This window comes from Pituophis catenifer, unplaced genomic scaffold, assembly GCF_029215685.1.
Source record: "Pituophis catenifer annectens isolate HBS135680 unplaced genomic scaffold, rPitCat1.0.hap2 SCAF_15, whole genome shotgun sequence".
Classification (NCBI taxonomy): domain Eukaryota; kingdom Metazoa; phylum Chordata; class Lepidosauria; order Squamata; family Colubridae; genus Pituophis; species Pituophis catenifer.
Genome location: NW_027256895.1, coordinates 6,370,399 through 6,431,551, shown reverse-complemented (window position 1 = coordinate 6,431,551; position 61,153 = coordinate 6,370,399). Strand labels below are relative to the sequence as shown.

At 39.8% G+C, this 61,153-nt stretch overlaps 3 protein-coding genes across 3 annotated transcripts; all 3 read left to right on the top strand.

Annotated features, from left to right (window-relative positions):
- Positions 1–722: 722 nt before the first annotated feature.
- Positions 723–8,595, top strand: LOC139324729 (vomeronasal type-2 receptor 26-like). Its single transcript, XM_070954472.1, has 5 exons — positions 723–1,001; positions 2,054–2,905; positions 5,136–5,363; positions 6,002–6,128; positions 7,697–8,595. Exons 1-5 carry the CDS (start codon positions 840–842, stop codon positions 8,593–8,595), a joined length of 2,268 nt encoding a protein of 755 aa, XP_070810573.1. The 5' UTR covers positions 723–839.
- Positions 8,596–9,082: 487 nt separating this feature from the next.
- On the top strand, positions 9,083–22,025 carry LOC139324808 (vomeronasal type-2 receptor 26-like). The gene is made up of 6 exons (XM_070954559.1): positions 9,083–9,216; positions 13,064–13,355; positions 13,474–14,316; positions 15,159–15,386; positions 16,623–16,749; positions 21,127–22,025. The coding sequence occupies exons 1-6, from the start codon at positions 9,083–9,085 to the stop codon at positions 22,023–22,025; spliced, it is 2,523 nt and encodes an 840-aa protein (XP_070810660.1).
- A 14,100-nt stretch (positions 22,026–36,125) lies between these two features.
- Positions 36,126–51,904, top strand: LOC139324807 (vomeronasal type-2 receptor 26-like). The gene is made up of 5 exons (XM_070954558.1): positions 36,126–36,416; positions 38,722–38,919; positions 41,259–41,333; positions 50,280–50,406; positions 51,003–51,904. The coding sequence occupies exons 1-5, from the start codon at positions 36,126–36,128 to the stop codon at positions 51,902–51,904; spliced, it is 1,593 nt and encodes a 530-aa protein (XP_070810659.1).
- Positions 51,905–61,153: the final 9,249 nt, after the last annotated feature.

Genomic DNA, 61,153 nt, shown 5'->3' with positions numbered 1-61,153 from the left:
TCAAATATTTTACAACTTTGATGAAATTGAATTTAAGGACCATCCTTCTCTTAAACCTTATCCCTTACCAGTGTAATATTTTTTTTCCTTCAGTGTTTCCCCAATTTTAGCCAGCTCTCCAAAAATTTCTTATATGATTAAAAGCTGTATGAGCATAATGCAGATGTTGTATCTATTTTAAAGTAATTTCTTTGTCTTTTGAGTGTATCTGGTTGTGGGAGAAGAAATATTATCTTTAAGTTAATGTCTTTCTTGTGTAAATACTTTAAAGTCTAACAGTCTTTTTCACTCATATATTAAATGTTTGCCAAAATAAGTTTTTTTTAAAGAATATTCAGTGAATGGAATGTAATTTTTTTAAAAAAGAAAAAAAAGATCTGCATTATGACTCCTCACAAAACATGCAAGCAGTAAATGAATGATATTTGTTAAATCTGTTCATATTCTGTTTTATGCGAAGCTGAAAGAAAATAAAAGTAGTCGCTTGGAAAATAGCTTATTATTTTCTTGGCTGTAATGCTTATTTATTGTAAGGCATGGAAATACATGGAAACACTCTATAGATTACTCCAGTATTTTATGATTTGCAATTCTCATTGTCCTACTTCCATCAAATACAAAAACGCATATTATTCATTTGGAAATGATGCCAAATTATAACAATGTTTAAATGTATTAATCAATAGGATTTTTTAAAACTTATCTGCAGTGTAGTCACCAAATTCTACCAGCATGCCCTCGCCTTGGCCTTTGCTGTGAAGGAGATCAATGAAGACTCCCAGATCTTATTTAATGTCACTCTTGGGTTCCACATCTATGACAGTTACTACAATCCAAGGATGACCTACCGCACCACTCTGGACCTGCTTTTCAAATCTAAGGGATTTTTTCCTAACTACAAATGTGATAACCAGAAGAATCTCATGGCTATTATTGGGGGATTAGATGCTTCTGCTTCTTCCTATATGGCAGAAAGTATAAATCTCTTCAAGATTCCGCAGGTAATTTGGGGAGAGCAGGAAGAGATAAATTGGTCTTCTTTTGTAATGAACATTAGAGATCATTCCGTTTCCGGATTTTCCCCTTCATTGTCAAGGGCCTTGGAGTACTCATCTCTAATGATCTAAGTGCCAGAGCTCACTGTAACAGCATTGCCAAAAAGGTATTAAGAGTAGTTAACCTAATCTTACGAAGCTTCTTCTCTGGTAACTAGGGCATACAAAAACTTTGCTAGACCAATTCTTGAATACAGCTCATCTGCCGGAACCCGCACTGCATATTAGACATTAATACAATCGAACGAGTCCAGAGATATTTCACGAGAAGAGTCCTCCACTCCTCTGCTCACAACAGAATACCTTATGCCACCAGGCTTGAAATTTTGGGCTTAGACAACTTAGAACTACGCCGCTTTCGGTCTGACCTAACGGTAGTACACAAAATTATCTGCTACAACATCTTACATGTCAATGATTACTTCAGCTTCAACCACAACAATACATGAGCACACAATAGATACAAACTTAAGGTAAAATGCTCCAAACTCTATTGCAGAAAATAGGACTTCAGCAACAGAGTAGTCAATGTCTGGAATGCACTACCTGACTCTATGGTTACATCCCAAAACCCCCAAAATTTTAACCTTAGACTGTCTACTGTTGACCTCACCCCATTCCTAAGAGGTCTGTAAAGGGTATGCATAAGCTCACCAACATACCTACTGTCCCTGTCCTAATGTCCCCTTGTATTTGTATCCATTTCATCTATTCATAATAATGTTTATACTTATATCTGTTATCTAATAAGTGCTTGACAAATAAAATATAATAATAATAATAATAATAATAATAATAATAATAATAATAATAATAATAATAATAATAATAATAATAATACTTGTCTTAACATTATACCTTAACAGTTCCTAGGTCCTTGGTTAGGACTCGAGCTGCTGAGCTATTAACCAGCCTCAAAGGCTGTGAATCTCACTAAAGATTAACCAATAATAATACTTGTCCTAAATAATGACTCTCTCTCTTTGTTTTTTGTTCAGCTGACCTATGGTTCCTTTGCCCAAGAAGAGTACCAGGCTACTAAGTTATCTTCACTTTATTGCATGGTCCCAAAAGAAGAACATCAATACAATGGAATTATACAGCTTCTCCACTATTTTGGATGGACGTGGATTGGAATCTTCACTTTTGATAAGAAGAAGGGAGAACATTTCTTGCAGAAACTGAATCCATTGCTTTCCCAAAATGGGATCTGTTTAGCCTTCACACAAAAGATTCCACAGCAAGCCCTATTTCAGAACCTATCAGAATATCTTGATCTAATCTCAACTATTTTTAATAGACTGATAGATCAGAAAGCCAATGTTTTCCTTGTCTATGGCGAACCATTCACGATTCTGTGGCTCAGAATTGTTGTGTTTTTACGTGATTATGAAAATAAAGAGAGTGCATCATTTAGGAGGGTTTGGATCCTGATGTTTCCAATTGATTTCACACTGACAGGACTTCAAAAGAGTTGGGATCTCCAGTTGTACCATGGGGCTCTTTCCTTTACTGTTCATTCAAGAGACATTCAAGGCTTCAAAGAATTTCTTCAAGTCATCAAACCTTCAACCCACAAAGATGGATTTCTTCAAGAAGTTTGGGAGCAAGTATTCGACTGTTCACTTTCAAATGAAAAATTACCCTCAATGATCAATGAAACTTGTAGTGGAGAAGAGAATTTGGAGAATGTGCCTGCGACTCTGTTTGAGTTGCAAATGACTGGCCAAAGCTACAGTATCTACAATGCTGTTTATGCAGTGGCACATTCTTTGCATGAGGCAGTGAGGTCAAGAGCCCCACACAGAAAAAAACAAAGGTTTGAATTTCAAGCTCTGAAGCCTTGGCAGGTGATGCTTACATGATATACTTACATTGAGTACATCTTACTCAAATTTAGTTTAACTCTTAATTTCAGTTATTGTTTAAACAAAAATCAATATTTTGAAAAACATTCTCCATAACAGTACTATTAATGTCTTATTTATGTATCGGAAAATATTAATCTAGATAAGCTTAGATCAGATCTGGATAAGCAACCTGGAATTAAGGAGAAACTTCATAACAGCAAGGATAATTAACCAGTGGAACAGCTTGCCACTAGAAATCGTGGGCGTTCCATCACTGGAGGTTTCTAAGAAGGGACTGGATGGTCACTGGTATAGGATCTCCTGCTTGAGCTGGTGGGCAGTTTGGCAGTTCGAATCCCAGAGGGTTGGACTAGAAAACCTCCAAGGACCCTTCCACCTCCATTCTGATGAAAGATTAGATTGAGATAGATAGAAGATAGATAGATAGATAGATAGATAGATAGATAGATAGATAGATACATAGATAGATAGATAGATACATAGATAGATAGATAGATAGATAGATAGATACATAGATAGATAGATAGATAGATAGATAGATAGATAGATAGATAGATAGATACATAGATACATAGATAGATACATAGTTAGATACATAGATAGATAGATAGATAGATAGATAGATAGATAGATAGATAGATAGATAGATAGATAGATAGATAGATACATAGATATATAGATACATAGATAGATACATAGATAGATAGATAGATAAGGATATCTGAAGAACAAGATTATGGACGGTGTAGGTTTGATTCATTGTTTAAATAGTGACTCTAAATCATATTCAAAATAGATTGTTTTCATTTTGCTGTCATCAAAGAAACACTTTGATTAATTTAAGAGGTCATTCTGTGTTACAGAATAAAAGGAGATAAAAATAAAACATCACCATCTTCATTTAATGACCCTATAATCCCTGGCGGGGTAGAGATGAAAATAAAACATGCCTTTTGCAAATTTCAGTTTAGCCAATGGTGGTTTTACATCATCCTTGATTCCATAAATAACCATTTTATTTGTATGTAGACTTTTCCTCTCTTTTAGATTTTTTTCAGCCTGGTTCCAAGAAGAATTAAATGGGGACATCTTTGAAAGCAATCTTTCTTTCTTTCTTTCTTTCTTTCTTTCTTTCTTTCTTTCTTTCTTTCTTTCTTTCTTTCTTTCTTTCTTTCTTTCTTTCTTTCTTTCTTTTTTATTGTTAATGTGAATATTTCACTCTTCTTAACTGTTTTTTGCAATTTAGTTAAGTCAGGGCTTTTAGGCTGAGGACTTAGAATTTATGAAGACTTCTGCTACTATACCTTTATTATTTCCATGAAGGGATGTTGGTTTTGAGACAGGATAAACTACCAAGAGAATTGTTGAGTTTGTGCTTTAAAGTACTCTTAATCATTAATTAATAAAACAAAACAGAGTCACATATCACAATTATGGATATTTCTTTGTGAGTCAACAGTTTTTCTTCCATATTTCAAGCCAGTAGCCAGTTTTGTTTTTTCGCCAAAGATATTTTTTTTTAATTGAAGCTTCCTTATGGGTAATTATGAGTAATTTGTTTTTCCTGGTTTTGGGGTTATTAGTTTTACGTATAGTTCAAGATTAGATCAGATCAGATCATATTAGATTGAGATAGGTAGATGGATGGATGGATAGATAGATAGATAGATAGATAGATAGATAGATAGATAGATAGATAGAAGATAGATGGATGGATGGATGGGGTGATGGATGGATGGTTGAACGGATGGATGGACAGGCACATAGACAAGTGAGGGGGGAGAATACTTTTGCTCCATATAAGTCTACCAAGAACCTCTTGAGTCTCAGATACTAAAAGCTGGTTAAAGGAAATTTATTATATCCTAGGATTTCAAATACCTTTGTACCAATGAAGAAGGATATGTAGAGTATACGATCATTGATTTGATTCATTGTTTAAATAGTCAATATAAATCTGAATCATATTAGAAATAGATTGTTTCCATTTTGTTTTTATTGATTGACAATTTTTCCTATCTTTCCTTAAAATCATTAATAGAGAAGATCTGTACAGTTACATGCAATATAGACTATTAATAATCTCAATGTAGTTATTTGAGCATTACGGTAGGAAAGGGAAGAATGAGTGAATGAAACTTGAATATGATGGTCTCTTCTCTATTATATTGTTCTATGCTCCCTCTCTCTTTCATTCTATTTCAAGTAGCTCCATTCATTTCTTCAAGGCATTTCTTTCAACAATTCAGCTGGGGACAGAGTGTTCCTAAATGAGAAAGGGGAAGCAACAGGTGGATTCGACATCACCAACATGATCACTTTTCCAAACAGGTCCTTTCAGAGAGTTAGAGTTGGAAAAGTAGATCCCAGTGCTCCAAAAGGGAAAGAATTATTCATTGATGAAGATATGATTGTGTGGCACCCAGCTTTTAATCAGGTATGGACACATTTAATGGATTGTATTATAGTCCATTATGATACCAGGAAAATGCCTTCATCTGTAAAGCCATATTGAATATCATCTCTATATAAATATATATAATTTATAAACCTATTTTTTGTTTTTGAAAGAAGAAAGGCATATTCTGAAAAAAAAAACTCTCCATTTACAAAACTGACATTACAATGAGAAAACATTTCAAATTTGGATTGTAATTATCATTTTTTTTTTAATTTGATTTATATGCCGCCCTTCTCCGGAGACTCAGGGCGGCTTACAATGCGTTAAGCAATAGCCTTCATACTTTTTTGTATATTTATACAAAGTCAGCTTATTGCCCCCACAAACTGGGTCCTCATTTAACCTACCTTAGAAAGGATGGAAGGCTGAGTCAACCTTGAGCCTGGTAAGGTTCGAACCTGCAGTAATTGCAGGCAGCTGTGTTAATGACAGGGTGCTCTAAACCACTGTACTACCAAGTAGTACAGATGTTGAATCTATTTAAATTGTATATCAAATTTGATAAAATTCACTAACATATTAAGAAGTCAAATGTTGCTTCCTGCCATATTGGAGAAGAATTAGAAACTCTTTTAAAAACCTCCCTTTGCAAAAGCTTTCATGTTTATGACCAGATACTTCCAATTTCTCTGTGTAATGACCATTGCTCCCCCGGATACTGGAAGAAAGGAATGGAAGGAAAGCAATTCTGTTGCTACGACTGTGTTCCATGTCCAGAAGGGAAGATTTCAAATCAAAAGGGTAAGTTAGACATTCCATCAAGTTTTATTAGATAGATTTAAGCAAATTGTAATGCACTACATTGGGATGCATATAAAGAATAGTTTTCACAAATTCTTCAGGCTGGAAATATATTTCTGCACTGTGGATTACAGTCCGTTGTTCAGGAGTCAAAGTTTGCCTATAAGATTCTAAGACGTAGTCTTTCCAAATGGAGGCCCAAAATAGTGTATATATCCATTCAGCCATAGACTGTCTATCATCACGTGATCTCTTATCTATTTATTTACTTTTCACATTTTCAACCTCATTTGCTGTTCTTTTCCCTAAGATTGTTAGCAAATTGATAGGAGAGACTGAGCTGTGGTAGTGGAGTGGTTAGAATTTAGCATGGCAGGCTAATTCTGCCGACCTGCCAGAGTTATGCGGCACAAGAGATTCGAACTGCTGAACTGCTGACATTTCTGATCAACAAGCTCATCTCTTAGCCACTGAGCCACCGCATCCCCTAAAAGTATGATTGAAGGACCACTAATGTCCACTCTTCAAAGACTCTACTTCAAATTTAAATAAACAATGACAGTTTTGTTTTGTTTTTTTACAAATGATAGTGTAAAACTGCAACTAAACCTTTTGATAGGCTGAGGTCCATTTTAACCATGAGAAAACTAAGACATTTTCTACATCTTATCATCCACAAAAACCTGAAAGTAAGAGAAAAGAGCTTCAGCAAACAAATGAAGATTTATGAATGGATTAGTTAATCCAACCTCAAAGGGATATAGTGTGGATGTTCTTAGAACCAATTAATACTTTCTATATAGAACACAGAAGCACACAAAAGGTTCAGGCTAATATCTTGTTTTAATGGTAAATGTAGGTGATTTATTTTGTTCGTTCGACCCAACCTTTTATTCTCAAATAAAAAGACTAATTTTTCATTAGCTTGCTCACATTTTAGAGTTTAAAATTTAGAAGAAGTTAAAAAGATTATATTGATTGTACTTCAGAGTTAAGGGACGGGGTGGCTTAGTGGCTAAGATGCTGAGCTTGTTGATTGAAATGTCAGCAGTTCAGCGGTTCAAATCCCTAGTGCCGTATCACAGGATGAGCTCCTGTTACTTCTGCCAACCTACCAGTTCGAAAGTATGTAAAAAATGCAAGTAGAAAAATAAGGACCACCTTTGGTGGGAAGGTAACGGTGTTCCGTGCGCCTTTTCCATTGAGTCATGCTGGCCACATGACTCAATGTGGAACGACTAGCACATATGTACAAGGGGAACCTACCCTTTACCTTTTTACTTCAGAGTTAGTATCTCTGCTCCTCTTACTATCATTACAGTTTTCTTATCTATGCTTTGGAAAAATTAATAAAGTAATAATGGTCCTTAATGATTTCAATGGATAATTGCCCTTCCCACTTTACTTGTGAATTCTAAAGCATAGAGCAGAGGAAGAACTGCCTTTTCATTGACAAATGATCCCACTGGTGCTTAATGGAGACAAGTCAAGATGAATCACAATGGCATCCACTATGATTTTCAAAAACATGGATGGCATAGATGACAAATTCTTCACTTTTCTTCCAGATATGGATGACTGTTTTGAATGTCCACAAGATCATTATCCAAATAAAGAAAAGAAAGGATGCATCCTGAAATTGCTGGTCTTTCTAACTTTTGAAGAAACCTTAGGAATTGGTTTGGCCTCAACTGCTCTTTGTTTCTTCTTCTTGACAGCTTGGGTATTTGGAACATTTATTAAGCACAGGGAGACTCCCATTGTCAAAGCCAACAATCGGTCCCTCACCTACACCCTCCTTGTCTCTCTTCTGCTCTGTTTTCTCTCCTCTTTGTTGTTCCTCAGTCAACCTGACAAGGTGACCTGCCTTCTCCGACAACCAACATTTGGCATCACCTTCTCAGTGGCCATTTCCAGTGTCCTGGCCAAAACCATCACTGTGGTTGTGGCTTTCATGGCCACTAAACCAGGATCTCAGATAAGGAAATGGGTGGGGAAAAGATTGGCCTTTTCTATTGTCCTTTCATGCTCTCTATTACAAGTATGTATTTGTATAATTTGGTTGTCAACATCTCCGCCATTCCCTGAGTTGAACATACACTCAGAGGTCCAAGAAATGATTTTACAGTGCAATGAGGGGTCAGCTTTCTTCTTCTACTGTGTTTTGGGCTACATGGGTATCTTGGCCATCGCCAGCTTTATTGTGGCTTTCCTTGCCCGTAAATTACCTGACAGCTTTAATGAAGCCAAGTTCATCACCTTCAGCATGTTGGCCTTTTGCAGTGTGTGGATCTCCTTCTTTCCAGCCTATCTGAGCACAAAAGGAAAAGCTATGGTAGCTGTGGAGGTCTTCTCCATCTTGGCCTCCAGCGCTGCATTACTAGGATGCATATTCTTACCAAAGTGCTACATCATTGTTTTGCGGCCTGAACTCAACCACAGGGAGCAACTCATAAAGAGAAATTAGTACCCAATGTTGTCTTTCTTCCTAGTAGAAAATGCTGACAATAAAGAATAAAAGGACCATTTGCTATTTACAAAAACCATGTAGTTTTGATTTTGGCCTAAGGGGATATATGGAGGTTTATTTTTATTACAGTTTATCATGCAAGTTAGGTGTTCAGAGTGGATTTGACAGGTTTTCTTCACACATCAAATCCTTTCCAAGGACCTGGGATTGGCAGATGTGGATTTTTTTTGGGGGGGGGGGGGTTGTTTTATTTTTTTGTACGGTGTGAGCTGTTCTGAATAAAGCATCTTGTGCAATCGACTCATGGTGAATTTGTCAATACTGATGTTGTTTAAGTGAATCTCCAGATGTTTTGGGATAACACCCAAAGTGCCTATTACTGTTGGTACTATCTTAGCTTTATTTTGCCCCAGTCATTTTTTTCCTTCTTTTTAACAATCCTGTAATCATTTGCATTGGATGGAGTTCAGACAACTTAATGGAGATGAGCATTTACTGGCCGGATGCCCTTCCTGACGTCTATATGGAGCTCACAGCAGATATTTTGTCTGTCCCCACCAGAGAGAGAACTATCTCCCGCTACCTAGGATTAAAATCACAGCCTCCTGATTGTGAAGAGTGAGGTCCACCTTTAGGCCACCATGCTATCTGTTAATGTTTGTTTGTTTGTTGGTTGGTTGGTTGGTTGGTTGGTTGGTTTTATTAGATTTATATACCACCCTACTCCCGAAGGACTCAGGGCGGTGAACAGGCACAAAATAAAATACATAAATACAAAATTTAAAAGCAGAAATAAAACCAGATTAAACAATTTAGCCCGAGACAAATTTAAAACATCCCAATAATTTAAAAACAGATTTAAAATTTTCAATTTAAAAGAAAAGGGGAAAAGGTTAGGCCAGGCCAACTTGCTGGAATAGGAAGGTCTTAAGAGCGCGGCGGAAAGTGCGCAGATCCGGAATCCTCCGTATCTCCAGGGGGAGCTCATTCCAGATGGTGGGTGCCCCCACAGAGAAGGCCCTCCCCCTGGGGGCCTCCAGTCGACACTGTTTGGCTGACGGCACCCAGAGGAGCCCCTCTCTATGAGAGTGTATACTGGCCGGTGGGAGGCTATTTTTGGTAGTAGGCGGTCCCGTAAGTAGCCAGGTCCTAAGCCATGGAGCGCTCTAAAGCGCTCGATTTCAGCTAACTGATGAGGCCTTATAAGGCCAAAATAGATCTATCTTAGTCTCCCTTAAGTCTTACAACAGACAGCAAAATGCTTGTGAATGTCTGATAAAGGGATTTCACTGAACTATGGCTATAGAAACAACTTGATTTATGTAGGAAAAACCCTGGCTGAAACAATAATGCACATATAGACCTACAAAAAAAAAAAAGAAGAAGAACAGAATATATATATATATATAAACCCGTGAAAACTTACATATATATATATATATATATATATATGTAGGTCTTTGGTTATTCGGGTCTTCTCCCACGTAAAATTGGAAGTGTCTTGGCGACGTTTCGACAAAGTCTCATTCGTCATCTTCAGGCTGGTGTTCTTGGCTTCGTGCTTCTAGGAGCAATGTGTGTGATCGCAGCTGTTTCTTCCTTTTAACTGCCAGTGGGGGTGTGAACTGATTGGGTGGGAGCTTGGCTGTGTTCTGATTGGGCGGAGGTGTGTTCTGATTGGTTGGGGGTTTGGCTGTGCTCTGATCGGATGAGGGGTTGGCTGTGCTCTGATTGGATGGGGGTGTGTTCTGTTTAGGTGGGGGCTTGGTTGTACTTGGGTTAGTCTGAGTAGCAGGGGGATTTGAGCTGGTAAGCTGGTAAGCTGGTAAGCTGTGTTGCTGTTGTTTGGCTTCGTGTTCGTGGCTGTGCCAACTCTTCATGGTGGGTGTCAGTCTGCTTCATGTATGGATTGGAGGGTTTTAAAGTGGCTAATGATGCAGCTGTGGTCTGGCTTCTGGTCCGGGGTCATGTCTCATCATTAGTGTGGGTTAGCCACACCCTCATCTCATGTATCCTCCCTGTAAAACAAATATTTAATACTTAACTGATCCGTTATGGGTGTACATTGTTATAATTTTAAATTGTTTTAATTGGGTTGTTGATTTTAATTTAATTGTGATTTGTATTGGATATTGTTTTTGTAAGCCGCCCTGAGTCCCTCGGGAGAATGGCGGCATATAAATCACAATAATAAAATAAAAATAAATAAATAAAACTTGCAGAGCACCACCTACTATTTGTCAATTTTCATTTCTGGGTGGAAAGTTTAACTGGGATGGAAACACAACTAGCTATTTTAAAAAAAAGAATTCAGAAGACAACAGGATGAGGATTTGGAAGGTGATTTAAAACAAGTGAAGTAATTATGTTGAAATGGATGACTATATTGTGCTAAAGAGGAAGCTGAAGATTAGGGAGGCCCTGCTGCCTTATTGGAGACAGGAAGTAAGAAGGCAGGGTGAATCTTGCCTGGTTTATTTTTGCCAGGTTATTCTCTAATATAGCATATCATGAGCAAAAGTGAATAAATATTAGTAAAAATTAAAGCCTCCAGAAGTAGGAATTAAAACATCCAAGAAAAGAATGTATAACTTTTTACTGAATATATCTGATGAACTATAGAAAAGTGAAAAAGAATATCTCCAAAATATCTTCCAAATTCTACTTCTTCAAGTATTTTCAAAGCAATCAGTCAATTATTAGGTGACCCAACAAAAGAGAGAAAGATGTTGGTCAGCTATGCAAAGAAAACAAGGCCAGCTTGCCAATGTTTCAAAGGTAAATTATATACCTTGCAAATAACTGAAATCAGTCTGTTATCGAAGTAGGCCAAAACTATCAAAGGTTCTCAGCAAAAGGGAATAGAAATGGAGAAACAACCCATATAATTACTTCTAGAGCCACGTGAGAGAACAAAGGGATTGCTTCGTAGGTTTATTTGCACAGATTCTCTGTCACTAGAGCCGCATGGAGGCAGAAAAGGATAATGCTGACTTTGTGAGATTCATTCCTCCTGTTTTATCTGCCAGAATTTCTCTTTGAATGACAGACCCAGACATTTTCTCCATCACAATAGAATGAAGATGTTGTTCCTTTTGATGTTCTCCACGCACAGAGTAGCTACTCTAAGATGCCCTGCAAGTGAAGCTTTCCTTGTTCCACATGAGTGGTTCCAGCCTGGTGACCTTGTCATTGGTGGGATGGTGTCTCACATTTTTTACCAGTTTTATGAAATTGAATTAAAGGACCGTCCTTCTCTAAAACATTATCCCTTGCCAATGTAATTTTTTTTCCTTCAGATGTGTTCCCCAATTTTCCTGAACTCCCCAAATATTTCTTATATGATTAAAAGTTTTTATGAGCATAATGCAGATTTTGTATCTTCTTTTGTCTTTTGAGTATATCTGGTTGTGGAAGAATAGAATAGAATAGAATAGAATAGAATAGAATAGAATAGAATAGAATAGAATAGAATAGAATAGAATAGAATAGAATAGAACAGAACAGAACAGAACAGAACAGAATAGAGTTGGAAGGGACCTTGAAGGTCTTCTAGTCCAACCCCCTGCCCAGGCAGGAAACCCTACACCACTTCAGACAAATAGTTATCCAACTTCTTCTTAAAAATTTCCAATGTTGGAGCATTCAGAACTTCTGCAGGCAAGTTGTTCCACTTATTAATTATTCCAACTGTCAGGAAATTTCTCCTTAGTTCTAAATTGCTTCTCTCCTTGATTAGTTTCCACTCATTGCTTCTTGTCCTACCCTCAGGTGCTTTGAAGAATAGTTTGACTCCCTCTTCTTTGTGGCAACCCCTGAGATATTGGAACACTGCTATCATGTCTCCCCTAAACTAGACATACCCAGTTCCTGCAATTGTTCTTCATTTGTTTTAGCCTCCGGTCCCCTAATAATCTTTGTTGCTCTTCTCTGCACTCTTTCTAGAGTCTCAACATCTTTTTTACATTGTGGCAACCAAAACTGAATGAAGAAGAAATGTTTTCTTTAAGTTAATATCTGTTTCGTGAAAATGCTTTAAAGTCTTAAAGTCTTTTTCATTCAAACATTAAATGTTTGCCAAAAGAAGTTTTTCTAAAAAAGAATATTTGGTGAGCTGAACTTTTTTTTTAAGATCTGCATTATGACTCCTCGCAAAATATGCAAGCAGTAAATGCCTGATATTTGTTTAATTTGTTCATATTCTGTTTGTGCTAAACTGAAAGAAAATAAAAGTAGTCGCTTGGAAAATAGCTTATTATTCTCTTGGCTGTAATGCTTATTTATTGTAAGGCATGGAAATACATGGAAACACTCTATAGATTACTCCAGTATTTTATGATTTGCAATTCTCATTGTCCTACTTCCATCAAATACAAAAACACATATTATTCATTTGGAAATGATGCAAAATTATAACAATTTTTAAATGTATTAATCAATAGGATTTTTTAAAACTTATCTGCAGTGTGGTCACCAAATTCTATCAACACGCCCTCGCCTTGGCCTTTGCTGTGAAGGAGATCAATGAGGACTCCCAGATCTTACCTAATGTCACTCTTGGGTTCCACATCTATGACAGTTACTACAACCCAAGGATGACCTACCGCACCACTCTGGACCTGCTTTTCAAATCTAAGGGATTTTTTCCTAACTACAAATGCGATAACCAGAAGAATCTCATGGCCATTATTGGGGGATTAGATGCTTCTACTTCTTCCTGTATGGCAGAAAGTATAAATCTCTTCAAGATTCCACAGGTAATTTGGGGAGAGCAGTAGGAGATAAATTGGTCTTCTTTTGTAATGAACATTAGAGATCATCCTCTAATATTTTTCCCTCCATCGTCATGAATAATGACTCTCTTTCTTTATTAAGATGACCTATGGCTCCTTTGCCCAAGAAGATCTCCAGGCTACTAAGTTCTCTTCACTTTATTACTTGGTCCCAAAAGAGGAGCATCAATACAGTGGAATTATACGTCTGCTTCTCCATTTTGGATGGATGTGGATTGGAGTCTTTACATTTGATAAGAATAAGGGAGAACATTTCTTGCTGAAACTGAATCCGTTGCTTTCCCAAAATGGGATCTGTTTAGCCTTTACACAAAAGATTCCACAGCAAGCCCCATTTGAAGACCTATCAGAATTTCTCGAACTAATCTCAACTATTTCTAATAAGCTGATAGATCAGAAAGCCAATGTTTTCCTTGTCTATGGCGAACCATTCACGATGCTGTGGCTTAGAACTATTGTCTTTTTACGTGATTGTGAAAATAAAGAGAGTGCATCATTTAGGAAGGTTTGGATCCTGATGTTCCCAATTGATTTCACACTGACAGGATTTCAAAGGAGTTGGGATCTCCAGTTGTTCCATGGCGCTCTTTCCTTTACGGTGCATTCACGAGAAGTTCGTGGGTTCAAAGAATTTCTTCAAGTCATCAAACCTTCAACCCACAAAGATGGATTTCTTCAAGAAGTTTGGGAGCAATTGTTTGACTGTTCACTTTCAAATGAAGAATCACCCTCAATGATCAATGAAACTTGTAGCAGAGAAGAGAATTTAGAGAATCTTCCTGGTGCTCTGTTTGAATTGCAGATGATTGGCCAAAGCTACAGTATCTACAATGCTGTTTATGCAGTGGCACATTCATTGCATGAGGCAGTGAGATCAAAAGCCACACACAGAGAAAGTCAAAGGTTTGAATTTCAAGCTTGGCAGGTGATGCCTACATGCTACATTTACATTGTACATCTTACTCAAATTTAATTTAACTCTTAATTTAAGTTATTGTTTAAACAAAAATCTATATTTTGAAAGACATTCTCCATAGCAGTACCATTTACGTCTTATTTATGTATCGGAAAATATTAATGTAAATTAGAGTAGATTAAATCAGATCTGGATAAGCAACCTGGAATTAAGGAGAAACTTCCTAAGAATGAGGACAATTAACCAGTGGAACAGCTTGCCACTAGAAATTGTGGGTGCTCCATCACTGGAGGTTTCTAAGAAGAGACTGGACAGTCACTTGTCTGCAATGGTATAGGACCTCCTGCTTGAGCAGAGGGCTGGTACTAGAAGACCTCCAAGGTCCCTTCCGGCTCTATTCTGATGAAAGATCAGACCAAACTAGATTGAGATAGATAGATAGATAGATAGATAGATAGATAGATAGATAGATAGATAGACGGACGAGGATGGATGGATGGATGGATGGATGGATAGATAGATAGATAGATAGATAGATAGATAGATAGATAGATAGATGATAGGTAAAATAAGTTTATGGATGGTGTAGGCTTGATTCATTGTTTAAATAATGATCTATATCATATTCAAAATAGATTGTTTTCATTTTGCTTTTATTGAATGATTTCCCCCCTATATTTCCTTAAAATCATTTATAGAGAAGATCTATACAGTTCCATGCAATATAGATTATCAATTTTCCCCATGTAGTTATTTGCGCATTATTGCAAGAATGGGAAGAATGAGTAAATAAAATTTGAATAGTATTATTAGCTCCTTCGAACTCCTCTCTTTCATTCTCTTTGAAGTAGCTCCATCCATTTCTTCAAGGCATTTCTTTCAACAATGCAGCCGGGGAAAGAGTGTTCCTGAATGAGAAAGGAGAAGCAACAGGTGGATTCGACATCACCAACTTGATCACTTTTCCAAACAGATCCTTTCAGAAAGTTACAGTTGGAGTCTTAGATCCCAGTGCTCCAAAAGGGAAAGAATTGTTTATTGATGAAGATGTGATTGTCTGGCACCCAGCTTTTAACCAGGTATGGACACATTTTTTTTTTATAAAAAGTTTTTTTTTTATTTTTTACACAAACACACACACACACACACACACACACACACAAACATACAATGAAATTTTGCTGAACAGAGTATTTGGCCGGTTAACAAATTTAAACAGTTTTTAGTCCTTTCAACTAAATTTACAATTTCTATAGCTCGTTTTTGCCATAGTATTTATTTTCATCTATTTTTTACCAATATTACCCTTCATTTTCATCTCTAATTTTAACCAAATTCCATTTTTCCCTTCTATTCTATATTAAACCCCTTCCCATTGTCATCTGTTTTTGTATCCATCCTCAAATTAATTAATTTTGTGGTATTACAGTTGTTCAATTCTTATAGGAATAGTAAACCCACTTATTTTATAGCATACATTTCCTTAAATAATACAGTCCAACATTTTAATATAAATCAATTAATTATGTAACTATATTTTTCATTTATATATTCAAACAGGAAATAAAAATAATATAAATGTAGATATTAATCATTTCTACTTTCACCGCAATATGCAATCAAGGTATTTCATTTATTACAATTTTCTTAATTAAATTTAAAATATTCTAGCTGTTATCCTCTAATCATATAGCTTTCCCTATGTATTATTCCAAATCATTACTTAATCATTTCTACAAACACCAACATAAACCATTAAAAGTATTTCAATTATTACAATTTAAACTTATTCATATTTCTAAAAAACCCCTCATCATTATCTAAATTTCAGAAATACAAATGATAATATTCCAATTATTATTCAATTCATTTTCACCATCATATGATTTACCATTATTTCTTACTACAATTCATATTTCAATTCTAGTTATATGCATCATATTCCTCTTTCATTTTTTTCTCCTTTTCTCTCTTTTCATTTTTATTTTTACCTTTTTCTTTCTCCTTTTTTCCTTTTGTGCTTTAAAATCCTGATCTCTCCTGTTTTGCCCTATATTTCCCATTGTTCCCCCTCTCTTTTCTCTTTTTTTAATTTCACCACTATTTATTCCACCGTTTATCCCAGTATTATCATTCTGTATTTCAAAGTCCTTGATTCTCCTATTTTGCCCTATATTTCCTGTTGTTTTCTACCTTTTTTCTCTCTTTTTTATCTTTTCACTGTAAATCCCAGTGTAATCATTCTCCATATTGGAGAAGAACTAGAAACTCTTTTAAAAACCTCCCTTTGCAAATGCTTTTGTGTTTATGACCAGGTACTTCCAATTTCTCTGTGTAATGACCGTTGCTCCCCCGGATACTGGAAGAAAGGAATGGAAGGAAAACAATTCTGTTGCTACGACTGTGTTCCATGTCCAGAAGGGAAGATTTCAAATCAAAAGGGTAAGTGAGACAATCCATCAACTTTTTAAAAGTTATATTTAAGCAAATTGTAATGCACGATGTGTGGATGTGTATAATTAATGGTTTCACAAGTTGTTCAGGCTGAATATACCGTACATTTCTTTACATATGGATTGCAGTCTGTTGTTCAGGAATCAAAGTTTGCCTGTAAGATTCTAAGAGGTAGTCTTCCTAAATACAGGCCCAAATTATATATCCATTAAGCTGTAGAATGCAGAAGCACACTAAAGATTGGTGTAGAGTTCAAGCTAATATCTTGTCTTGATGGTAAATGTAGGTAATTCATTTTGTTCGTTCGACCAAACTGCAACTCTGTGTTGCTTCCTGGGAGACCCAGATAGCTATTTCTACCTCTTAAGGCGTCATCAGTGGGCCACACCCACTTCCCAATTATCCTCCCTGTAAAAGGCATAATGTATCTTTTTTCTTTTTTCATAGGCTTTTATGTGCATATTCTTTCTAGCCAGGTTTTACCTATGTAAACTTAGTTGTTCTTCAGCCCTAGGTTCTGTGAAATCTCATTCACAAGTTCTTGGGCCCTTTTTCTGCTGCCAAACTGCAACTCTGTGTTGCTTCCTGGGAGACCCAGATAGCTATTTCTACCTCTTAAGGCGTCATCAGTGGGCCACACCCACTTCCCAATTATCCTCCCTGTAAAAGGCATAATGTATCTTTTTTCTTTTTTCATAGGCTTTTATGTGCATATTCTTTCTAGCCAGGTTTTACCTATGTAAACTTAGTTGTTCTTCAGCCCTAGGTTCTGTGAAATCTCATTCACAAGTTCTTGGGCCCTTTTTCTGCTGCCAAACTGCAACTCTGTGTTGCTTCCTGGGAGACCCAGATAGCTATTTCTACCTCTTAAGGCGTCATCAGTGGGCCACACCCACTTCCCAATTATCCTCCCTGTAAAAGGCATAATGTATCTTTTTTCTTTTTTCATAGGCTTTTATGTGCATATTCTTTCTAGCCAGGTTTTACCTATGTAAACTTAGTTGTTCTTCAGCCCTAGGTTCTGTGAAATCTCATTCACAAGTTCTTGGGCCCTTTTTCTGCTGCCAAACTGCAACTCTGTGTTGCTTCCTGGGAGACCCAGATAGCTATTTCTACCTCTTAAGGCGTCATCAGTGGGCCACACCCACTTCCCAATTATCCTCCCTGTAAAAGGCATAATGTATCTTTTTTCTTTTTTCATAGGCTTTTATGTGCATATTCTTTCTAGCCAGGTTTTACCTATGTAAACTTAGTTGTTCTTCAGCCCTAGGTTCTGTGAAATCTCATTCACAAGTTCTTGGGCCCTTTTTCTGCTGCCAAACTGCAACTCTGTGTTGCTTCCTGGGAGACCCAGATAGCTATTTCTACCTCTTAAGGCGTCATCAGTGGGCCACACCCACTTCCCAATTATCCTCCCTGTAAAAGGCATAATGTATCTTTTTTCTTTTTTCATAGGCTTTTATGTGCATATTCTTTCTAGCCAGGTTTTACCTATGTAAACTTAGTTGTTCTTCAGCCCTAGGTTCTGTGAAATCTCATTCACAAGTTCTTGGGCCCTTTTTCTGCTGCCAAACTGCAACTCTGTGTTGCTTCCTGGGAGACCCAGATAGAGTTGCAGTTTGGCAGCAGAAAAAGGGCCCAAGAACTTGTGAATGAGATTTCACAGAACCTAGGGCTGAAGAACAACTAAGTTTACATAGGTAAAACCTGGCTAGAAAGAATATGCACATAAAAGCCTATGAAAAAAGAAAAAAGATACATTATGCCTTTTACAGGGAGGATAATTGGGAAGTGGGTGTGGCCCACTGATGACGCCTTAAGAGGTAGAAATAGCTATCTGGGTCTCCCAGGAAGCAACACAGAGTTGCAGTTTGGCAGCAGAAAAAGGGCCCAAGAACTTGTGAATGAGATTTCACAGAACCTAGGGCTGAAGAACAACTAAGTTTACATAGGTAAAACCTGGCTAGAAAGAATATGCACATAAAAGCCTATGAAAAAAGAAAAAAGATACATTATGCCTTTTACAGGGAGGATAATTGGGAAGTGGGTGTGGCCCACTGATGACGCCTTAAGAGGTAGAAATAGCTATCTGGGTCTCCCAGGAAGCAACACAGAGTTGCAGTTTGGCAGCAGAAAAAGGGCCCAAGAACTTGTGAATGAGATTTCACAGAACCTAGGGCTGAAGAACAACTAAGTTTACATAGGTAAAACCTGGCTAGAAAGAATATGCACATAAAAGCCTATGAAAAAAGAAAAAAGATACATTATGCCTTTTACAGGGAGGATAATTGGGAAGTGGGTGTGGCCCACTGATGACGCCTTAAGAGGTAGAAATAGCTATCTGGGTCTCCCAGGAAGCAACACAGAGTTGCAGTTTGGCAGCAGAAAAAGGGCCCAAGAACTTGTGAATGAGATTTCACAGAACCTAGGGCTGAAGAACAACTAAGTTTACATAGGTAAAACCTGGCTAGAAAGAATATGCACATAAAAGCCTATGAAAAAAGAAAAAAGATACATTATGCCTTTTACAGGGAGGATAATTGGGAAGTGGGTGTGGCCCACTGATGACGCCTTAAGAGGTAGAAATAGCTATCTGGGTCTCCCAGGAAGCAACACAGAGTTGCAGTTTGGCAGCAGAAAAAGGGCCCAAGAACTTGTGAATGAGATTTCACAGAACCTAGGGCTGAAGAACAACTAAGTTTACATAGGTAAAACCTGGCTAGAAAGAATATGCACATAAAAGCCTATGAAAAAAGAAAAAAGATACATTATGCCTTTTACAGGGAGGATAATTGGGAAGTGGGTGTGGCCCACTGATGACGCCTTAAGAGGTAGAAATAGCTATCTGGGTCTCCCAGGAAGCAACACAGAGTTGCAGTTTGGCAGCAGAAAAAGGGCCCAAGAACTTGTGAATGAGATTTCACAGAACCTAGGGCTGAAGAACAACTAAGTTTACATAGGTAAAACCTGGCTAGAAAGAATATGCATATATATATATATATATATATATATATATATATATATATATATATATATATATATATATATATATATATATATATATATATATATAAATGTCTCTCTCTCTCTCTCTCTCTCTCTCTCTCTCTCTCTCTCTCTCTCTGTGTGTGTGTGTGTGTGTGTGTGTGTGTGTGTATGTGTGTATGTTCCAGCATAACTTTGGAACGCCACAACCAATTTCAACCAAACTTGGTACACAGATGACTTACTCTCTGGAAAAAAATAATGTCAAATCACAACATTTGTGACAGTGATAGCGTGAATTTTGGATTCAAGTTCTGTTAAGATACAGCCTGTTGTGCCTTAAAATGGTTTCTACTGTACAGCACAGTGGAGTTGCCATGGTAACGGCTTCACAGTACTCCATAAGGGGGCTCTCTCTGTTAAGGGGAATTGGTTCTTAAATACCCGTGCAATGCTGGGTTATCAGCTCGTTTTCAAATAAAAAGACTGATGTTTCTTTAAGTTGCTCACATTTTAGAGTTTAAAATCTAGAAGAGGTTAACGAGATTATATTGATTTGTACTTCAGAGTTAGTACTTCTACTTCTTTTACCATCATAACAGTTTTCTTCTCTGTGCTTTGGAAAAATTAATAAAGCAAAAATGGTCCTTAATGAGTTCAATGTATAATTGACCTTCCCACCTTACTTACAAATTCTAAATGATACAGCAGAGGAAAAACCTTCTGAATGCAGCCCCAAATTATGTATGCAGTGAGTGATAGATCTTCTATGATTGCATGATGTTCAACCTCATTTGCATTTGCTGTTCTTTTCCCTAAGATTGTTCACTCAGTTAAAAAATATTGTAAGGATATATTTCGCATTTTTAAAAGCATTCTTTCCTGGTATTCCCTATATTTTGATGCAGAGGTGATATTCAGCTGGTTTGAACTGGTTTGCCTGAACCGGTAGTGGAAATCGCAGGTGCCCCCCCCCCAGCTCTATGCCATCCTATTTAGGCACATTTTTGAGCCTGGGCGCATGAACGGAAGGCGCACATGTGAGCAAACGACATGGCGAAAGGCAGGCGCGCAGGGTGAACTGGTAGTACTATAATGTGAAACCCACCACTGTTATTATGATGTCATCTTGATAACTTGCGATCAGTGTCTAATCATTGTAAGCCCTGATAAATAATATCTGACCTAATAAATATTTGAGTGGGAGATCACCAGCTAATTTGTACAGTAGCTTGAGAATTAGGGGGGAAAAAACTGTGCTGGAAATAGAGAAGAGCAAAGAACATTAGTCTTACCAGAAAACCCCACATGTACTTATCGCTCGAATCCATGGGCAGTGATTCAATTCAAAAACTGACAAATTCTTATCTTTTCTTCCAGATATGGATGACTGTTTTGAATGTTCTCAAGATCATTATCCAAATAAAGAAAAGAATGGATGTATCCTGAAACTGCTGGTCTTTCTAACTTTTGAAGAAACCTTAGGAATTGGTTTAGCCTCAGCAGCTCTTTGTTTTTTCTTGTTAACATCTTGGGTACTTGGAATTTGTATTAAGCACAGAGATACTCCCATTGTGAAAGCCAACAACCGGTCCCTCACCTACACCCTCCTTGTTTCTCTTCAAATCTGTTTTCTCTCCTCTTTGCTCTTCCTCAGCCAACCTGGCGAAGCGACCTGCCTTCTCAGACAATCAACTTTTGGCATCACCTTCTCAGTGGCCATTTCTAGTGTACTGGCCAAAACCATCACTGTGGTTGTGGCTTTCATGGCCACTAAACCAGGATCTCAGATGAGGAGATGGGTGGGGAAAAAATTGGCCTTTTCTATTGTCTTTTTCTGCTCCCTCTTCCAAGTATGTATTTGTAGTATTTGGTTGTTCTCATTCCCTCCATTCCCTGAGTTGGACATGCATTCACAGTCCCAAGAAATGATTTTACAGTGTAATGAGGGGTCAGCTTTCTTCTTCTACTGTGTCTTGGGCTACATGGGTATCTTGGCCATCGCCAGCTTTATTGTGGCTTTTTTTGCTCGTAAATTACCAGACACCTTTAATGAAGCCAAGTTCATCACTTTCAGCATGTTGGCCTTTTGCAGTGTGTGGATCTCCTTCTTTCCAGCCTATCTGAGCACAAAAGGAAAAGCCATGGCAGCTGTGGAGGTCTTCTCCATCTTGTCCTCCAGTGCTGCATTACTGGGATGCATATTCCTCCCAAAATGCTACATTATTGTTTTGCGTCCTGACCTCAACCAAAGGGATCAACTCATAAAGACAAAATAGGACCTCATATGATATCTCTTGCTAAGAAAAAATGCTGACCAAAAAGATTAAAGGACCATTTGCTTTTTATAGGAACCATGTAGTTTAAATCCAAAGGATTTATGGGGGATTATTATTATTATTATGGTTTGTCACATGGTTAGATGTTCAAACTGACTTTGGCAATTTGTTCCCTATATCAAATCCTTCCCAAGGATCTGGGAATGGCGGATGTGGATGTTTGGTGGTGTTTAAATGTATCATTGCATGTTGTAAGCTTTTCTGAATAAAATTGTCTTTTGCAATTGACTGCTGGTGAATTTGTCAATGCCGATGGTGTTTAAGCGAATCTTCACGTGCTTTGGGATTGCACCCAAAGCACATATTATTATTACTACTATTCCCTTTGCTTTCTTTTGTCACAGACGTTCTATTTCTATTTTTAATGTCTTTGTATTTTGCTGTCTTCTCCAGTTCCTTTTCTTCTATTCTGGTATCTCCTTTTGTTCTTTTTCACAACCCTGTAATCCCTTGCATCGGGGTGGAGTCAAGGCCACTTAATGGAGCTGACCATTTACTGGCCAGATGCTATTCCTGATGCCTATGCAGAGCATACAGCAGATATTTTCTGTTTGTTCCCAGAGAGAGAAGTATCTGTATGTTCTGAACCAGTTCCCCAAAGACGACAGACGTTCTGTATTTAAATCAATGATTCCTTTATTAGGAGCACCAGAAGCCCCGGCAAAAAGTTTATCTATCAACGCAAGCTAACAAGTCTGTCCGGCAGGGAGATGAATAGTTGTCTGGCACATCTATTCATCTCTGCCCCCCAGCCTTTTATTCCCAGAGCTAGGGTGGCACTTCACTAGCAGTGGTAGCTCCTCCATCCCAAGGATCAGCCCACAGATTTCCACTACTCTCCTCTCCTCTGCTTTCTGAGCATCCGTGCCTCAGGCACTGGACTTAGCTGTTCCTCCTCTTCCTCATCAACCACCTCCAGACCTGGGGGCTGTTCACTCTCCATCTGAGGGCTGACGGACGGCCCAGGCTCCTCCTCTGTCTCTCTCTCTCTCTCTCTCTCTGACAGCTCCATTCCCTCTTTCCCCTCAGAACTCCCAGGTTGCCTTGATGCTGGCCCTGACTCTCATGCCTCCCCCTCCTCTGATTCGGCTGCTGGAGGGGCCGGCAACCGACAGTCCACAACACTGCCGCTACCAATGATTGAACTCACAGCCTCCTGATGGTGACGTGAGAGATCTACCTCCAGCCCACCCTGCCTATTATTGACTAATAAGACTAATTTGCTGGTCAGTGGCAAATCCACTAGACCTGTGGATTTAGTAGTCCACAGTAGGCCAAAACCATCAAAGGTTCTCAGCAGAAGGGAATAGGAATGGAGGAACAACCCATATAATTACTTCTAGAGCCACCTGAGGGCACAAAGGGGTAGCTTCATGAGGTTTATTTCCACAGATTCTCTTCCTCCTGTTTTATCTGCCGGAACTTCTCTTAGCCTGAAGTATCAAACATTCTGTGCAGAAGGAAATAGTGCAGTTCAAAGTATTTGCTATTATTCCATATGCTTAATTCCTTCTGTAGAAATATATACTGTAGTGTGTTGAGTTACAGGTAATCCTCAACTTATAACCATTCGTTTAGCGGCTGTGTGAAGTTATAACAATCCTGGGGGAAAAAATGTGACTATACCCATTAAACCAATCTTTAGATTTCTCATATGATCTCTTACTTTCTTTCTCATTAATCACGTGAGATGTTAATATCACTTTATAATGCCACACTTGGTAAGGCCACACTTGAAATACTGCATTCAGTTTTGGTCGCTACGATGTAAAAAAGATGTGGAGACTCTAGAAAGAGTGCAGAGAAGAGCAACAACGAGGATTAAGGGACTGGAGGCTAAAACATATGAAGAACAGTTGCAGGAACGGGGTATGTCTAGTTTGTTGAAAAGAAGGACTAGGGGAGACATGATAGCCATGTTCCAATATCTGAGGGGCTGCCACAAAAAAGAGAGAGTCAAACTATTCTCCAAAGCACCTGAGGGCAGGACAAGAAGCAATGGGTGGAAACTAAGCAAGGAGAGAAGCAACTTAGAACTAAGGAGAAATTTCCTGACACTGAGAACAATTAATCAGTGGAACAACTTGCCTCTAGAAGTTCTGAATGCTTCAACACTGGAAGTTTTTAAGAAGATGTTGGATAACCATTTGTCTGAAGTGGTGTAGGGTTTCCTGCCTAAGCAGGGGATTGGACTAGAAGACCTCCAAGGTCCCTTCCAACTCTGTTATTCTATTCTATTCTATTCTATTCTATTCTATTCTATTCTATTCTATTCTATTCTATTCTATTCTATTCTATTCTATTCTATTCTATTCTATTCTATTCTAAACTTTAGAATTACCTGGTCATTTGGGGGAGGACTTGGGGAATTTCATCCAAAGTTTGTACCCAATCTAGAGAAAAAAACATCGCTGCTGGAAATTATGTGACCTAATCCCAATCTACTATTTTAATTACTATTGTTTGGGGAAAAAGTAATAGTTGTTCCAAATGGTCTTAGATATATAAAAAAATCTTTATATTTGAAGACAATTCAGGAGAAATATGCCATACATCTATTGTGGTGTATATTTGAGCATGTGTCTTAGGAAGGCAGATGAATGACAGCAGTATTTTCATTCAATGCCTGAGCTTTTCCCATAGGCATTGCAATGTTGTATTCATGTCCCATTACTTTTTTCCTTAAGTTGACCAGAAGGAGAGTGATGAATCTGATTCTGGATGCATAGTCAAATGCAATGAATAATCTTCCAGTCTGTTGCATGTTGTCTTGAGCTGACTAGTGATAAAATTAGTGGAAAATTAGTGAAAATGCTGAGGCAATGCTGCAGATATAAATTGCATTTATAAAATAGGCATTTGATAAAGTAAGCCACAATCTACTACTTGATAAAAAAGAAAAATATGAGTTAGATAGCATCACCACCAGATAGATTTGTAACTGTCTGATCAACAGCACTCAACATGTAGTTGACAGTGAGGAAGCAGGGACTGGATTTGGGATTTTGATTTACTGAAGGAAAACCTAGAACTCTCAGATTCGGGTTTTCCCAGATGTGCCAGTATACCTACTGATAAATGGAAGATTTGAGATTATACCTGTCTCAGAGTTCTTGATCGGAGTTGGGTTGTTCTGGAATGCTGACATTAGTCCTTAATGGAACTGCTTCTACATGGAGGGAAGTATGAGGTACCCAAGGCTCTGCCTTAAGCCCAGTACTCTTCAATATCTTCTTCAATGATTTAGACAAGGGTGTAGAAGGGGTATAGAAGGGACACGGTGGTTCAGTGGCTAAGATGCTGAGATTGTCAATTGAAAGGTCGGCAGTTCAGCGGTTTGAATCCCTAGTGCAGCGTAACAGGGTGAGATCCTGTTACATGTCCCAGCATCTGCCAACCTAGCAGTTCGAAAGCACGTAAAAATGCAAGTAGAAATAAAAGGGACCACCTTTGGTGGGAAGGTAACAGAATTCCATGCACCTTTGGCATTTAGTTATGTCAACCACATGGCCACGGAGACGTCTTTGGACAGCACTGGCTCCTTGGTTTTGAAACAGAGATGAGCACTGCCCCTTAGAGTTGGGAATGACTAGCACATATGTGTGAGGGGAACCTTTACCTTTACCTTTTATAGAAGGGGAACTCATCAAATCTGGAGATGACAGCAATCTGGCAGGAATAGCTAACACTCCAAAAGATAGGCTGAAGATACAGAAGGATCTTGACAGACTTGAAGACTGGGCTCTATCTAACAAAATGAAATGTAATGGTGAGAAAAGTAGGGTTCTACATTTAGACAATGAAAACCAATGCACAGGTACAGAATAGGTGGTACCTGACTTAAAAGTAGTGACTGCAAGAGGGATCTTAGAGCCCTAGTGGACAATCACTTAAACATGAGCCAGCCATGTGCTGCAGCTGCCAAAAAAGCCAATGCAATCCTTGGCTGCATTAATAGAGGGATAGAATCAAGATCATGTGGTTAATACCACTTTATAATGCCTTGGTAAGGCCACACTTGGAATATTGTATCCAGTTTTAGTCACCATGATATAAAAAGATGTTGAGACTCTAGAAAGAGTGCAGAGAAGAGCAATAAAGATGATTAAGGGACTGGAGGCAGGATTTGGGTATGTCTAGTTTAATGAAAAGAAGAACTAGGCATGACATGATAGCAGTGCTGCAATACCTAACAAACTGTCACAAAGAAGAGGGGTCCACCTATTTTCCAAAGCACCCGAAGGCAGAACAAAAAGCAATGGATGGAAATAATCAATAAGAGAACCAATCTAGAACTAAGGAGAAATTTCCTGACAGTTAGAGCAATTAATCAGTGGAATAACTTGCCTCCAGATGTTGTAGATGCTCCAACACTGGAGGTTTTTAAGAAGAAATTGTCTAAAATGGTATAGAGTTTCCTGTTTGAGCAGGGGGTTGGATTAGAAGACCTTCAAGGTTCCTTCCATTTCTGTTATTCTGTTATTCAGTTAGGATTTATATTCCTGTTTAGTAATCCTTTCATCATGCTGATGTTTTGCAGTGCTTCATTGCCTTGTCTACCATCTTAGCCTGAAACACCAAGAAAAATAAATTGTAGCAATGAAGTAGGTTTGACTTTTATTTGGGCCTTTCCAAATGCTTATTTCATAAAGGGTTGGTGTTTTGTTTTCTAGAGAAGTATTTGGCATGTAACCATAAAAATATATAATTTTTTAAAAAAGTTTTTAATTAGTAATTCAAGTTAAAAAAACAATGGACATGGTTTAACATCTCCCACCCACAAGACTAGCAAGAATAAATAAAAATTACTCTCCAATGTGTTGGAAATGTGTGGTGATCTCAGGGACCTTCTACCACATGTGGTGGGAATGCTCAAAGGCCAAATAATTTTGGCATCAAATAAGGTGTTGGCTAGAAGAGATTGTAATATTAAAAATAGAGGTTAGACTGGAATTCTTCCTATTAGGTATTATAGAGGGTAAATATAACAAGAACACAACCTACCTAATATTACACATATTAACAGCAGCAAGAATAGCCTTTGCCCAAAAATGGAAGAATAAAGAAATCCCCTTGGAAGAAGAAGTGCTAATCAAAATCCTCAATTGTGCAGAAATGGACAGACTTACCTTGGAGCTCAAGGATAAAACTGAATCAATGTACTACAAAATCTGGACTAAATTTTATGAACGGTTGGACAGGAGGAGGAATGCCAAGATGAAGGTGTAGTGAATGTCTAGAAATGGGCATGTCAATGTATGTTAAATCTGTATGTAAGATATGATTATACTGAGTATAGATGTAACTGTTTAGGAGGAATTAATTTATATACTTGACATGCAAGAAGCAATGTAAATTTCTACAAAGATAAAGAAGTATGTTATGTATTAGCTTAAATTTGACGATAAAAGGGGGAAAATATATAAAATATAAAAATATATAACTGCAACCAGTTTTGGTCACCATGATGTAAAAAAGATGTTTATATTCTCAAAAGAATGCAGAGAAGAGCAACAAAGAAGAGGCTGAAATATATAAAGAACGGTTGCGGGAATTGGGTATGTCTAGTTTAATGAAAAGAAGGATTGGGGTGACATGATAACAGTGTTCCAATATGTCAGGGAGTGCCACAAAGAAGAGGGAGTCAAGGCACCTGAGGGCAGGACAAGAGGCAATGGATGAAAACTAATCAAGGAGAGAAGCAACCTAGAACTAAGAAGGAATTTCCTGACAGTTAGAACAATGAATCAGTGGAACAACGTGCCTCCAGAAGTTGTGAATGCCGGAGGTTTTTAAGAACAGATTGGGCAACCATTTGTCTGAAATGGTATAAGGTTTCCTGCCTAAGAAGGAGGTTGACTAGAAGACCTCCAAGGTCCCTTCCAGATTTGATTTGATTTGATTTGATTTGATTTGATTTGATTTGATTCGATTCGATTCGATTCCATTCCATTCCATTCCATTCCATTCCATTCCATTCCATTCCATTCCATGATCTCCTATTATCTTCTATTATCTCCTATTATATCTTATTCTATTCTATTCTATTCTATTCTATTCTATTCTATTCTGTTCTGTTCTGTTCTGTTCTGTTCTGTTCTGTTCTGTTCTATTCTATTCTATTCTATTCTATTCTATTCTATTCTATTCCATTCCATTCCATTCCATTCCATTCCATTCCATTCCATGTTCTCCTATGATCTCCTATTCTATTCTATTCTATTCTATTCTATTCTATTCTATTCTATTCTATTCTATTCTATTCTATTCTATTCCATTCCATTCCATTCCATTCCATTCATTATCTCCTATGATCTCCTATGAACTCCTATTCTATTCTATTCTATTCTATTCCATTCCATTCCATTCCATTCCATTCCATTCCATTCCATTCCATTCCATTCCATGATCTTCTATGATCTCCTATTCTATTCTGTTCTGTTCTGTTCTGTTCTGTTCTGTTCTGTTCTATTCTATTCTATTCTATTCTATTCTATTCTATTCTATTCTATTCTATTCTATTCTGACAAGTCCACCATCAAAGTATAGAGCCGCATAAGTCCTAGTTTGCTCCAAATAATGTAAAACACAGTGGAAGTGTAAAACCAATGTGGACTATGAACACCATGCAAAATCAGATTTTTCACTGTCCTGGTAAATTAAGGAAGTTATGGGCCACATATGCAACATCACAATGCCTATGGAGACGATCTCAGCCTTTACCAGACCAGCCTGAGTCTCTCTTCCACTTTTTTTTTTAAAAAAAGTTATTATTTCTCTATGGAGACCAGATTACTCTATATTTAGAGGAAACAATATTATTAGTTCAACCTGGAAAGGGAATATGGGTGGGACTGGAGAGCATGTTTACAAGCAAAGCCATGATTTTCACTTGACCTGGGTTGATGCAGTTATCTTTCCTGCAATTACTGAAAACCATTTATTTTTCTTGGCCATGTTCCAATGACTTTGAAAGACCTTGATAAAACAATGGCTACATATGCAGGGTGATTTAGAAAAAACCCTTCAGTGCTGGTATTGAAGATGGGAGCCAAAGTCCTACTCGGATAAATTAATCAGCCTCCTGTTCCCTTTCCTGGATGAGAGAGGGACAAAAGACGATTGTTTCCTGCTGATGATCTCTACTTAAAGTAAAAGAATAGCAGAGTTGGAGGGAAGGTTAAAATTCACGTAATCCAACCCACTTCAAAGGGAAGGGACTTTTGCATCTTCTTCTTCTTCTAGACCATCATCCATCTTAAGACCTCTAAGGCAAAGGTAAAGGTTCCATCTCACACATATGTGCTAGTCGTTCCTGACTCTAGCGGGTGGTGCTCATCTCCATTTCAAAGCCGGAGAGCCAGCGCTGTCTGAAGACGTCTCCGTGATCATGTGGCCAGCATGACTCAATGCCAAAGGTGCACAGAACACTTTTACCTTCCCACCAAAGGTGGTCCCTATTTTTCTACTTGCATTTTTTAATGTGCTTTCGAACTGCTAGGTTGGCAGAAGCTGGGACAAGTAACGGGAGCTCACCCTGTGATGCGGGGCTAGGGATTTCAACCGCTGAACTGCCGACCTTTCGATCGACAAGCTCAGCATCTTAGCAACTGAGCCACTGCATCCCTTAAGACCTCTAGTGAAGGAGAATACATGACTTTCTGTGGAAGCCTTTTTAAGAGCACAACACACACCATAGGATTCCAGAAATGTACCTAAAGAGAAGAGGGAATGTTCATATGGTGCAGCACATGATATTCCTACTGACGTTGCCTCACTTAGCATGCAAAGTAATGGGTAGGATTGAGCTCATTTCTTTTCCACATGAGTCCTTTCAGCCTGGGGATTATGTCATTGGTGCGATCACATCTCAGGTTATTCAAATCTGTCTCTTGCATAATTTCAAGTTGTCTCCTTTGTCAGAATATATGATGAGGAACAGGTAAGGCAATTCCTCTCAAATTCCTTCAAAAGGTTTTACTATTTTAAAATACTCTCGGACTTCTAACGTTACGTTTGGAAATCTCCTTCTTTCCATTTTCGTGTATTGGTGTGACTAAATGGGAGATGTTTTTCTCTAACTGCATGTGGACTCAAATACATTGATGGTACGTCATAGGACTTTGGACACACTGAGGCAATTTTTCTTGTAAACAATTTAGTGGGAAGACTTTTTTTTTTTCATTTTTGAACTCCCTAGTACAAGTTGTAGCTGTAAGTGCAGTGGTGGGATCCTACTGGTTTGGACCAGTTCAGGCAAACCGATAGCTCTGATGATCAGCTGGGAGCGAACCGGTTCACCCTGACGATTAGAGGGGCCCACCCGCCCGCCCGCACTATTTTCCTACCTTTATCTCTCAGCTGATTCGCACGGCAGTGCCGATTGCTGTGCAAATCAGCTGTTTTACTCCTCTGAAGAAACTCGGAAGTGAAGATTTCTTCAAACTGTGCATGCAAAATGCGCAATCACTGAACCGGTTGTTAAATCGGAAGGATCCCACCACTGGTTTCTTGGCTGTATGCCATCCAAACAGTAACCTTTGAAATATGTTAAAATGGTCACAATTGCACGATGATCTTGGGAGGGGATTAGAATTTCAATAAGCTTTGAAAGGTAGCTAATTTGATCAACCTTGACTTCATCTTATCTGTGATTTTTCATGACCACATTAACTTGTAATTCCAGTCGCAGGAAAACCATGACCTTCATTTTCTTCTGGGACTCCCCAACCCCCGCCCCCAAGTATAGACTAGAGTTATAGGATTTCTTAGTGATCTCTTAAGTAGAATAGAATAGAATAGAATAGAATAGAATAGAATAGAATAGAATAGAATAGAATAGAATAGAATAGAATAGAATAGAATAGAATAACAGAGTTGGAAGGGACCTTGGAGGTCTTCTAGTCCAACCCTCTACCCAGGCAGGAAACCCTACACCACTTCAGACAAATGGTTATCCAACATCTTCTTAAAAATTTCCAATGTTGGAGCATTCTCAACTTCTGCAGGCAAGTTGTTCCACTTATTAATTGTTCTAACTGTCAGGAAATTTCTCCTTAGTTCTAAATTGCTTCTCTCCTTGATTAGTTTCCACCCATTGCTTCTTGTTCTACCCTCAAGTGCTTTGAAGAATAGTTTGACTCCCTCTTCTTTGTGGCAACCCCTGAGATATTGGAACACTGCTATCATGTCTCCCCTAGTCCTTCTCTTCATTAAACTAGACATACCCAGTTCCTGCAACCGTTCTTCATATGTTTTAACCTCCAGTCCCCTAATCATCTTTGTTGCTCTTCTCTGCACTCTTTCTAGAGTCTCAACATCTTTTTTACATCGTGGCAACCAAAACTGAATGCAATATTCCAAGTGTGGCTTTACCAAGGCATTATAAAGTGGTATTAACACTTCATGTCATCTTGATTCTATTCCTCTGTTTATGCAGCCCAGAACTGTGTTGGTTTTTTTGGCAGCTGCTGCGCACTGCTGGCTCATATCTAAATGCTTGTCCACTAGGATTCCAAGATCCCTCTCACAGTTACTACTATTGAGCAAGGTATCACATATACGGTACCTGTGCATTTTGTTTTTCTTCCCTAAATGTAGAACTTTGCTTTTTTTCACTGTTGAATTTCATTTTGTTAGATAGCGCCCAATGTTCAAGTCTGTCAAGATCCTTCTGTATCTTGAGCCTATCTTCTGGAGTGTTGGCTATTCCTGCCAGCCTGGTGTCATCTGCAAATCTGATGAGTTCCCCATCTATCCCCTCGTCCAAGTCATTGATGAAGATGTTGAAGAGCACTGGGCCTAAAACAGAGCCCTGGGGTACTCCACTGCATACTTCCATCCATGTAGATGCAGTTCCATTGAGGACTACATGTTGAGTGCAGTTGGTCAGCCAGTTACGAATCCATCTGGTGGTGATGCTGTCTAACTCACATTTTTCTACTTTATCTAGTAGTAGGTTATGGTCTACTTTATCAAATGCTTAATTGAAGTCCAAGTAAATTACATCAACAGCATTCCTTTGGTCCACTAATTTTGTCACTTTGTCAAAGAATGCAATAAGATTAGTCTGGCATAACCTGTTTTTGACAAACCCATGTTGGCTTTTGGTTATTACTTGGTTTGCTTCTAGGTGTTTGGTGATTCGTTGTTTGATTATCTTTTCCAGAATCTTCCCTGGTATTGAGATCAGGCTGATAGGTCTTTAGTTTCCTGGATCTATTTTTTTTTCCTTTTTTGAAGATGGGAACTACATCAACTCTTTTCCAGTCCTCTGGCAGTTCCCCTGTGCTCCAGGATCTTTTAAAAGATATAGTTCAGTGGTTCTGAGATCTTGTCTGCCAGTTCCTTCAGAACCTTGGGGTGTAATCCATCTGGTTCTGGTGATTTGAACTCGTCTAGGGTAGACAGGTGTTCACTTACCATTTTCTTCCCTATTTTAACTTGTGTTCCTAATCTGTATTTTGTGGTGCTGTTTTTGATAGGTTGGACTGTTTTTTCCTTTTGTGTAAAGAGTTAAGTAGTTCTGCTTTCTCCCTGTTGCTTGCCACCTTCTTGCCACTTTCTCCGAGCAATGGGCCAATTGTTTCCTTGACTTTTTTCTTGTTTTTAATATGTTGGAAGAAGCTTTTTTTGTTATTTTTTACTTTAGTCGCAAGCCTTTGTTCATTGTGAGCCTTAGCTTTCCTCACTTCATCTTTACAGGCTCGGGCTATTTGCTGATATTCTGCCTTAGTTATTTGCCCCTCTTTCCACTTTTTATACTTGTCCTTTTTGTTTTTCAATTTGTTAGAGAGTTCTTTATGCAGCCATGCTGGTTTCTTTTGAGATCTATTATTTTTCTTCTTCATTGGTATTGTGCTAGACTGGGCTTTTATAATCTCACTTTTCAAAATTTCCCAAGCTTCTTGAGTTGTTTTCCCTTTGAGGATTCTCATCCATGGAATCCTTCTCAAGTTCTTTCTAAGTTTATTGAAATTAGCTCTCTTAAAGTCCAAGACTCTAGTTTGACTTTGTTCTACTACTACTGTTTGCATAATGTTGAATTCCAATATTGCATGATCACTTGCCCCCAAGGTTCCTGTAGCTTCAACACCTTCTATCATTTCATCTCCGTTAGTGAGAATTAAGTCCAATATGGCTGATCCCCTTGTTCCCTTTTCTACTTTTTGGGAAACAAAGTTGTCTGCTAGGTTTCTTAGGAACCTGTCTCCCAGTTGATGTCAGGGTAGTTAAAATCCCCCATTACTATTGTGATGTGCTTCCTACATACCTTAGTTAGCTGACTAGCAAAAAGTTCATCTACTTCCTCTGTTTGGTTGTTTGGCCTATAGTATAGAACTATGGCAATGTCATTCCCCCCCCCCCCCGTTTAATATTGACCCAAATGCGTTCAAGATAATTTTCATCATTGTTGTGCTCTATTTCTACAGAATTTCTTGTAGTTATTTCTTATATATAGTGCAACTCCACCTCCTCTTTTATTTGATCTATTTCTTTTAAATAATTTATATCCCTCTAGCTCTATGTTCCATTTGTGGGTTTCATCCCACCAAGTTTCCGTAATGGCAACAATATCATATCTGCACTCATTTACTTGAATTTCTAATTCACCCTGTTTATTCCTCATACTCTGTGCATTGGTGTATAGACATTTGAGTCCATTTTGATTGACCCTGTGTTTACTCTCTACATAACCTGTGTTGTGCCTGACTGCTCCTACTTTCTTGCCACCTCTTTGATTAGTGCACATGGTATGGCACTCACTATTAAATGCTTGGTTTTGGTTGACAGCAGGGGTGATAATCTTACTCGCACAGACATCTATGTTACATGCACTGATAGCCCTATTAATTTTGGAATGCTGGGGACAGAAATGTTCTGCATCAATTAATTCTCTGTCCCCACTGTTCAGTTTAAATGTTTATCCAGAAACCTGTGAATTTATTGCTAAGTAACTCAGTCCCTTTCTTTGATGGATGCAACCCATCTCTTTTGTACAGTTCTTCATTGGACCAGTTGCAGACATCATGACTAATAAAACCAAAGCCTTCCTTCTACACCACTCCTTTAGCCACACATTAAACTCCACTACATGCTCGCCTTTCCCTTTTTGTTCCTTACTGGTAAAACTGGTATACTGGTTAAACCTCTGAAAAGATAAGCCTACAACCTATGCTACTGAGTTCATACCCCAAGCTCTGGAAATCATTCTGCACAGAAAGTACATCCTTTTGGGACAGATCATTTGTGCCAAGATGTATAATATCATCAACATCACAGTCCTTACTGGCATTCTTGACTATCTTAAGAATACACCTCTTGTCTCTGCTGGCAGTAGCACCTGGCAGACACCTGACCTCTTTCAAAACCTCCGTATCTTTTCCTAAATTTACATCCCTTACCATTGAATCACCAACCAGAAGGTGGCTCCTCTTTTTGGATACCATGCTCTTCTTGTGTGTGACCGATATGTAATACCTGGTTCACACTTTCCCCTTTCCAAAGTAAGTTCTTCATCTCGGACCATGATCCCCTGCTTATTTGAGTTATCAGTATCACAAGTACCTTGACCTGTCACTTTAGTGTCCCTATTAAGGTCAGCAAGGGCACTATATCTGTTATGCTGGGACACAGCAAAAGCTTTGTGTTTTTGGTTCACAGCTCTCACCCTGCCAGATCCCACGGTTGTCCATACTGCCCTTCTCCTGCAGGATCTTTGTGGTAGAGGGGACTGATGGCGTGGCAGCTCAATAGAGTGGAATGGCTGAATTGGGCACCTAATTTCTGCTTGGAGAGCAGATTAGTACAGCACAGATTAGTGATTCTAGATAGGTAATCTGTTTATGTAAACTACTAATTTGTTTACAAAGAGGACAGTACCCAAATTTGAAAAGAGTACTGTGAAAGACAGCTGCAAAACAAGTATTACACTGAACTAAACTGGTCATTTTGAAATAGAACAAAATCACAATCTCAAGTGCACTAATCCTGAATATATTATTGCTATTTTTGGTTTATAGTTATATGATTCGCATGCCGTTAGGCGCACAGGTCACTACCTTTCTCCTCTGTACTCACTCTCAGACTCCTCCCTCACAGACAGTTGCTCCTCCCCCTAGCTCCTTTCTCCTCTGTACTCACTCTCAGACTCCCCCCTCACAGACAGTTGCTCCTCCCCCTAGCTCCTTTCTCCTCTGTACTCACTCTCAGACTCCCCCCTCACAGACAGTTGCTCCTCCCCCTAGCTCCTTTCTCCTCTGTACTCACTCTCAGACTCCCCCCTCACAGACAGTTGCTCCTCCCCCTAGCTCCTTTCTCCTCTGTACTCACTCTCAGACTCCCCCCTCACAGACAGTTGCTCCTCCCCCTAGCTCCTGTGAAGTGAAAATGTAATGAAGGCAATGTAATGAAGGCAGGTAATCATGCAGTTTGTCCAAGGCTGGCTTCACTGAAGGGGAATGGGACAACTTGCCAACACAGCCAACTTCCTGCGGCCAACTCATCATGGCCAGGTTGCCACAGCCGACTCACAACAGCCAACCCGTCATGGCCAATTCACTGCAGGACAACTTGCGATGGCCAACTCACCATGGGAAAACTCACCGTGGGATAATTTTAACAATTCTATTAAAAATAAATAAAAAATATTTGAATTTTTGCCATTCACACGTCATTCTGTCCCTCCTTTTTCATCCTTTTTGTTAATGGTTCAATTCCACTCATTCTTTGATATTAGTTTAACTCTTGTCCTGTTGACTGTGGCAAGTTGACTGTGGCAAGTTAGCCATGGTGAGTTGGCCGTGGTGAGTTGGCCATGGCAAATTGTCATAGTCCATATTGAAGGTCCTGTAAAACTCAACTCTTGGACCTTCTTTTGATCTTCTCCATTTCTATTTTATCACAGCCCAGCCATGAATTGGGCATAAACATCAGATAGTTATTCTTGGCTGGGAATCATGGGTTTCCTTGAAGAACGTGCAAGGTGTTTGCCCCTTGTGGTGTTTTCATATGAATTATGTGTATCCTTTTACTTTCAGAATGATCCCAGTTTTTTACCAGCACAACTTAGCCATCCAATTTGCTATCAATGAGATCAATGGGAATCTGAAGATCTTGCCCAACATCACCCTTGGATTCTACATCGTGGACAGCTACTGCCAGGAAAATCTGTTCTATCACAGCCTTCTGCAGCTTCTCCTCAAGTCACATAGAGTTGTCCTCAACTATAAATGTGACTCCCAAAAGAATGTGATAGCTGTGATTGCAGGATTAACGTCTGATATTTCCTTCCAGGCAGCAGACATTTTAAGGATGTACAAGATCCCACAGGTCAGGCCTCTGTAGATTGGGGACCCCTTGAAGTGCTTTGGTTTGAGATATTTACACATTTCTTCTGCTGTTTTTATGTGCTTTGTCTCTGTGTGGTGTTCCAACAAAAGTCAGATCATATTCTTGACAGTTACACAAATATACAGTAGTGGCCAAAATTGTGGAAACCATATATAAAACTTTTAATGTTTTATATATGGTTTTTAAATGGATTGTAAGCCGCCTTGAGTCTTCGGAGAAAGGCGGCATACAAGTTGAACAAACAAATAAATAAATAAATTTTGGGAAAAGTGTATTTTTGAGGTCTGTTGGCTAATAACACCACTTTTTTAAAAAAGAGTTTTAAGATCATCCTATTCCATTGCTGGAATGGCCTGGGAATAGCCCAGACCTTCACCCAATTGAAAATCTATGGAGCCGACTAAAGAAACTTGTTAGTCAGAAGCGAGCCAGTAATAAAGCCCAGTTAATAGAAGCCATCATTCAATCTTGGTTTCACATGATAACAGCTGCAGAACTAAAAGATTTGGTTCACTCCATGGGAAGATGTTGTAAGGCTGTAATTCATGCTAAAGGTTACCCAAATAAGTATTAACTGACATGGTGATCATTTTTGTATGTCTCATTTTTTCTATGGCGATAATTTTTGTACATCTCTTTTTTTCTACGTGTTTCCCTTTTCTTCTTTATACTGTAACTGCTATTCTAATAGCAAATCCTTCATCAAAGTTATTGCATTACATTCTTGATTAAATTATCTTTCCATTGATATATAATTTTATGGCACTACTTCAAAAAAAAAAAAGTGGTGTTATTAGCTAGTTTTAGAAAATACACTTTCCCCCAAAAGGTTTCCACAATTTTGGCCACTACTGTATTTTTTAGTTTTTAATTGTTATTAATTGTTTAGTTTTAATCTGTTAATGGGTTTTAATTCGCATTGTTTTAATTCGGGCCAAAGTATATATTTCTTTTAATTAATTTTAAAGTTTGTATTGTTATGTATTTTAGTTCTGGCTGTGCACTGCCCTGAGTCCACTAGGAGAAGGGCGGTATATAAATTGAATAAATAATAATAATAATAATAATAATAATAATAATAATAATAATAATAATAATAATAATTGTTTTAAGCACAATAATATTCACTTCTCATCTAAAACATATGCATAGGATAGCTGGAGTTGAGCTAAATAAATGGATAATAAAGGTATACTCTTTGCTGGGGCATTCATGTCTATATCTTGTCCATGCTGACTTGACTTTTCTTAATGCTTGGAACCAAGCTCTAATCTTCACCAAGAGGGAAGCCATCACTCTTAAAGCAACTTCATCAAGCCAACTCAGAAGAGGTGAAATTTCAACTAAACATTTTGCTTGGATTGTTTTAAGAGTAAAATATAGTGGGCAATGGGAGCAGAAGTCATGATGTTCCATTAATATTTTGAGTCATGACTTATGGGTGACCCCTTCTTTCCATGTGTTATACGTATGGTAGCTTCTCTATTGTGTATCGATTGGTGTTTAATTTAATTTAATTAATTCAATTTATATGCCGCCCCTCTCTGAAGACTCAGGGCAGCTAAGTGTTGTGGCCCGTACGTGGCCTGTGCAGCTAGTAGCTGATTCAGACAGCGAGGAAGCTGGTGTGGTGCTGCGCCAGCAGCCTGTGTAGCTGGCACTTGAGTCGGACAATGAGGAGGCTGGAGAAGATGTGGTACCAGAGGCGGGGATTCAGCCAGGGCCTTCAGAACCTCCAGAAGCTCCCTTAAGTGAAGAGGACAAAGAGGAGGAGTCTCTTCTCGATGCACAGGTGTGCAGAGCTGCCAAAAGGCAGGAGTGGCTCCTCAGGAGGAGGTCTCCTCGAGAGTAAGGCTTGGGGCTAATTGGACACTCCCTTAGCCTATTTAACGAGGAACACCGACTGAAGCAATTTGCAGGGAACAACTTCGTTCACATACCTTCGTGTCTTATCTTGCTTATCTTATCAGCTTCCTGCAAATTGCTTCTGGGCATTCTGCCAACCACAATAAGCTTTCAATATTATTCTTTGAATTCTTGGCGGCTGTTAATGCAGTTAATTAACAGCCGTTGTTGTAAAAAACTGGTTTATTTAGTAAAACTAAATGGCTAATTGGCCACTCCCTTAGCCTATTTAACGAGGAACGCCGACTGAAGCAATTTGCAGGGAACAACTTCATTCACATACCTTCGTGTCTTATAACCAGCTAGTTATGCCCCATGCCTGGTGAGGGAAGCTTCCCACCGATCTCTTCTGACATCTTGACAGCTCGTTGCTCTCCAGGACGCGACAGCCAGGACAAGGGCCGAGGCAGCTATGCTGCGGCTTTGCAGCTGGGTGAGAGCAGCCTCGGCGTCTCCCCGTGGCCGCCGGGCTGGCGGAATGGCAGTGATGGCATTGGCGATGCTGCCCCTTGTTGGTGCTCCAGGGGAATCTGTGGGAACGGCAGTAGTTTCCTGCGAGACCCAGCAGTGGATGGAGGTGACTTCGGAGGGCTGGCAATGTCAATGTTGGCACTGGCTGGGACGAGCAGCTGCGGAGGATGACATCAGAGAGGCCGAAGAGGGACAGGAGGCCTGCATTGGGAGAGCGAGGGGCACTCTGACCATTATACCAACTATGCTACTAACGTTTGTTTATGAGACTGCCTGTTGCAGCCATGGGGGGGATGATCCACTTGGAGAGGGCCCACCCCTGGTCATTCCAGAGGCTCTTCCCCCTCCCTCATGTGGATGGGGGTGAGCTAGAGGCATTGTTGATCCCATTGGCCGTGAAAGATCGCTGGCCCGGTCTTCTGTGCCTTGTGTGGTCTATTAGCCTCTGTGAGGCTATTTATCATCTGGAGGTGGCCTCTGAACAATGTGACATCTGCCTCCCATGGACTTTTTTATGGCCTCCTGATTCACCTAAGGTGCAGCCACCAGGGTCTCTTCCTGGCCTGTGGTCCTGCAGATTGGTGGTTGTCATCAATGCTTCCCAATTGTAGAGGGATATACCCTGAATTTCAAGTCTGGTATGGAGTCAGATGATGACTGCGGTTCTTGGCCCTTCCCAGCTTTCGTGAGAGGGAGGCTGGTGTCGACATCTGGCCCCGAAATGGCTTAAGACTCCATCCACTGCTGTGAGAGAGCAGTGGAGTTTATTGACTTGGACCTGACTGGATACCCCTTTTCCGGAATTTGGACCAACTTGATTAACCCCCTGGCCGTGGGCTTCCCCCGATTATTTAGATGTATTCGCCAGCAGAGCTTCTTACTCTGCGAGATTCCCCCCTCTCGCAGGTGTGGCCCTCCACTCTATCGAGGGCCTACCTTTATGATGGGCTTTGGCACCCCGAGAGGTGGCATGTCGCAAAAAGGGGATTGAGGGGTTTTCTGGGGAAATTTTTAGATAGATTTTTAAGGGGTTCTAGGGGGCGGGAGGGTTGTGTGGGTTTGGGGGTTAACCCACGGGGGGAGGGGTCTGGCCCAGCTGCCAGTCGGGCCACAGAGGGTGCGGATTCCGGGGGTAAGGGGGGCATTAGAGTTCATTCTGCTGAGGGTTTTCTATCAATACGCTGAGTGGGAGGGGCAGATATGGTGGGAGCAGGGGGCCATATCATGTGGTGGGGGCACACACTCGCTATCTTCGAGCGGTGGCATGCCCTGGGCCCCATAGCCCTTCTCGTTCCCCAGGCTGTTCAGACTCTCAGGGCCCGAGCCTTCGGCTGTTGTTGTGCAATGCCAGGTCCATGGTAAATAAAACCCCCCTCATTTGCGATCTTATTCAGGAGGGGGGAGCGGACCTGGCAGGTATTACGGAGACCTGGTTGGGCCAGGAGGGGGGAGTTCTCCTCGTAGATATGTGCCCACCAGGCTTCCGTGCATTCCACCAGCCGAGAGCTCGGGCAGGGATGGGGGGTGGCAGTTATTATAAAGGAAGGTCTTGATCTGAGGGAGACCACTGTTCCACAGATAGCCGGATGTGAGTCCCTTCTTGTGAAGTGGGGCCGTGGAGTGCAGATGGGCTTGTTGATCATGTACCTGGCTCCCTGCCACGTGGCAATGGCCCTGCCTGAGCTGCTCAATGTCATAGCTGAGGTGGCGGTTGATACCCCCAGACTTTTGGTCATGGGGGATTTCAACCTGCCATTCATCGGTGAAATGTCTGAGGTGGCTTGGGAGTTCATGGCTTCCATGACGGCCATGGACCTGACTCAGTTAATTCATGGCCCTACTCACACAGGTGGGCACACTCTGGACTTAGCTTTTATCTCTGGTCAGTAGTCAAGTGGCCTTGATACAGGGGATATAGTCATTGAACCCTTGTCATGGTCTGACCACTCGTTCCTTCGACTTGACTTTCTAACCGCTACACCCTGCCGCAGGGAGGCGGGACCGACTAGGTGGTTCCGCCCCAGGCGTCTGATGGATCCTGATAGGTTCCAGATGGAGCTTGGGCCATTTCCTGAGACTCTGGCTCATGACTCGGCTGAAGACCTGGTGGCCGCCTGAGATAGTGCGGCCGCCGGGGCTTTGGACCATGTCGTGCCTTTGCGGCCTCTGATCCAGCACCAAACTCACCTAGCTCCTTGGTTCTCTGAGGAGCTGAGGGACATGAAGCACCGGAAAAGACGCCTGGAGAGCGGTTGGAGGACCAGCCGTTCTGAATCCGACTGAACACTGGTAAGGTCTCATATTAAGATCTACCTAGTGGCGATAAAAGCAGCAATATCTAGCTATTTTGCCACCCTTATTGTGTCATCAGATAATCGCCCAGCCACCCTGTTTAGGGTGGCCCGCTCCCTCCTCCATCTGGGAGCATGGGATGATCCCTTGCAGGGTCAAGCTGAGGATTTTGTGCAGTATCTGTATGATAAGATTGCTCGGATTTGGGAAGGCCTGGCCTCTGACTGGGTAAGTCCAGACTGGATGATTGAGGCAGGTCTTGAGAGTGTTATCTGGGAGGAGTTTGATCCTGTGGCTCCCAAGGACGTGGACAGGATTCTGGGACAGCTGAACGCGACCACATGTTTATTGGACCCGTGTCCCTCCTGGTTGGTGGTGGCTTCCCGGGAGGTTACACGAGGCTGGCTCCAGAGGATTATTAACGCTTCTTTGAGCGAGGGTGTCCTGCTGGCCGCCTTGAAAGAAGCGGTGGTGAGGCCCCTCCACAAGAACCCCTCTCTGGATCCGGCTGTTTTGGCTAACTATCATCCAGTCTCCAACCTTCGTTTTATTGCAAAGGTTGGTGAGCATGTGGTGGCGTGGCAGCTTCCACAGTACCTGGATGAAGCTGTCTATCTAGATCCGCTCCAGTCCGGCTTCAGACCTGGGTACAGCACGGAAACGGCATTGGTCGCTTTGGTGGATGATTTCTGGAGGGCTCGGGATAGGGGTTGTTCCTCTATCCTGGTCCTGTTAGATCTCTCAGAGACTTTTGATACCATCGACCATGGTATCATGTTGCACCGGTTGAAGGGGTTGGGGATGGGGGGCACCGTTTTGTGGTGGTTCTCCTCCTACCTCTCTGACCTGTTGCAATCTGTGTTGTCAGAGGGGCAGCGGTCAACCCCGAGGCGCCTTGTTTGTGGTGTGCCACAAGGGTCAGTCCTCTCGCCCCTTCTGTTCAACATTTATGTAAAGCCGCTGGGTGAGATCATCCGTGGCTTTGGGGTGGAGTTCCATCAGTATGCTGATGACACTCAGCTGTACATCTCCACCCCAGGCTACCCCAACGATGCCCTTGAAGTGATGTCCCGGTGCCTGGAGGTCGTGCGGGCCTGGATGGGGAGAAACAGGCTCCGACTCAACCCTTCCAAGACCGAGTGGCTGTGGCTTCCGGCATCCCGATATAGCCAGCTGGTGCCATCTCTGGTTATTGGCGGAGAGGGCTCGCAACTTGGGTGTCCTGGATGCATGGCTGTCTTTAGAAGAGCATATGACGGCCGTAGCCAGGGGGGCTTTTTACCAGGTTCGCCTGATACGCCAGTTGCGTCCCTTTCTGGATTGGGACTCCCTATGCATGGTCACTCAGGCACTCGTCACTTCCTGCCTGGACTACTGCAATGCTCTCTACATGGGGCTCCCCTTGGGGTGCACCCGGAGGTTCCAGTTGGTCCAGAATGCAGCTGCGTGGGGGATTATGGGAGCAATGGGGCACTTCCATGTGACACCTCTCCTGCGCAAGCTGCACTGGCTTCTGGTGGTCTTCCAGGTGTGCTTCAAGGTGTTGGTGACCACCTTTAAAGCACTCCATGGCTTAGGGCCAGGATATCTATGAGACCGCCTTCTGCCGCCAATAGCCTCCCACCGGCCAGTTCGCTCGCACAGAGAGGGCCTCCTCAGGGTGCCGTCGGCCAGACAATGTCAGCTGGTGACCCCCAGGGGGCGGCACCTGCCCTCTGGAATGATCTACCCCCAGAGATACGCACGATACCAGACCTCCGGAATTTTCGTCGGGCCCTGAAAACTCATTTATTTCATCTAGCCGGGCTGGCTTGATCCCATCCTTTCAGTTTTAATTTGAAATTGGTTTTAACTGGGTTGTTTTAAATTGAGGGCCGAAATTAATTAATGTCTTTTAAACTGTTTTTTTAAATTTTATATGTTATGTTTTATCTTGGCTGTTCACCGCCCTGAGTACTGTTGGAGAAGAGCGGTATAAAAAATCAAATCAAATCAAATAAAATAAAAAATCTTGCTCATCTTATCAGCTTCCTGCAAATTGCTTCTGGGCATTCTGCCAACCACAATAAGCTTTCAGTTATTATTCTTTGAATTCTTCACGGCTGTTAATGTAGTTAATTAACAGCCATTGTTGTAAAAGCCTGGTTTAATTAGTAAACTATGGTTTGAATGAATTTTGTGTGTACTGCGTTCTTTGGGGTCCGTAGCTTGGGCAGAACAATTGGTGGAGTAGAGCTTATCTACCTCTTGTTCATGCATCCTTCTTGTTGGACAGGAGCTTTGCTCCTCTTATTTGTTCTGTTCTGTTCAGGTGATCTGTCTGTCTGTCTGTCTGTCTGTCTGTCTGTCTGTCTGTCTGTCTGTCTGTGTCTCACACACTCTGTGTAAAAGTATTTTTTATGTATATAGATGTTCTAGTGTGTGTGTATTACATGGAGGGGTATATATTCCTGACTGGATGGTTGCTCCTGAGACAATTTCTCAAAGTTTCATAATTTTTCCTATATGTTTTTTTCTTAACCGTTTTCATCTCTCTATTAGTTCCCTGAATTTAAGCTATAGAATTGAAGTTTTGTATTGTCTTCCAAAATCAGTATGTTCTGTCATGTAAACCCTCATGTATCCTGTGTCAGGGTCCTGATGGATGCCCTAATTACATCATGAGCCTCGAGCCAAGCTTCAAAAGAAATCCAGTTATTTATTAGGTGCTTCATGTCAGCACGTTCCCAAGTGAAGCCAGCTCTGACCCTACGTAATTTACACCTCAGTTATGACCCTGTTTTCCCCCCTTCCCCCAGGGTGTGTTATCAATCACATTCGCCAACGGAGCAATTTCGCGGGTTGTAGAGGTCACTCCCCTCCAGCCGCTGAGGGTAACCCTGGGATACAGCTTTGAAAGAGATATGTCTGGAATGTGCATCTGTCTTTGGCTGCCCTGCCGTTTCCCATCCCCCTGGCCTATGGCAACTTGAGAGCAGGCCAGGGATGCTTTGCGAGTTGACATCCTGACTCTTTGCTATCTTCTCACTTATTTCTGAAACATCTCCTCTCTACTTAGCTGGCATATGGATCCTTTCCCTCTGAAGAGAGAAATGGGCTGGATCCTTCCTTCTTCCGTATGGCCCTCAGTGAAGACCCCCAGGTCCAAGGCATCATTTCCCTGCTCAAGTATTTTGGATGGACCTGGATTGGCCTCTTTGCTGAGGATGGTGACCATGGAGAGAGTTTTCTGCTAACCCTGGAGGCTCTGTTCTCTCAGCATGGAATCTGTTCAGCTTTCACTCAAAGAGTGCCCCAGAGGGAGAAACAGAGTGTGACTGATTGGCATAAGATCAGCGACCTGATGGGAAGAATTCGTCTCCATTTTACACAAAGCAGAGCAAGCATACTGGTTGTTTATGGAGATACACGGACCCTGATATGGCTGGACAATTTACTATCTGAAGAAAATGATAGATGCAGTGAAAAAGCATGTGATGGAAAAGTGTGGTTTATGACAGCCCAGATAGATGTTGCATTAATGAGTCAACAGGTAGGAACTTCATTGGACTTGTTTCAAGGGTCTCTTTCCTTCATGCTTCATTCTATAGAGATTACAGGGTACCAAAATTTTCTCAAGCACTTCAAACCTGGCCACAGCCCACAAGACAGGATTCTTAAAGGTTTTTGGGAGAAAGCTTTTAAATGCCATTTTCCAAATTCAGAGAAATTGGGGGCGAAATCATGTACTGGGAAGGAGAGCTTGGACATCCTTCCTGCCACAACTTTTGAAATGGCCATGAGTGGGCAGAGCTACAGTATCTACAATGCAGTTCATGCTGTGGCCCACGCTTTGCATTCTGCAGCCTCATCTCAAGCTGTTTCCAGGGGAACATTGGGCAGCAAAAGACTTCAGCCATGGCAGGTAACATTTCAATTTATATTTTCCAGGTGAACCATTGCATAATATGATAATATTATTAATACAATTTTCCCGTGGTGGAATTCAATTTTTTTTTACTACCAGTTCTGAGGGTGTGGCTTGGTGGGCATGGCAGAGGAAGGATACTGCAAAATCTCCATTCCCTCCCCACTCCAGGGGAAGGATACTGCAAAATCCCCATTCCTGGGGGAAGGATATTGCAAAATCTCCATTCCCACCCCACTCTGGGGCCAGCCAGTGGTGGTATTTGCTGGTTCTATAAACAACTCAAAATTTCTGCTACTGTTTCTCCAGAACCTGTCAGAACCTGCTGAATTTCACCCCTGCAATTTTCCATGTAGAAGGATGAATAATAACATAGAAACTTGTGTGGGTGGGGAGTTGAAAATCAGTGGGGAGATGTTCATGGAAGTTGGAAGGGAGCTTGGTAATAACCTAGTCCAGGGGTGTCAAACTCGATTTCATTGAGGGCAGCATCAGAGTTGTGTTTGACCTTGGGGGGCTAGAGTAGTCATGGCCAGTTTGACATCACTTGTGTTGGCCATAGGTGGCCCGAGCAGTCTGCTGGTGAAAATGGGCTCCCATGCTCCATTTTCAGCTGTGACGGCCTCCTGCAACCCTCTGCCAGCAAAAACAGAGCTTGGAATGGCCATCCGCAGCTCTCCCAAGCTCCGTTTTTTCTGGCAGAGGCCATGCGGGCTGGTCCTTTGCTGTTTCCAGGGCAGCTCCACAGGCCAGATCTAAGTACCACACAGACCAGATCCAGCCCCGGGCCTTGAGTTTGAAACCCCTGACCTAGTCCAACACTTACCTACTGCAACATTCACCATTTCATAATTTTTATTCCAATGTTTTTATCTGGCTTAAAATATAGGAGAAGCTGGGAAAACATTGAATGAACTCCCTGTCCAGTGGGTGGGTTCCTCCCGGTTCGGTCCGGTTCGGCCGAGCCGATAGCAGTGACGATATGACATCACCGAACCAGTTCTCCAATAGATTTGGTCCCACCCCCAATCTATTGCTGCCTCCTGACTCCCAGCTGATGACTAGAGGGAAAAAAAAACTGTTTAAACTCTTGTCGTGGGGCTTCAAAGGGCTGTCCTACAGCTGATCAGTGTTAAAAGCAAACAAATGAGTCGGGTTGTAAGTGTGAGGACTGGTCGTAAGTGCGAGGACCTTCCAGAAATGACTCTGACCAGCTATCCATGCCCACCTAGTCACATGACCTCCAAGCCACACCCACAAAATAAGCCACGCCCACAGAACCGGTAGTAAAAAAAAATTAGAACCCACCCCTTACCCTGTCCCCCTCTTTCATGTTGAAATGAAGTTCCTCTAAGCCACAGTTTCCACCTGCTTTTCCAGCAGAAGCTGTGAGTCCACAACAACCCCATTAGTGAATAAAATCACTTAATTATGAGAGAATGGTCTGAATCGTTTACACATACACAGTCTCTGTATAGAAAAGTAGGAATCTATAAATTTGATTCAATAATGGGTGGTAGAACATCAAGAAGGAATAAAAAGCTGTTTTCCAAAATATTGAAAATTGACATTTGCTATTTATTTATTTATTTATTTATTTATTTATTTGTTTATTTGTTTGTTTGTTTGTTTGTTTGTTTGTTTGTTTGTTTATTTATTTATTAGTTCAATTTATATGTCGCGCTCCTCCGAAGACTCAGGGTGGCTTACAATACACTTATAGCAATAGCCCTCATTGTTTTGTATATACCTGCTTATTAGGGCTTTTGGCCCCCCATAACCAGTATTTCTACAAAGTCAGCTTATTGCCCCCACAATCCAGGTCCTCAATTTACCTACCTCGGAAGGATGGAAGGCTGAGTCAACCTTGAGCCTGGTGAGATTTGAATTCCCACTAATTGCAGGCAGCTGGCAGCTAAGTGCTACATAACAGCACTTAGTCCGCTGCACCACCAAGGCTCCTCCTCTATTGTCAGCAATGGAATCTATGTTTTACCAGATTTGAGATAAAAATAAATAAGATACATGTAAGACACTTGCAAAGAGGGACGCGGTGGGTCAGTGGCTAAGACGCTTGTTGAGCTTGTTGATCAGACAGGTCGGCAGGTCGGCGAGTCGAATCCCTAGCGCCACATAGCGGAGTGAGCTCCCGTTACTTGTCCCAGCTTCTGCCAACCTAGCAGTTGGAAAGCACATAACAAATGCAAGTAGAAAAATTGGGACCACCTTTGGTGGGAAAAGTAACAGTGTTCCGTGTGCCTTTGCCATTGAGTCATGCCAGCCACATGACCACGGAGAGGTCTTTAGGCAGCACTGGCTCTTCAGCTTAGAAATGGAGATGAGCACCACCCCCTAGAGTCAGGAACGACTAGCACATATGTGCGGGGGAATCTTTACCTTTACCTTTATCTTTACCTTTAAGACACTTGCAAACATTACTTGGGCCAAATGTCTGCCATGATAATTTAAATTATGTAATGATTTACATAATATACCCCAAGAGTTTCAGAGAAAGATATCTGCCTCTCTGCCTGTCTACCTACCAAGCTATCTATTTCCTTTTCCATCAGCTCCACTTCTTTCTCCAAGGCATTTCCTTTAACAACTCAGCAGGAGAAACTGTGTCCTTCAACACGGAAGGGGAAGTGGAAAGCCAATTTGACATCACCAATCTGCTCACCTTCCCCAATCATACTTTCCAGAGGCTGAAAGTTGGAAAGCTTGATCCCAAGACTATGGAAGGAAATCCAATCTCCCTTAATAAGGATGCGATAGTGTGGCATACAGCTTTTAACCAGGTGCACAACATAGGATCCTAGTTTTGTTTTATTTTTTTAATTACAAACTCATTGGTAATGGGAGCGACATGGCGTTCCCATGTAACACCCCTCCTGCGCGAGCTGCACTGGCTCCCAGTGGTCTTCCGGGTGCGCTTCAAGGTTTTAGTTACCACCTTTAAAGCGCTCCATGGCTTAGGACCTGGGTACTTGCGGGACCGCCTACTACCACCAATAGCCTCCCATCGGCCGGTACGCTCCCATAGAGAGGGGCTCCTCCGGGTGCCGTCGGCCAAACAATGCCGACTGGTGGCCCCCAGGGGGAGACCCTTCTCTGTGGGGGCACCTACTATCTGGAACGAGCTCCCCCCAGAGATATGGAGGATCCCGGATCTGCGCACCTTCTGCCGCACTTTAAAGACTTTATTATTTCACCAGGCGGGCCTGGCCTAATTTTCTCCCTCTTTTATAAAAGATTTTTAATTTTTAAATATTTTCTAGTATTTTATATATTTAATTTTAAAATTGGTTTTAAATAGTTTGGGGTTTTAATTTGTCCGGGCCAAAATTATTTAATTTGATTTTAATTCTATTTTTAAATTTTGTAGATATGTGATTTATTGTTTGGCTGTGCACCGCCCTGAGTCCTTCGGGAGTAGGGCGGTATAGAAATCAAATAAAATAAATAAATAAATAAAATAAATTAGTGCAGATCATAAAAGATAGAATTCATCAATCAATCAATCAATCAATCAGAATAGAGCTGGATAGGATAGGGTGGGATGGGATGGGATGGGATGGGATGGGATGGGATGGGATGGGATGGGATAGAATAGAATAGAATAGAATAGAATAGAATAGAATAGAATAGAATAGAATAGAATAGAATAGAATAGAATAGAATAGAATAGAATAGAATAGAATAGAATAGAATAGAATAGAATAGAATATTGGAAGGGACCTTGGAGATCTTCTAGTCCAACCCCCTGCTCAAGTAGGAGAACCTATACCATTTCAAACAAGTGACTGTCCAGTCTCTTCTTAAAAATCTCCAGTGTTGAAGCATCCACAACTTCTGAAGGCCAGCTGTTCCACTGGTTAATTGTTCTCACTGTTAGCAAGTTTCTCCTTAATTCCAGGTTGCTTCTCTCCTTGATCAGTTTCCATCCATTGTTTCTTGTCTTGCCTTCTGATGCTTTGGAAAATAAGTTGACCCCCCTCTTCTTTGTGGCAGCCCCTCAAGTACTGGAACACTGCTGTCATGTCTCCCCTAGTCCTTTTCTCCAGTCTAGCCATACCTAGTTCCTGCAACTGTTCTTCATATGTTTTAGTCTCCAGGCCTTTAATCATCTTAGTTGGTCTTCTCTGCTCTTTTTCCAAAGCCGCATCATATTTTTTGTAATGTGGTGACTAAAACTGGATGCAGTATTCCAGCTGTGGTCTTACTAAGGTTTTATAAAGTGGTACTAATACTTCACATCAGTGGTGAAATCCATTTTTTTTACTACCGGTTCTGTGGGCGTGGCTTGGTGGGCATGGCAGGGAAAGGTTACTGCAATCTCCATTTCCACCCCACTCTGGGGCTAGCCAGAGGTGGTATTTGCCCGTTCTCTGAACTGCTCAAAATTTCCGCTACTGGTTCTCCAGAATCTGTCAGAACCTGCTGGATTTCACCCCTGCTTCACATGATTTTTATTCTATGCCTCTGTTTATATAACCAAGGATTTTATTAGCTGGCTCATGTTCCCTTCTTAATTCTGAGTCCATTATAAAACAGAAAAGCTTATCTCTTGAATATTTTATTTATTTATTTATTTTATTTTATTTGTTTGTCAAACGTGTACAAGATAACAAGTATAGGTATGAACATGAACATGAACAAAGGAAGTAAATAGAGATAAATAGGGACAGTAAGACAGGGACGGTAGGCAAACTAGTGCGCTTATGCACGCCCCCTTTACGGACCTCTTAAGAATGGGGTGAGGTCCACGGTAGACAGTTTGAGATTGAAGCTGTGAGGGGTTTGAGGTTGTAACAATGGAGTCAGGTAGAGCATTCCAGGCATTGACCACTCTGTTGCTGAAGTTGTATTTTCTGCAATCGAGTTTGAAGCAGTTTGCCTTCAGTTTGTATTGATTGTTTGCCTGTGTATTATTGTGGTTGAAACTGAAGAAGTTGTTGACAGGCAAGACATTGTAGCAGACAATTTTGTGTACTATGCTTAAATTGGACCGCAGGTGGCGCAGTTCCAAATTATCCAAGCACAAAATTTTAAACCTGGAGGCATAGGGATGGATTGATGGATACACTCTGTTTCCCCCAAAAATAAGACATCCCCTGATAATAAGCCCAATCGGGCTTTTGAGCGCATGGCAATAAGGCCAATCACTTATTTCAGGGTTCAAAAAAATATAAGGCAGGGTCTTATTTTTAGGGAAACACGATATTGATAGATATATTTTGATTCTAAATTATCTTTATTCTGAATAGGTGATACCCCATTCTGTATGCAATGAATATTGCCAACCAGGCTATCAGAAGAAGAAGAGAGAAGGATATAAATTTTGTTGTTATGACTGTGCCCCATGTCCAGATGGGAAGATTTCAGACCAGAAGGGTAAGTGAAGCTGTATAGCCAGTATTCCAAAGAGAGGGAACATCGTTAATCAGAGAATGTTATTCAGATAAAAATGTAATGTCTACTTCATTTAGAATGGTCACTTCAGATATCAGGTTCAGGTGTGAATAGTATACAAGCTAGGATGTCCATTGCATACAAGCTACGGCTCAGTGGCTAAGACACTGAGCTTGTTGATCGAAAGGTCGGCAGTTCAGCGGTTTGAATCCCTAGTGCCGCGTAATGGGGTGAGCTCCCATTATTTGTCCCAGCTTCTGCCAACCTAGCAGTTCAAAAGCACATAAAAATTGAAGTTGAATTGTTGAAAAATAGGGACTACCTTTGGTGGGAAGGTAACAGTGTTCCGTGCGCCTTTGGCATTTAGTCATGCCAGCCACATGACCACCGAGACGTCTTCCGATAGCGCTGGCACTTCGGCTTTGCAACGGAGATGAGCACCACCCCCTAGAGTCGGGAATGACTAGCACATATGTTTATGTTTCAGTAGAAGATTGTATCAGCCTTTGAGAACAAAAATTGTCAATGTATCAGAATTGAATGTGGTCATTTTCTGATATCTGGTCTTTTTCTTCCAGATATGAATGAGTGTTTCAGTTGTTCAGAAGATCAATATGCAAATAAAGGCCACACTCAATGCATGCCCAAAGTCATAATTTTTCTCTCTTATGAGGAACCTTTAGGAATCAGCTTAGCTTCTGCTTCTCTGGTTTTCTCCCTGACCACAGTGTTTGTTCTTGGAACATTCTTTAAGCACAGAGATACTCCGATTGTCAAAGCGAACAACCAGGAACTCTCCTACATTCTCCTCGTCTCTCTTCTGCTCTGTTTCCTCTGCTCTTTGCTCTTTCTTGGCCAGCCAAGGAGAGTCACCTGTCTTTTGCGACAGCCCACTTTTGGCATCACTTTCACAATGGCCATTTCTTGTATCTTGGCCAAAACCATCACTGTGATGGTGGCTTTCGTAGCAACAAGACCAGGATCTAACATGAGGAAGTGGATTGGGAAAAGACTAGCCAACTCCATTGTTCTCTGCTGTTTCCTCATTCAAGCAATTATTTGTGTTGTGTGGATGACAATCTTTCCCCCTTTCCCAGATCTGGACAAACAGTCATTCACCAAACATATCATTGCAGAATGTAATGAGGAGCCCATTGTGATGTTTTTCCTTGTCTTGGGGTATATGGCGCTTCTGTCCATCATCAGCTTCATTGTGGCCTTCCTAGCTAGGAACCTTCCAGAGAGTTTCAATGAAGCCAAGTTCATCACCTTCAGCATACTGGTGTTTTGCAGCATTTGGTTAGCTTTCCTTCCAGCCTACCTCAGCACCAAAGGGAAAGAGAAGCTAGCGGTGGAGATCTTCTCCATCTTGGCCTCCAGTGCTGGTTTACTCGGTTGCATCTTTGTACCCAAATGTTATATTATTCTGATCAAACCAGAGCTGAACAGCAAAGAACAGCTGACAAAGAGAAAGAATTAAGGAACTGATATATTGTTGAATGATCATAGCTTTGCTCTCTCTTATCCTTGTGGTCATTATTTATTTAATGTTACATGATGTGTTTATATATTTTTTTTGAAAAAAAGTTTTATTTTAAATTAAAATAAAAAACAACTTAAAAATATCATCCTTACAAACAATTATAGACAGCATCTCAATCGGTTAAAATCATTTCGTGCTTACAATTTTCCAAGTCTCATCTTATAACAATTATTCTTTACTTGAACAGAAGGTAAATATTTAAACATTTCATCAAAGTTTCATTTCATATATGCTATCTCATCTCCATACTTTTTTGTCAAACCATTGATAAAATATCTCCCATATCAAATAATATCATTTATCTTCCTGTTCTCTTATTTCAAATGTCAATCTACTCATTTCAGCACAATCCAATATTTTCTTAATAATTTCTTTATCAGTAATTATCTTCTCTCCTTTCCAGTTTTTGTCAAATACAATTCTGGCCACTGTTAAAATATTCACAATTAAATATTGTAATTCTTTATTAAATGTCTCTGGTAAAATCCCTAATAAAAATATCTTTGGTTTAAAGTCAATATGTCTCTTTGTCATTTTTTCTAACCATGTATATATCTTAGTCCAAAATCTCCTTGCTTCCACGCATATACACCACATATGGTAATAAGATCCTAGAGTTTGATGACACTTCTCATCGGGGGTAAATGCCACCTGTAAAACATCTTATACAAATTCTCTTTATATGATGTCGAGATTGTCATTTTATAGTTATGTGACCACAATTTCTCTAAATCAATACTATAACCAAAATTTTTCCCCCATGCTATCATTGATTCTTTAACTTGTTCTTCTTCCAATTTTACTTCAAGTAAATATCTATATAGCTTTTTAATTACATGGTCATCAGAACCCATTAATATCTTGTCTAAACCAGTCAAAACACTATAAATATCTTCTTGTTAAAAGTCTTCTCGATATCTGGAAAGTATTTGCATGTATGAGAACCAATCCATCTTAATTCCCTGGTCTTCTAAATCTTGTTTTAATTTAAGTTCACCCTTTTTATCCAATAATTCACTATATCTAGTGAATTGTTCCCCTCTAAATACCACTGGATAAGAAAAAGCTTCAATTGTAGATACCCAGACTGGAATCTTCAAATAATGGTATTTTTTAATCCTCTCCCATGTCAAAAACAGAGCTTCCCAAAGCGTGCCATCCCATCAACAAATCATGTCCCTCCAAATTTAATAATCTAGTGTTTTTCCATGTTACCCATTCTTTAATCCACATTAAACAAACCGCTTGATAATATAATTCAAAATTCAGTAAACCAAAACCACCCCTTGTCTTAGCATCTTGTAACAGTTTGAGTTTTATCCTTGCCTTCTTTCCCTGCCAAACATATTTCAAAACCATTTTATTTAAATCTGCAAAGAATTCCTTACCCAGCTTTATAGGAATTGTCTGAAAAAGATATACGATTCTAGGTAAGATATTCATCTTAATAGTTGCAATTCTACCAATCAAAGATAACTGCAAATTTCCCCAATTCACCAAATCTTGTCCTATCTGTTGCTTAAGCTTATTATAATTATTTTCTTTAAGAGAACTACATCTTGTTGTTAGTTGAATCCCCAAGTACTTTACCTTATTTGTGACCTGCATCTTTGAAATCTCCCTCAGTTCTTCTTTTTGTTTTTTTTAACATATTTTTGGTCATTATGTTCATCTTTTCTTTATTAATTTTCAAACCAGCAACCTCCCCAAATTCACCTATTTTTTCTGTCAATTTATTTATTGATGTTAATGGTTCTTCAATAATAAAGACCAGGTCATTAGCAAAAGCTTGTAATTTATATTTTTCCTTTCTAATTTTCATTCCTTTTATTTCTTTTCCTTCTCTGACATTTCTATTCAACAGTTCCAAAGTCAAGATAAATAGCAATGGGGATAGAGGACATCCTTGTCGAGTACCTTTTTCTATTTCAATAGCATCAGTCAATTCTCCATTAATCATTACCTTTGCCGTCTGTTTCGAATATATAGCTTCAATTGCCTGAATAAATTTCCTTCCGAAGCCCATCTCTTCCATTTGTAGTGTCATAAATCGCCAATTCACATTATCAAATGCTTTTTGTGAGTCTAGGAATATCAAAGCCATTTGTTTTTCAGGGTGTGCTTCATAATATTCTAAGGTACTCAAAATTATTCTTATATTGTCTCTAATTTGTCTTTTTGGAAGAAATCCATTTTGATCTGAGTGTATAAAGTTATTCAAGTATCTCTTAAGTCTTTCTGCTAGTATTGAAGCAAAAATGTTATAGTCCGAGTTTAGCAGGGATATAGGCCTATAGTTTTTAATTTGCTGTGGGTCTGTGTCTTCTTTGTGAATCAGTGTGATATAAGCCTCAGTCCATGATTGGGGTATTGTTTTATTTATCATTACTTCATTCATAACATCTAAAAGCGGAAGGCATAAAGATTCTTGTAATGTCTTATAGTATTCAACAGGCAAGACATAATGGTGTCTTTCCATTATTTTGTTTCTTAAGTGCTTCTGTTAATTCCATCATTGTTATACGCCCATCTAGCATTACTTCAATGTCCTTGGGGATCAAAGGTAATTTTGCATTCTGTAGATATTTTTTAACTTTCCCCTCTCCAACCAACTCTCTTTTATAAAGTTGCCTATAATATTCTTGTATTATTTTTCCCATCTCTTTATTTCCAGATCTACTGTGTCCTTGATCATCAATCAGTTGCATTATATATTTTTTTTCCTTTCTTTTTTTCAATTTATATGCTAGCCATCTTCCTGGTTTATTCACATTTTCAAAATAATTCTGTTTAGCACTTCTTATTTTTTGGGCTAGCTCTTCCTTCTCCAGTAACTCCATTTTATGTTTCAACATGTCCATTTTCATTTTTACATCTTTCTTATGTGGATCTTTCTGGAGTTCCTTTTCAAATCTCTTATATTCATCCTTTAATATTATAAAAGTTTGTCTTTTTTTCACATTCCTTTTCTTTGTATAATCTATTATTATGCCTCTAATGTAAGCCTTCATTGTATCCCAACGGTTTTGTATCGATGTATCTTCCTTTTTATTCTCCTTAAAAAAAAACTCCAGCTCTCTTTGCATTTTCTGTACAAATTCTTTTTCTTTTAAGATTGTATTATTCAAAGTCCATCTAGCTTTCCTTTTTTGGCCTTTCCAGGTTACTATCACTGGATTATGATCAGCCAATAGATTAGTGTCTATTTCCACCTGCTCAATTTTTGAAATCAAGTCCATTGTTGTCCATATCATATCTAACCTGGACCAAGATGAATGCCTGTTTGAGTAAAAAGTGTATTGTCTATTCTCCCCATTTCTGACTCTCCATATATCTTTCAGATTTGTTTCCTCTATCATTTTAAAAAAAGAATTCAGCAGTGTTTTTCTATTATATCTTTCTATTTTTGTTGTTTTATAATCCAGTTTTTCATCTACTATTCCATTAAAATCTCCCATCATACATATATTATCATAGTCCATTTCAATTATTTCCGTATGTAAATTTCGATAGAAATCACTCTGGTTATTATTTGGTGCATATGCAACTAAGAGAATCTTCATATTATTATCAATTATCTCCACCATCAAAACTCTGCCCTCTGAATCTGCATATATTTGTTCCGCTTTTATTGAATTTTTAATTTATAGAACAACGTCTTTCTTTTATGATGTGTTTATATTAAAGGCTGGAAAGCATCTACGCTTCTCGGTTTAATTGAATATATATATAAATGTCCATCTGATGGACTTTAACACAAGTTGATGCTAGGTTTGGATTATGAGCCTGTTAAACCTATGTTTTACTAAATGGAAATTAATTGTGGGTCAAGTAAAATTGATATGGTTATTGGTAAGACTATTAGAATAGTACATTTTTCTCATTTTTTTACTATATTTTCCTTTTGATATGTGCTCCTTATTTTACTTTATTTATACTTGGTGGATCTATAATAATTTATATTAAATTTCTCATTCATCCAATCGACTATGCATGTTCACCTTCATATAGTTAAAGGTAAAGGTTCCCCTTGCACATATGTGCTAGTCGTTCCTGACTCTAGGGGGCGGTGCTCATCTCCATTTCAAAGCCAAAGAGCCAGTGCTGTCCAAAGATGTCTCCATGATCATGTGGTCGGCATGACTCAATGCCAAAGGTCCACGGAATACTGTTACCTTCCCACCAAGAGTGGTCCCTATTTTTCTACTTGCATTTTTTACGTGCTTTCGAACTGCTAGGTTGGCAGAAGCTGGAACAAGTAACAGGAGCTCACCCTGGCACTAGGGATTCGAACCGCTGAACTGCCAACCTTTTGATCAACAAGCTCAGTGTCTTAGCCACTGAGCCACCAGGTCCCTTATTCCTATAGTTATTAGGATTCAAATTTATGCTTTGTACCAAATTTTGGAAGTTTACAATAATAAAGTTTTTATTTGAATGAGTTGACATACAGGATATTGAGTGTAATTCAAAGTATGAACTATTATTTCCTAAGTTAACAACTTTTATAGAAATAGCTGGCTGTGTTGAATTACAGGTAGTACTCGTCCTATAACCATACATTTATCGTGTTTCTCCAAAAATAAGACTCTGTCTTGTATTTTTGTTGAACCCTGAAATAAGCATTTGGCCTTATTGCCATGCACTCAAAAGCCCGATTGGGCTTATTATCTGGGAATGTCTTATTTTGGGGAAAACAAGGTAGCAACTTTGAAGTAACTATAGTCCTGAAAAAAAGTGACTGAAATGAGTAAATCAATCTTAGATTCCTGCACCTGGTCTCTTTTGTTCGTTCTCATTTTTAAATTTTATAATTATATGCAATTTGGTGGAAGACTCTGGAACCTAAATCCAAGGGTTGCAGTTGAATCTAAAGAGAAAACATTGTTCGACATGCTTTTCACATCTGCTAGAAATTATATGAACTAAAACCAGTCTTCTATTTTAACTACCATTGTGTGGGAGATCTTATACTCGTCCCAAATACATATAGTGGTATTTGACCAGAAAACTGTCTTTATGTTTCAACACCAACTAGGAGAAAAATCCAGTACATCCAGTGTAGTAAGTGTTTCTGCATATATGATGGGGGAGCAGATGGATGACACCAGTATTCTCATTCAAGCCCTGCTCCTTCTCCCTGGCCATTGTGATGTTGCTTGTGAGGCTCATAACTTTCTTCCTTAAGTTTACCAGAAGGGGAAACTGATTTTAAATGGTGTTCATAGTCTTCCACTGTGTTGTCTTGAGCTTGAGAAAACATCATTGGCAGTTCACTTCCTTCTATCCAGGACATAAGTGATGCTTGCCCAGGGTCCTCAGGATTGTCTGGGACACGACACATCCTCTTCATGACTTGTTTTCCTTGTTACCTTCTGGGAGGAGACTTTGTGGTAACTGAGGCAGAACATCTAGATTGGGATGTCAAACTCAAGGCCCTGGGGCTTAGATCTGGCCCATGGGGTGATTAGATCTGGCCCATGGGTGGCCCCCCTGAAACAGCAAAGGAACAGCCTGTGGTGCCTCTGCCAGCAAAAATGGAGCTCAGGAGGTCTGCAGACGACCCTCCTGAGTTCCATTTTTGCTAGTAGAGGGTTGCATGAGACCATTGCAGCCAAAAACAGAGCTTTGGGGCCTGTTTTTTTTTGCTGGCAGAGCACTTGGGCCGCCACAGGCACCTCTGACACAAGTGACGTCAAGCTGACCATGCCCACCCTGGTCCCCTAGGACAAATACAACTCTGATGTGGCCTTCAATGAAATTGAATTTGACACCCCTGATCTAGATTCAGTCGCAATTTAGTTCCATTTAGCATCAACCTCATGAATACACACACACATATATATGCATATATAGATATAATGTATGTATGTGTTTGTATATGTACAGTATATGTCACAAGTAAATGCCTTATTCTCCATTATGTAAATAGTACATGGACAGTGTGTGTCAGGGGTTAACTTATTCTTCACTTCTTAATGTATTCATACTTTACCACTCCCATACTTAGCTCCACCCATTGTATATATAAGGAGCTGCATACGTCCATTCTGTGCTTCTATCTGTGAATATTCAGTGAATATAGAATGCCTTATGTAAATAAACAGAGATATATTTGAATTTCCAATTCTCAAATTATTTATTGAGTCTGATCCTGAAAATATCGTAACAATCTGGTAGCAGAGGATGGTTAAATTGACTCAATAAAAACTTAAACATGTCTAAAAGAGATAGGCCCAACACCAGGGCATACAGCAAAGAAATGGAAGCGGATCAAGAAATAATAGATGAGTCCACGAATGCAATTTCGAGAGAATCTGAAGAATACACCACAGAAGACGAAGAAATAATAAATGAAGATGATGACCAAGAAGAAAACGAAATAGAAAACAACGAACTCAGGTCAGAGATACTAAAACTTTTAAAAAGCCAAAAGAGCGATGAAAGTCTTGTCACGAACCTCCAAGATATACTAAAAAACAACGGAGCAGCGAGAGAGAAGCACATCGCTACTGAAAAATCAAAAGACTCAAAAATAGTAAGTGATATGCTTACAGATAAAAATGCAGCGAAGAAGAAAACCAATAATCCTGCGCAAAATTTCGAATGGCAGCCATCTTGGTTCCAACAGACCCCTAAGATGAGCAAAGCAGAGCCAATCAGAAAGCAGGATTCAAAATGTCTGGCGCGAAAAGCCTTACTCGATACAAAAAATGAAAGAGAAAAAATATATACCTCAGAAGAATCAGAAACAGAGAATGAAGAAGATTCAGTAGACATGCAAGTAAAGTCAGCAATGAAAACGCTTTTTGCTGCATTTGGACCGAAACTGAAGATTACTAAAAAATCAACAAAAAAGCAAGCAAGCGAACCAACGCCTCAAAATCTACCCGCTTCTATCCAGACGGCGAGAGCACCGACACCTGAACCCAGAGAGCCTTGCAGATACCACCCCACGCCGCAGACTAATCCAAGGACCAGCGCCTTCAGCAAAAGAAAACGAGCGCCCGCTATCACCAGGACTCCCAAGATCGAGCCGGAGACTGATTCATCAGAAGAAGAACAAAGCGAGGGAGCTGCAGCAGCGAGAACCTCTCTCAATGACTCCAGGAATGAAATGAACAACGCGCATGCGCAGGACTACGCAGACAACCCAGGAAGACATGGAATGCGGAGAGAATCATGCAGACTTGTAGCGAGCATCCCCACGCCGTTTTGCAACTTTAAACATTTACAAGACCACGGACTACCACCGGTTGTAAGTAATGGACCCAACAATGTTGGGAATTTACCCAGTGACTTCCCAAAGCTGAGAATAGATGACATTAATTTACAAGAATGGTATCAGCAGCTTCAGGTTGTCTTTATGAAAGAAAACTTACTGTTTTTTATTACTAACCCCCCCAAAAAGACCTTGGACTCTAAAGTTAGATTGCCTACACCACAGAGCATTTTTCTTATTAATTTCTAGTGTGTCTCCTGCCATGTATCACAGTATTAAGCAAAATCTGACTGTCTCAGAAATTATTCAATGCATGTTTAATTTGTTTCACAGTGAAAGTGTAGCCACTACCACAAGAATGTCTAAAGATTTCTTCTCTTCTAGGATAAAGCCAGGGGTTACCATAAGTGAACATTTAATATCTTTAAACAAGATTAGAGCAGAACTGCACTTAAGGGGGGAGGTGATTTCAGATCAAACGATGAAAAGTGTTATCATCAACTCACTTGACCCATCATGGGATAATTATATGTCACACTTAGACACAATCAATCTAGGATACTTATCCATAGAAAGTCTATCCAATAAGTTAATAGCTGAAGACAATTCAAGGAGAAGTCGTTATAACAACCACATAGAGCACAAACAATATAAAAAGGTAGCATTTCAAGAAAGATATCATGAAACATTTAGATGCCACAATTGTGGGTCCAAAGAGCATAATAGGAGGGATTGTCCTAAAATTCTAAAAGAAAGACATAGATCAGAATATAGAAATAGGTACATCAACAGACAGTCTTCCATTGATAGACATAGGTATAGAAGTCCACCCAACTATAGAGAACATAGAGGGGGCAGAGATAATTCAAAGGATAGAAAATCTGGCTCACTGAATGGGCTAAACAAACATGACAACATTAACATACAACAACCAGAGAACAATAATTGGCTTATTGATTCTGGAGCAACTAATCACACTACAAATAATAAAAATATATTATCTTCATTTGTAGAAGATAAATTTGTAATCAAAGTAGCTAATCAAGAAAAGGTTCAAATGATAGGTAGAGGGAATGTAACCTTACCTGGCCTAGGAAAAATAGAGGGGGTATTACTAATACCTGAAATTCCTCATAACATACTTAGTGCCATAAAACTAAGCAGAGATTCTGACATTAACATTGTGTTCTCAAAAGGAAAAGCAACATAAATACTTGACTTCTAAGTTACATGTCTTATATTGTTCTGAATCTGAATGTAATTGTTGTAATATATCGAATCGGCATTTAGAGGGGGATTTGTCACAAGTAAATGCCTTATTCTCCATTATGTAAATAGTACATGGATAGTGTGTGTCAGGGGTTAACTTATTCTTCACTTCTTAATGTATTCATACTTTACCACTCCCATACTTAGCTCCACCCATTGTATATATAAGGAGCTGCATACGTCCATTCTGTGCTTCTATCTGTGAATATTCAGTGAATATAGAATGCCTTATGTAAATAAACAGAGATATATTTGAATTTCCAATTCTCAAATTATTTATTGAGTCTGATCCTGAAAATATCGTAACAGTATATATGTGTACAGGGTGTAGGTATATCTAGAGAACCTTCAGCCAAAACAACATAGCTAGCTGATGAGTCAAGCACATTCCAACGGTATAGAACAAAGACAGGATGTAATTACTTATAAAGAACTTCTGATTACAGAAAGAAATGTACTACAGTTAAAGTCTTTGAATGTATTAAGACAGGAAAGGGCAATTCAAACCTGGTTTCAGTACGTACAGCTGCAGAATAGATGGAAAAAAGAACAGAAAATTGGTATTACACAAAGTGAAGAAAATTTGATAAAACAAATTAGGGACCAGGGTAGAATGCACATAAAAAGGTTGTATAATATTTTGATAGAAATAGACTCGGAGACAGAGTTAGTTAAAGATTGTATGATAAAATGGG

Bases quoted from the DNA above. Each gene is read 5' to 3' on its own strand.
- LOC139324807 (XM_070954558.1), top strand. From the start codon at position 36,126: ATGATCCCAGTTTTTTACCAGCACAACTTAGCCATCCAATTTGCTATC. The intron at 36,417-38,721 runs GTCAGGCCTCTG...GTTGCTCTCCAG, and splicing joins GGATGTACAAGATCCCACAG to GACGCGACAGCCAGGACAAG. The intron at 50,407-51,002 runs GTAAGTGAAGCT...TTTTTCTTCCAG, and splicing joins GAAGATTTCAGACCAGAAGG to ATATGAATGAGTGTTTCAGT.
- LOC139324808 (XM_070954559.1), top strand. From the start codon at position 9,083: ATGAGCATTTACTGGCCGGATGCCCTTCCTGACGTCTATATGGAGCTC. The intron at 13,356-13,473 runs GTAATTTGGGGA...TTCTTTATTAAG, and splicing joins ATCTCTTCAAGATTCCACAG to ATGACCTATGGCTCCTTTGC. The intron at 14,317-15,158 runs GTGATGCCTACA...TCTTTGAAGTAG, and splicing joins TTGAATTTCAAGCTTGGCAG to CTCCATCCATTTCTTCAAGG.
- LOC139324729 (XM_070954472.1), top strand. From the start codon at position 840: ATGACCTACCGCACCACTCTGGACCTGCTTTTCAAATCTAAGGGATTT. The intron at 1,002-2,053 runs GTAATTTGGGGA...TTTTTTGTTCAG, and splicing joins ATCTCTTCAAGATTCCGCAG to CTGACCTATGGTTCCTTTGC. The intron at 2,906-5,135 runs GTGATGCTTACA...TATTTCAAGTAG, and splicing joins AAGCTCTGAAGCCTTGGCAG to CTCCATTCATTTCTTCAAGG.